This window comes from Apodemus sylvaticus, chromosome 5 (assembly GCF_947179515.1).
Source record: "Apodemus sylvaticus chromosome 5, mApoSyl1.1, whole genome shotgun sequence".
Classification (NCBI taxonomy): Eukaryota; Metazoa; Chordata; class Mammalia; order Rodentia; family Muridae; genus Apodemus; species Apodemus sylvaticus.
The window spans coordinates 15,617,763-15,688,929 of NC_067476.1; the positions used below are offsets into that span (position 1 = coordinate 15,617,763).

General features: G+C 36.9%; 1 protein-coding gene and 1 pseudogene across 1 annotated transcript; one reads left to right on the forward strand and one right to left on the reverse strand.

Annotated features, from left to right (window-relative positions):
• Positions 1-6,918: 6,918 nt before the first annotated feature.
• Positions 6,919-7,873, forward strand: LOC127684048 (olfactory receptor 50-like; annotated as a pseudogene).
• A 14,828-nt stretch (positions 7,874-22,701) lies between these two features.
• Positions 22,702-57,087, reverse strand: LOC127685301 (olfactory receptor 50-like). Its single transcript, XM_052182361.1, has 2 exons — positions 56,599-57,087; positions 22,702-23,649 (listed from the first exon to the last, which is right to left on the reverse strand). The coding sequence occupies exons 1-2, from the start codon at positions 57,085-57,087 to the stop codon at positions 22,702-22,704; spliced, it is 1,437 nt and encodes a 478-aa protein (XP_052038321.1).
• Between the last annotated feature and the right edge of the window lie 14,080 nt (positions 57,088-71,167).

A 71,167-nucleotide genomic window follows, 5' to 3' on the forward strand; every position in this document is an offset into this window, starting at 1 on the left:
AATCCAGTACAAAATGAAAAGACCAAACTTAAGGATTATAGGTATAAAAGAGAGCAAAGATTTACAACTTAAAGGACCAGTAAATATCTTCAACAAAATTAGAGAAGAAAAATTTCCTAACTTCAAGAAAGAGATGCCCATGGACATACAAGAAGCCTACAGAACTCCAAACACACTGGACCAGACCAGAAAGTCTTCCCGGCACATAGTAATCAAAACGCCAAATGCACTAAACAAAGAAAGAATATTAAAAGCTGTAAGGAAAAAAGGTCAAGTACGTTATAAAGGCAGGCCTACAGAATTACACAAGACGTCTCACCTGAGATAATGAAAGCTAGAAAATCCTGGGCAGATCTCATACAGACCTTAAGAGAATACAAATGCCAGTTCAGACTGCTATACCCAGCAAAACTCTCAATCACCATAGATGGTTTCCATGATAAAACCAAATTTGCAGAATATCTTTCTACAAATCCATCCCTACAAAGGATAATAGATGAAAACGCCAGCACACAGAGGGAAACTACATCTTAGAAAAAGCAATCTTCTTCCAACAAACCCAAAAGAAAATGATCACACAAACATAAAAATAACATCAAAAATAACAGGAAGCAACAATCACTATTCCTTAATATCTCTAACATCAATGAATTCAATTTCCCAATAAAAAGGCATAGACTAATAGAAATATATTTCATCTAAATCTTCAATTTTATCAGAAAATGTTTGTAATTCTTCTTTCAATTATATTAGTGCTGTTTTTATGTCTACCATTTTAACTATTGTTTTCCATGATAATCTTCAATTTTAACACATTTTTCTATTTATTTCTTCAATTTTATCAGAAATATTTTCCATGCAAATCTTCAATTTTATCAGAAAATGTTTATAATTCCTCTTTCAATTAATTTAGTACTGTTTTTATGTCTACTATTTTATCTGTATTGTTTTCCATGATAATCTTCAATTTTAACATGGCTTTCTATATATTTCTTCAATTTTATAGAAATATTTTCCATGTAAATCTTCAATTTTATCAGAAAACATCTACTTTTGATAAAGAATATTTTTAGGACTGCCATTTTATTTATATAATTTTTCCATGAAATAGTCAACTTTTCTTTCCTTTTATTATATATATATATATATTCATACATATATGTATATGTATGTATATATAGTTGAATATAATCTTCATTATATCTCAAATGGTAAAACCTTTTCTGGTTTCTCCCCTCCCCGAAAACCCCCAACCCCTCCTCCCACCCCCTGCCTCCAAATATATGCCCCTCCATCTAACCCACTACCACCATGTCCCTCGAATTCTCTTTGTTGGGGCATCTATTAAGTCTTCACCTGACCAAGGACCACTCCTCCCACTGATGCCCAACAAGGCATTCCTCTGGCACATTTTTGGCTGGAACCCTGTGTACCCCTTGGTTGATGGTTTAGTCCCTGGGAGTCCTGAGGCTTCTGGGTGGCCTGCATCGTTTTTATTTCCATGGGGTTGTAGACCCCTTCAGGTCCTTCAGACCACCCTCCAACTCCTCCATTGGGGAGCCCATGCCAAGACCAATGGTTGGCTGCTAACATTTGCCTCTGTATGTGTAAGGCTCTGACAGGGTCCCTCCAGAGACAACCAGGGAATGCTCCTTTTGGTATGCACTTCTTGTTGTCCATAATAGTGACAGGGGTTTGGTGACTATTTATAGGCTGAATCCCCATGTCAGACAGTCTCTGGGTGGCCTTTACTTCAGTCTCTGCTCTATACTTGATCACCTTCATTGCTCCTGTGAGTATTTTGTTCCCTTTCTCAGAGAAACCAAAGCACCCTCACTTCAGTCCTCCTTCTTCTTGAGCTTCCTGTGTTCTGTAAATTTTAACTTGTTTATTTTGAACATTTGGACTAACATCCACTTATTAGTGAGTGTATACCATGTGCATTCTTTTGTGATTGGGTTACCTCATTCACGATGACCCTTTCTAGTTCTATCCATTTGCCTAAGAATTTTATGAATTCATTGTTTTTAATAGCTGAATAGAACTCCATTGTGTATATAACACAGTTTCTGTATCCATTACTCTGTTGAAGGACATCTGGGTTCTTTCCAGCTTCTGGTTATTATAAATAAGGCAGCTATGAACATAGTGGAACATGTGTAGGAGCTTATTACATGTAGAAGAATCTTCTGGGTATACACCCATGAGTGGTATAGCTGGGTCCTCAGATAGTACTATGTCTAGTTTTCTGAGGAATTGCCAAACTGATTTCCAGAGTGGTTTTACCAGCTTGCAATCCCACCAACAATGGAGAAGTGTTCCTGTATCCCCACATCCTCTCTAGCATCTGCTGTCCCCTGAGTTTTTCATCTTAGCCATTCTGAGCAGGGTGAGATGAAATCTCAGTGTTGTTTTGATTTGCATTTCCCTGATAACTAAGGATGCTGAACATTTCTTTAGGTGCTTTAGAACCATTCCAGTTTCCTCAGTTGAGAATTCCCTGGTTAGCTCTGTACCCCATTTTTAGTAGGGTTATTTGACTCTCTGGAGACTAACTTCTTGAGTTCTTTGTATATACTGGGTATTAGCCCTCTATTGGGTATAGGATTGGTAAAGATCTTTTCCCATTTCGTGGGTTTATGTTTTGTCTTATTGACTGTGTCCTTTGCCTTACAGAAGCTTTCAGTTTTTTTTTCCAAAGTGTGCATGGTTTTATTTATTTATTTATTTATTTATTTATTTATTTATTTATTTATTTTAAGTTTTTATTTATTCGATATAGTCTTTATTTACATTTCAAATGATTTCCCCTTTTCTGGCTCCCCACTTCCTAAAAGTCCCATAAGCCCTCTTCCCTCCCCCTGTTCCTCCATCTGCCCCTTCTCACTTCCCTGTTCTGTTATTGCCCTATACTGCTGCACTGAGTCTCCTTCATTCTTCTTGGACATCATTTAATATGTGGATTATGTCTTGGGTATTCAAAGTTTCTAGGCTAATATCCACTTATCAGTGAGTGCATACCATGATTGATCTTTTGGGACTGGGTTATCTCACTTAGTATGATGCTCTCCAGCTCCATCCATTTGTCTAAGAATTTCATGAATTCATTGTTTCTAATAGGTGATTAGTTCTCCATTGGGTAAATATACCACATTTTTTTTGTATCCATTCCTCTGTTGAGGGACATCTGGGTCCTTTCCAGCTTCTGGCTACTACAAATAGGGCTGCTATGAACATAGTGGAGCATGTGTCCTTATTGCATGCCAGGGAATCCTCTGGGTATATGCCCAGGAGTGGTATAGCAGGGTCCTTTGGAAATGTCATGCCCAGATTTCTGAGGAACCGCCAGACTGATTTCCAAAGTGGTTGCACCATCTTGCAATCTTACCAGAAGTGGAGGAGTGTTCCTCTTTCTCCACATCCTCGCCAACACCTGCTGTCTCCTGATTGTTTTTACCTTAGCCATTCTGATTGGTGTGAGGTGAAATCTCGGGGTTGTTTTGATTTGCATTTCCCTAATGATTAATGATGTTGAACATTTTTTAAGGTGTGAGGTCCCATTTGTCAATTCTTTTTCTTAGAGCATAAGCCATTGGTGTTCTATTCATGAACTTTCCCCCTGTGCCCATGTGTTCAAGATTCATCCCCACTTTCTCCTCTATAAGCTTCAGTGTGTCTGATTTTATGTGTAGTTCCTTGATCCACTTCAACATGAGCTTTGTACAAGGAAATAACGATGGTCAATTAGCATTTTTCTACATGATGACCTCCAGTTGATCCAGCACCGTTTCTTAAAAATGTTTTTCCCCCACTGGATGTTTTTAGCTCCTTTGTAAATTATCAAGTAACCGTATGTGTGTTGGTTCTTTTCTGGGTCTTCAATTTTATTTCATTCATCTTCCTGCCTGTCTCCATACCAATAGCAAACAGTTTTTTTCACTATAGTTCTGTAGTAGAGTTTGAGGTCAGAGATGGTGATTTCCCCAGGAGATTTTTTTGTTGTAGAGAATAGTTTTTACTATCCTGGCTTTTTTGTTATTCCAGATGAATTTGAGAATTGCTCTTTCTATATAAATGAAGAATTGATTTGGAATTTTGATGGGGATTGCATTGAATCTGTAGATTGCTTTTGGCAAGATGGTCATTTACCATATTATTCCTGCCAATCCATGAGTATGGGAGATTTTTCCATCTTCTGAGATCTTTTCTTTCTTTAGAGGCTTGAAGTTCACGCTATACAGATCTGTCATTGGCTTTGTTAGAGTCATACCAAGGTATGAAATATTATTTGGCACTATTGTGAAGGGTGTCATTTCCCTAATTTCTTTCTCAGCTTGTTTATTCTTTGAGTAGTAGAGGAAGGCCACTGATTTGTTTGAGTTAGTTTTATATCCAGCCACTTTGCTGAAGTTGTTTTTCAGGTTTAGGAGTCCTCTGGTGAAAGTTTTGGGGTTGCTTAAGTATATGATCGTATCATCTGCAAATAGTGATATTTTGACTTCTTCCCTTCCAATGTGTATACATTTGACCTCCTTTTGTTGCCTGATTGCTTTGGCTAGGACTTCAAGTGCTATACTGAATAGGTAAATTGGGAGAGAGTAGGCAGTCTTGTCTGATCCCTGATTTTAGTGGGATTCCTTCAAGCTTCTGTCCATTTAATTTGATGTTGGCTACTGGTTTGCAATATATTGCTTTCACTATGTTTAGTTATGGGCCTTGGATTCCCAATCTCTCCAAGACTTTTAGCATGAAGAGATGCTAGATTTTGTCAAAAGGCTTTTCAGCATCTAATGAAATGACCATGTGTTTTTTTTTTCCTTGAGTTTGTTTATGTAGTGGACTATATTGATGGATTTCTCTATATTGAACCATCTCTGCATCCCTGGGATGAAGCCTACCTCAATGTGGCAAATTATAGTTTTGATGCATTCTTGGATTTGGTTGGCCAGAATTTTGTTGAGTAATTTTGCATCGATTTTCATGATGGAGATTGGTCTGAAGTTCTCCTTCCTTGTTTGGTCTTTGTGTGGTTTAGATATAAGCATTATTGTGGCTTCACAGAATGAGTTGGGTAGTGTTTCCCGAGTTTCTATTTTGTGCAATCGTTTGAAGAGTATCAGCATTAGCTCTTCTTTGAAGATCTGATAGAATTTCCTGCTAAGCCCATCTGGTCCTGGGCTCTTTTTTGATGGGAGACTATTAACGTCTACTTCGAAATAGTCATTCTTAATGTGTTTTTCTATATATTTTTTCAATTTTATCAGAGATACTTTCCATGTAAATCTTCAGTTTTATCAGAAAATGTTTATAATTCCACTTTTAATTAACTTAGAAATGTTTTTAGGCCTACTATTTTATCTGTATAATTGTCCATGATAATCTTCAATTTTAACATGTTATTCTATATTTTCTACAATTTTACCAGAAATATTTTCCACGTGAATTTTCAATTCTATCATAAATTGTTTCTCCTTCCCTTTTCAATTAATTTAGCAACATTTTTATATCTACCATTTTACTCTTTAATTTTCCATGAAAATTGTCAATTTTAACATGCTTTTCTATATATTTCTTCAATTTTGTCAGAAATAATTTCCATGTCAATCTTAGATTTTATAATATGATATTTTTACTTCCTTTAAGAGAAAAAAACTATCTACCCATGGACAGAAAGATAATTAAAATTTTCATGGTGATAAAGTAATTATTATTGACACAAAAATGAATAAGAAATGGATTATAATTAGTTTCAAGAATAGCATATTAACCGATTTTTCTACAGAGTGTGACTGATGATACATAGTCATTTTAAAAATGTTATTGACCAAGTTGGAAGACATCATAGATTAACTGTAGTTAAGGCTTTGAGAGGGTGAAGAGGCAAATGGTGATTATTGCCAATCACAAAGACAAACTGGCCACTAACGAGTTTTAAAATAGGATATAACCACAGAGCTCTCTCAGCAGCTATGATATCTGCTTTAATTTTATCATGTTCCTTTTCCTATTGTTTAGTAATTGCTCATTTGTGTAGGGAATTATTACAGAAAAGAGAGCGAATGTTAGGTTACCAAAAGAGAAAAGATGTAAGAAATCATGCAAAAATAGTCTGACTTAAAAACCCAAGTGAAAAATAAAACTGGTAAAATTTTCTTTTGCTAGGAAAACCCAAGGAATAGTCTTGTCAGATCTAAGTTGTGGCAGGAAAGTCAAGTATTTACAGGTGTTTTGTATACTTGAATGCAATGTTTAGGTTTGTGCTGAGGATGTTAACATGGAATCAGTGTCATGTGATGCAGCCAAGGAAGAGAGAAACTGTTACTACATGTAGAACCCATAGTTACTTTACATGTTGTTATTGGTACAGCATCGTAATATTGGCACAGACTTATGCCCTTAAGGCTTTGACTATCTGCACATGCTACTTTTACTAATTTCCCTCAGATCCTAACATTTTACTGATCCAAAGAAGCTCTTTGGGTTGCAATACTTGGATTTAATTTGTAGAAAGCCTTAGGCAAGTGCATTCAATAAAGGTTAAACAGATTAAAATCATGTTTAATTCTAGATTTCCTGTTAACAATCTACATGCTAATTCCTTAATTTAAAATTGTCTTGGTGAAATCCGGGTACCCTGATATGGAAATGGGTCTGATTTGCTAATTGTTCTGAATTTTCTTGTTTTCCCCTCAAAGACATTTAGTTATTTTCAAGGTTGGCAGATTGTATGCCTTTTTTGAAAATATCACTAGTTTATTACTATGACAAAACTCTTCCTATTTAGATTAAAACACCCAAACTAATTTTATTTTCAGTACTAGTGATTCCTAAACTGTTTCCACAGTTTATTGGTCAAAATCACTTCTTTTTCTTCCCAATTTCTTATTTCACTCACGGCAGAAGACTAAGAGCTTGAGGATGGATGAGAGCACTGTGTCTGAGTTCATCTTCCTGGGGCTCCCCATTTGAGCAGAGGACCAAGGCATGTACTGTGCCCTCTTCCTGTCCATATACCTGACAACTGTGCTGGTGTACCTGCTCATCATCCTGCTCATAAGAATGGACTCAAACCTCCATACCCTATGTACTTCTTCCTCAGTCACTTGGTCTTCACAGACATCTCTTTCTTATCAGTCACAACTCCAAAGATGCTTGTAAATATGCTGACACACAGTCATTCCATAACATCTACCAGGTACATTTTATAGGTGTATGTTTTCACAGTTTTTGGAAGCATTGATAGCTTTGCAATTACCTCCATGGCATATGATAGGTATATGACCATCTGCCATCCTCTACACTATATCACCATCATGGACCAGAACCTCTGTGTCCTTCTAGTAGTTGTGTCCTGGGCCTTATCCTCTGCAAATTCCTCTGTGCACACCCTTCTCTTGGCTCGCCTATCTCACTTTAGAAACAATACCATTCCCCACTATTTCTGTGACTTCTCTACTTTGATGAAGCTATTCAGCTCAGACACTACCATCAATGAACTGGTCATTCTTGTTTTAGATGGTATGGTCATTAGCGTGCCATTCATATACATTCTGGTCTCTTATGGCCACACTAGAGTCACCATTCTGAAATCTCCTCCATGAAGAGAATCTGCCAAGCCACACATGTGTATCTCACATCTGTGTGGTTTCCTTTACTATGGAGCCATCATTGAACTATATTTTGTCCCCTCATCTTCAACATTAATGACAATAATGCCATCGTGGCTATGCTGTACCCTGTAGCCACACCCATGCCGAATCCCTTTATTTATAGTCTGAGGAAATGGGATATGAAACGAGCACTGAGAAATATCCTCAGGAGAACTAAATCATGCATCTTCTCTTCCCATTTGCTGCCTAGGACTTCTCTTTGATTGGCACATATAATATCTTCTTTCAGAATGTCCATCTTTTATTTTATTCCGATACTTTATTCTGATATTTTACTCTGAACATGCATATTATATCTTGAGTGTTACACTTACCTCTTTTCTTGATCTTGATAATATTGGGAAAGGGGTTTCCAACACATACACATATAAATCCTTTCTGTGTTTCCCTTTGCACATATCTTTCCCAAAAATTTTTAAATTTCAACATAATAGTCTTCTTTTTCATTTGGATAGCATATAATTTGTGGAGAAAAACCTTTTTCTCCTATCTCATGAAAAACTCTTTAGATAAGATTATTTTCATTTTTATTTTTTTCCACAGGCAATGTTTCTTTATGTAGATCTAGATGTTTTGAATTTGGAATATAGATAAGGTTTCCTTGATCCAGTAGAGATCAGCTCACGTCTGCCTCCTGAATGCTGGGATTATTGGCATGAACCACTATGCACAGCTTGATCTTATTTTTTGTATTTAATTCAGCAATATTTTAAATTTTCAGTAGATAGTAAGCTTAAATAAATACTATATCTCAGATATACCACCAATGAACTGGTTATGTTTACTGCAAGGTGGGGTTCATTAGCCTCTCATTCATATATTTAGGCTTCTTATGTACACATTGTAGTCACCATCCTGAGACCTCCAGTCATGCATGGAGTTTTCCAGCCTCTTGTTCATAATACACTTTTCATTTTTATTGACACATGAAGATACACCTAAGAGATGTTTAGATACATATATGTGTTGTGTAATGTATGTTGTAAAATGAATGGGACTGTCTCCTAAATTTTTGTCATATTTTGTAGTATAAGAACTCAGAGTTAGTTCCTATACTACTTTTGTATATTGCATTCCATCATCACCCCTTATCCCTCCACTATGAAGTCAATATTAAAGTTCCCTCGTTTGCTCAAATTTCATATGCACTACCAGCTTTTCCTTTTTCCTACATAGTTTGTTCATTGTTTTGAATTTGTTCCTCATTGTTCTTTTTTTGCAATATATTCTTAGATTAATATTAACTATGCAGTTACCTTGTTTTTTTTCTGAAACTCAGTGGTCCATTGATATCAGCTGGACAAGATGGACACAGGTTCTAGGTGGTGAAAAGGGCTTTGGAAACATCTTTGTTTAAGAAGATGAAGTTTATGTAAAGTATAAAAGTAGGAAGAAATATTTTAGAATTGTCTTTCATGTGGTGTTATATTTATGTGGCATCAGTCTATTCTTTATAGTGGTTGGGTGCCCAAGTGTATGGGCTAGTAGAAATAATGGAAAAACAATATTTGTATGAAAACCTGAAAAAGTTATACTAGAAAATTTAACCCAACTACACTGTGTTCTAAAATGAAATGGACTCCAATTTTAATTTCATAAATACATTGCCCTCTATTTCCATCTGAAATGCTGACCTCCAAGACAAACATATTTAGTGTCAATAATGTTAGCCAATTACTCTGATAGATATTTTTATATCTAGCCAACATCAAACTAAATGGGGAGAAAGCTGAAGCAATCCCACTAAAATCAGGGACTAGACAAGGCTGCTCTCCATATCTTTTCAATATAGTTCTTGAAGACCTAGCTAGAGCAATTAGACAACATAAGGAGGTCAAAGGGATGCAAATTGGAAAGCAAGAAGTCAAACTAACACTATTTGCAGATCATATGATAGTATACTTAAGTGACCCAAAAAACTCTACCAATCTACAGATTCAATACAATCCCCATCAAAATCCCAACTCAGGTCTTCATAGAGTTAGAAAGAGTAATTCTCAAATTCATCTGGAATAACAAAAAACCCAGGATAGCTACAACTATTCTCAACAGTAAAAGAACTTCTGGGGGAATCAGTATCCCAGACCTCAAACATTACTACAGAGCAATAGTGATAAAAAGTGCATGGTATTGGTACAATGACAGGCAAGTGGATTGATGGAATAGGACCCATAAATGAACACACCCACTTATGGTCACTTGATCTTCAACAAAGGAGCTGAAAACATCTAACTTCTTGAGTTCTTTGTATATATTGGATATTAGCCCTCTATCGGATATAGGGTTGATGAAGATCTTTTCCCAATTTGTTGGTTGCCATTTTGTCCTTTTGACATGGTCCTTTGCCTTACAGAAACTTTATAATTTTATGAGGTCCCATTTGTCAATTCTTGATCTTAGAGCATAAGCTATTGGTGTTCTGTTCACGAACTTTCCCCCGTGCCCATGTCCTCAAGGGTTTTCCCCAGTTTCTTTTCTATTAGTTTCAGTGTGTCTGGTTTTATGTGGATGTCCCTTGATCCACTTGGAGGTGAGCTTAGTACAAGGAGATAAGGGTGGATCAATTCACATTCTTCTGCAGGCTGACCTCCAGTTGAACCAGCACCATTTGTTGAAAAGGCTATCTTTTTTACACTGGAAGGTTTTAGCTTTTTTGTGGAAGATCAAATGACCATAGATGTGTGGGTTCGCTTCTGGGTCTTCAATTCTATTCCATTGATCTACCCACCTGTAACTGTACTAATACCATACAGTTTTAAACACTATTGCTCTGTAGTACTGCTTGAAGTCCGGGATGCTGCCCCCCCCCCTCCCCCCCCCCCCCCCCCCCCCCCCCGGCTCCAGAAGTTCTTTTACTGTTGAGAATAGTTTTAGCTCTCCTGGGTTTTTTGTTATTCCAGATGAATTTGAGAATTGCTCTTTCTAACTCTATGAAGAACTGAGTTGGGATTTTGATGGGGGTTGAATTGAATCTATTTATTGCGTTTGGCAAGATGGCCATTTTTACTATATTAATCCTGCCAACCCATGATGCATGGAAGATTTTTCCATTTTCTGAGGTTTTCTTTGATGTCCTTCCTTCAGAGACTTGAAGTTCTTGTCTTACAGATCTTTCGCTTACTTGGTTAAATTAGCACCTAGATACTTTATATTGTTTGTGGCTATTGTAAATGGTGTCCTTTCCCTAATTTCTTTCTCAGCGTGCTTATCCTTTGTGTATAGGAAGGCTACTGATTTGCTTGAGTTGATTTTATAACCAGCCACTTTGCTCAACTTGTTTATCAGTTGGAGTTCTCTGGTGGAGTTTTTTGCCTCACTTATGTATACTATCATATCATCTGCAAATAGTGATAGTTTGACTTTTTCCTTTTCAATTTGTATCCCTTTGACGTCTTGATGTTGTCTAGTTGCTCTAGCTAGAACTTCAAGTACTATATTTAAAAGATATGAAGAAAGGGGGCAGTCGTGTCTAGTCCCTGATTTTTTGTGGGATTGCTTCAAGTTTCTCTCCATATTTAATGTTGGTACCAGTTTGCTGTATATTGCTTTTACTGTTTAGATATAGGCCTTGAATTCCTGTTCTTTCCAAGACTTTTAGTATGAAAGAATGCTGAATTTTTTCAAATGCTTTTTCAGCATCTAATGAAATGACCACGTGTTTTTTTCTTTGAGTTTGCTTATGTAGTGTATAGCATTGATGGATTTCCGTGTATTGAACCTTCCCTGCATCCCTTCGATGAAGCCTACTTGATCATGATGGATTATCATTTTGATGTGTTCTTGGATTCGGTGGGCAAAAATTTTATTGAGTATTTTTCGCATCGATATTCATAAGGGAAATTGTTCTGAAGTTCTCTTTTTTGTTGCATCTTTGTGTGCTTTTGGTATAAGCATAATTGTGGCTTCCTAGAAAGAGTTGGGTAGTGTTCCTTCTGTTTCTATTTTGTGGAATAGTTTGAATAGTATTGGTGTTAAATCTTTGAAGGTATGATAGAATTCTGCACTAAAACCATCTGTTCCTGTGCTTTTTTTCATTGGAAGACTTTCAATGCCTACTTCTATTTCTTTAGGGGTTATAGGACTGTTAAATGATCTGTTTGATCCTCATTTAATTTTGGTATTTGGTATCTTGTCTAGGAAATTGTTCATTCCTCCAGATTTTCCAGTTGTGTTGAGTATAGGCTTTTGTAGTAAGGTCTGCTGATTTTTTGAATTTCCTCCCTTTTCATTTTTAATTTTGTTAATTTGGATACTGTCTCTGTGCTCTTTGGTTAGTCTGCTTAAGGGTTTATCTATCTTGTTGATTTTTTTCAAAGAACCAGCTCCTAGTTTTGTTGATTCTTTGTATGGTTTTCTTTGTTTCTACTTGATTGAGTTCAGCGCTGAGTTTGATGATTTCCTGTCTTCTTCTCCTCCTGGGTGAATTAGCTTCTTTTTGTTCCAGGGATTTCAGTTGTTCCCTTAATCTGCTAGTGTATGCTGTCTCCAGCTTCTTTTTGGAGGCACTCAGGGAGATGAGTTTTCCTGTTAGCACTGCTTTTATCGTGTTCCATCGATTTGAGTATGTTGTGCTTTCATTTTCGTTAAATTCTAAAAATTCTTTGATTTCTTTCTTTATTTCTTCCTTGACCAAGTTATCATTGAGTAGAGTGTTGTTCAGCTTCCACCTGAATGTGGGCTTTCTGTTGTTTTTGTTGCTATTGATCACCACTTTTACTCCATAGTGTTCTGATAGGAGGTATGGGATTATTTTGATCTTCTTATATTTGTTGAGGTCTGTCTTGTGACCAATCATATGATCAATTTTGGAGAAGGTACCATGAGGTGCTGAGGAAAAGTTACATTCTTTTGCTTTACGGTGGCATGTTCTACATATATCTGTTAAATCCAAATGGTCCAAAGCTTCAATTAGTTTCACTGTGTCCCTGTTTAGTTTCTGTTTTTCTGATTGGTCCATTGAGGAGAATGGGGTGTTGAAGTCACCCACAATTATTGTGTTAGGTGCAATGTGTGCTTTGAGCTTTAGTAAAGTTTGTTTTATGAATGAGGATGCTCTTGCATTTGTAGCATAGATGTTCAGAATTGAGAGTTCTTCTTGGTGGATTTTTCCTTTGACCAGCAAGATGTGTCTTTCTGTGTCTCATTTGATGTCTTTAGGTTGAAAGTCAATTTTATCTGATATTAGAATGGCTACTCCATCTTGTTTTCTGAGACCATTTGCTTGTAAAATTGTCTTCCAGGCTTTTGCTCTAAGGTAGTGTTTATCTTTTACACTGAGGTGTGTTTCCTGTATGCAGCAAAATGTAGGGTCCTATTTACATATCCAGTCTGTTAGTCTATGTCTTTTTATTGGGGAATTGAGTCCATTGATGTTAAGAGATATTAAGGAATAGTGATTTTTGCTTCCTGTCATTTTTTATGTTAATTTTATATTTGAGTTGTTATCGTCTTTTGGGTTTGATGAAGGTAGTTTATTATCTTGCTTTTTCCAGGGTATAGTTTCCCTCCTTGTATTGGGGTTTGCCCCCTGTGATCCTGGTAGGGCTGGGTTTGTGGAAAGATATTGGGTAAATTTGGTTTTGTCGTGGAATATTTGGTTTTTCCATCTATAGTAATTGAGGGTTTTGCTCAGTATAGTAGTCTTGGCTGGCATTTGTATTCTCTTAGAGTCTGAATGAGATCTGTCCAGAGTCTTCTAGCTTTCATGGTCTCTGGTGAGAAGTCTGGTGTAATTCTGATAGGTCTTTCTTTATATGTTACTTGGCCTTTTTCTCTTACTGCCATTAATATTCTTTCTTTGTTTAGTACATTTGGGGTTATTATTATTATTATTATTATTATTATGTGATTGGATGTATTTCTGCTCTGGTCCAGTCTGTTTGGAGTTCTGTAGGATTCTTATATATTCATGGACATCTCTCTCTTTAGGTTAGAGAAGTTTTCTTTCATAATTTTGTTGAAGATATTTGCTGGCCCTTTCAGTTGTACATCTTCACTCTCATCTAGACCTATAATCCTTAGGTTTGGTCTTGTCGTTGTGTCCTGGATTTCCTGGATGATTTGGGTTACAAGGTTTTTGCATTTTGCATTTTCTTTCACTGTTGAGTCCATGGTGTCTATGGTATCTTCAGCATCTGAGATTCTTTCTTCCAATTGATGCATTGTATTCTGTTGTTGATATTTGCATCTATGGCCTCTGATTTTTTCCCAAGGTTTTCTATCTCCAAAGTTGTCTCCCTTTGAGATTTCTTAGTTATTTCTACTTCTGTTTTTAGATCCAGGATGGTTTTGCTCAGTTCCTTTCTTGCTTGTTTGTGGTTTCCTGTAATTCTTTAAGAGATTTTTGTGTTTTCTCTTTCATGATTTCTGCCTTTGACTCAATTTCTCCTTTATTTTTTAAAGTGACTTTTGCATTTCCTCCTTTTTAGCTTCTATCTTTTGACCCATATTCTCCTGAATTTCTTTAAATAATTTTTGTGTTTTCCTTGTAAGGGCTTCTAACTTTTGATTCATTTTGTCCTGAATTTCTTTAAGAGATTTATTTATGTCCTTCTTGTGTTCCTCTAACAGCATCAAGACCAGTGATTTTAAATCCAAATCTTGTTTTTCTGATGTGTTGGGGTATCCAGGACTTGCTGTTATTGGGAAAGTAGGTTCAGATTCTGCCCCATTGCCTTGATTTCTTTTAGTAATGTTCCTACATTTGCCTTTTGCCATCTGGTTCTCACTGGTGTTAGTTGGTCTAGTTGGTCTTGTCACTGGCTGGTGCTTCAACCTTCTGTGAGTCTGTAAGGCTATATCTGCACCACTGGATGACTGGGTTTCCCCTGGCACAGATTGCTGATGTGCTGCCCCACTCTTGTGTGCCATTGGAGTCCTTCTGTGTCTTGCCCCAAGCAATATTATACTCAGGTTGTCTCAGTGAACCTGATGCTGCCCGTCTGCTCCCTCAGGGAGCAAAGATGGCGGCAGGGAGTCAGGCTACTGATGTTATTGAGTTAATTTTATATCCAGCCTCTTTGCTGAAGTTATTTAGGAGTTCTTTGGTGGAAGTCTTGGGGTCATTTGATTATACTATCATATCATCTGCAAATAGTGACATTTTTACTTCTTCCTTTCCAATTTGTATACTTTGACCTCCTTCCGTTGCCTGATTGCTCTGGCTAGGACTTAAAGTACTATATTCAATAGAGAGGGAGAAAGTGGACAGCCTTGTCTGGTTCCCAATTTTAGTGAGATTGCTTCAAGTTTCTCTCCGTTTAATGTGATGCTGGCTACCAGTTTGCAGTATATTGCTTTCACTAACTTTAGGTATGGGCCTTGGATTCCCAATCTCTCCAAGACTTTTATCATGAAGGGATGCTGGATTTTGTCAAATCGAATTAAAGAATCTAATTAAATGGCCATGTAGTTCTTTTCCTTTAGTTTGTTAGTGTAGTGTTTTGCATTGATGGATTTCTGTATATTGAACCATCTCTGCATCCCTGGGATGAAGCCTACCTGTTCGTGGTGAATTATCGTTTTGATGCACTCTTGGATTCGGTTGGCCAGGATTTTGTTGAGTATTTTTGCATCGATGTTCATCAGGAAGATTGGTATGAAGTTCTCCTTCCTTGTTTGGTCTTTGTGTGGTTTAGGTATAAGCATTATTTTGGCTTCATAGAATGAGTTGGGTAGTGTTCCTTGAATTTCTATTTTATGGAAGAGTCTGAAGAGTATTGGTATTAACTCTTCTTTGAAGATCTGATAAAATTCCCTGGTAAACCTAACTGGTCTAGGCTTTTTATTTTATTTTTTTATTTGATGAGACACTATTAATTACTGCTTCTATTTCTTCAGGGCTTATGGGACTATTTAGATGGTTTATCTGATCCTGTTTTAATGTTGGCACCTGGTATGTATCTAGAATGTTGTCCATTTCATCCAGATTCTCAAATTTTGTTGATTATAAATTCTTGAAGTAGGATCTGATGATTTTTTGAATTTCCACAATTTCTGTTGTTATGTCTCCCTTTTCATTTATGATTTTATTAATTTGGATACTTTCTCTGTGCCCTCTGGTTAGTCTGGCTAAGGGGTTATGTATCTTGCTGATTTTTTAAAGAACCAGCTCCTTGTTTTGTTGATTCTTTATATAGTTCTTTTTGTTTCTGTTTGGTTGGTTTTGGCCCTGAGCTTTATTATTTCCTGCTGTCTACTCCTCTTGGGTGTATTTGCTTCTTTTTGTTCTACAGCTTTCAAGTGCTCTGTCAAACTGTTAGTGTAATCTCTCTCCATTTTATTTTTGGAGGCACTCAGAGCTATGTGTTTTCCTCTTAGCACTGATTTCATTGTGTCTCATAAATTTTGGTATAATGTGTCTTTATTTTCATTAAATTCTAAAAAGTCTGTAATTTCTTTCTTTATTTCTTCCTTGACAAATCTATTGTTGAGAAGAGCATTGTTCAAAGTTCATGCATATGTGTGTTTTCCATAGTTTTTGTTTGAGCTTAAGAAACTGGGGAGGACCCTTGAGGACATCGGTACAGGGAGAAAGTTTCTGAACAGAACACCAATAGCGTATGCTCTAAGAGCAGGAATTGACAAATGGCACCTCATAAAATTACAAAGTTTCTGTAAGGCAAAGGACACCATCAAGAGGACAAATCAGCAACCAACAAATTGGGAAAAGATATTCACCAATCCTACATCAGATAGAGGGCTAATATCCAATATATATAAAGAACTCAAGAAGTTAGACTCCAGAAAACCAAACAACCCTATTAAAAAATGGGATACAGAGTTAAACAAAGAATTCTCACCTGAAGAACTTCGGATGGCGGAGAAGCATCTTACAAAATGCTCAACTTCATTAGTCATTAGGGAAATGCAAATCAAAACAACCCTAAGATTTCATCTTACACCAGTCAGAATGGCTAAGATTAAAAATTCAGGAGACAGCAGGTGTTGGAGAGGGTGTGGAGAAAGAGGAACACTCCTCCACTGCTGGTGGGGTTGCAAATTGGTACAACCACTCTGGAAAGCAGTCTGGCGGTTCCTCCGAAAACTGGGCACCTCACTTCCAGAAGATCCTGCTATACCACTCCTGGGCATATACCCAGAAGACTCCCCACCATGTAATAAGGATACATGTTCTACTATGTTCATAGCAGCCCTATTTATAATTGCCAGATGCTGGAAAGAACCCAGGTATCCCTCAACAGAAGAGTGGATGCAAAAAATGTGGTATATCTACACAATGGAGTACTATTCAGCCATTAGAAACAATGAATTCATGAAATTCTTAGGCAAATGGATGGAGCTAGAGAATATCATACTAAGTGAGGTAACCCAGATTCAAAAGGTGAATCATGGTATGCACTCACTAATAAGTGGATATTAACCTAGAAAACTGGAATACCCAAAACATAATCCACACATCAAATGAGGTACAAGAAGAAAGGAGGAGTGGCCCCTGGTTCTGGAAAGACTCAGTGAAACAGTATTCAGCAAAACCAGAACGGGGAAGTGGGAAGGGGTGGGTGGGAGGACAGGGGAAGAGAAGGGGGCTTACGGGACTTTCGGGGAGTGGGGGGTCTAGAAAAGGGAAATCATTTGAAATGTAAATAAATTATATCAAATAAAAAATAATAAAATAAAATAAAATAAAATAAAATAAACCTTTTACCTAAAAAAAAAAAAAAAAAAGACCTGCCTTAGCAGTGGTGATCTGATAAGGTTCATGGAATAATTTCAATATTTCTATTCTCTGCTGAGGCCCATTATGTGGCCAATTTCATGGTCAATTTTGGAGAAGGTACCATGAGGTGCTGAGAAGAAGGTATATTCTTTTGCTTTCAGGTGGAATGTTCTATAAATATCTGTTAATCCATTTGGTCCATAACTTCAGTAGTTTCAGTGGATCTCTGTTTAGTTTCTGATTCCATGATTTATCCACTGTTGAGAGTGGGGTGTTGAAGGCTTCCACTATTATTGTGTGTGGTGCAATATTTGCTTTGAGCTTTATTAAAGTATCTTTTATGAATGTGAGTGCCATTGCATTCAGAGCATAGATTTTCAGAATTGAGAGTTTATCTTGGTAGACTTCTTTTTACCAGTGTTCCTACTTATATTTTTGTCAACTTTTGGCTGAAAGTCAATTTTATCTGATATAAGAATTGTCACTCCATTTTGTTTCTTGGGACCATTTGCTTGGAAAATTGTTTTCCAACTTTTGACTCTGAAATAGTGACTCTCTTTGTCACTGAGGTGGGTTTCTTGTATGTAGCAAAATGTTGGGTTCTGTTTACCTATTCAGTCTGTTAGTCTGTGTCTTTTTATAGTGAAATTGAGACCATTGATTTTAAGAGATATTAAGGAAACTTGATTGTTTCTAACTGTTATCTTCTTAGTTAAAGGTGAAATTCTGTGTAGCTATCTTCTATTGGGTTTGTTGAAAGATTACCTTTTTGCTTTTTCTAGGGTGTGGATTCCCACCTTGTGTTGGTATTTTCCACCCATTATTCTTTGTATAGCTAGATTTCTGGAAAGATATTGTGTAAATTTGCTTTTGTCATGGAATGTCTTGTTTTCTCCATCTATGGTAATTGAAAATTTTGCTGGGTATAATAGTCTGGGCTGACATTTATGTTCTCTTATGGTCTGTAGGACATCTGCCCAGGATCTTCTGGCTTTGTGATCTCTGGTGATAAGTCCAGTTTAATTCTGATAGATCTGCCTTTATATGTTTCTTGGCCTTTCCCCCTTACTTCTTTTAACATTCTTTCTTTGTTTAGTGCATTTGGTGTTTTGATTATTATGTGACAGGAGGAATTTCTGCTCTGGTCCAGTCTATTCTGAGTTCTGTAAGATTCTTGTATGGTCATAGGCATCTCTTTCTTTAGGTTAGGGAAGTTTTCTTCTATAATTTTGTTGAAGATATTTACTGGGCCTTTAAGATATAAATCCTCGCTCTCTTCTATACCTATAATCCTTACGTTGGTCTTCTCACTGTGTCCTGGATTTCCTGGATGTTTTTGGGTTACAAGCTTTTTGCATTTTGCATTTTATTTGACTGTTGAGTCAATGCTTTCTATGGAATCTTCATCATCCATTATTCTTTCTTCTATCTCTTGAATTCTGTTGTTGATGCTTGCATCTATGACTCCTGAGTTCTTTCCAAGGTTTTCTATCTCCAGAGACATCTCACTTTGTGATTTCTTTATTGTTTCTACTTCCATTTTTAGATCTTGGATAGTTTTGTTCAGTTCCGTCACTTGTTTGTTTGTTTTTTGCTGAAATTCTTTAAGGCATTTTTGTATTTCCTCTTAAGGACTTCTACCTGTTGACCCATGTTCCCATATGTTTCTTTAAGGGATTTTGTGATTCCTATTTAAGGACTTCTGCATGTTGACTCATGTTCTCCCAGTATTTCCTATGGAATTTTTGTGTTGCCTCTTTAAGGGGTTCTACCTGTAGACCCATGTTCTCCCATATTTCTTTAAGGAAATTTTGTGTTTCCTCTTCAAGTGCTTGCACTGGTTGGCTCATGTTCTCCTGTATTTCTTTAATGGAGTTATTTATGTCCTTCTTGAAGTCCTCTACCAGCATCATGAGATGTGATTTTAAATCTAGCTCTTGCTTTTGTGGTCTTTGTTTTGTAGATGTTGTGTTTCTGCTATTATATGGCAAGAGCATTTACTTTTCTAGTCCAGTTGAATTCATGTTCTGCACTTTTCTTGTATGTTTATAGGAATGTCTTTTTTTTTTTCATTGAGAATGTTTTCTTCTATGGATTTGTTGACAATATATTCTGGACCTTGTAGCTTGGACTCTTCACCTTCTTCTATTCCTATTATTCTTAGATTAGGTATATTCTTAGATTAGGATAATCCCAGTTTTCTAGATGATTTTTGCTATGAATTGTTTAAATTACACATTTTCTTTGACTGATGTATCGGTTTCTTCTATTGTATCTTTTACACCTTAGATTTTTCTCTTTCATTTTGTGTATTGTGTTGGTGATGCTTGCACTTCTTGTTCCTGTTCAATTCCCTGTTTTCTATCTCCAGGATTCTATGAGAATTCTTTATTGTTTTCTTTATTGCTTATATATCAATTTTTAGGTCTTGAGCAGTTTTATTTATTTCCTTCACCAGTTTAATATGCTTTCCTATATAGTTTAAGGGATTCAATTATTTCCTCTTAGAGCCATCTACCTGGTTGATTGTATTTTACTTTATTTCTTTAATGGATTTATTAATTTTCTCTTTAGAGACATGTATCATTTTAGAAGACTGGAATTAATACTTAGTCTTGTGCTTTGGTTGTATTAGAAAATATAAGACTTACAGTAGTACAGTTTCTGTGCTCTGAGGTTGACATATTGACCTGGATTTTGTTGATTGTGTTAACTGAAGGATGGCTTTGTTCCCTGGATGTTCCTGTTATATAACAGGTACTGAGAGCAGGGTTCATATCTATGGTTCTGGTGTGGCAGTCTGATGTGTAGCCTTGGGCAGGATGTTTCTGATTCTGCATGTTTTTCTTGTTCAGGGGCTGTAGGTCTGATTATGCGGGACAGAGAGGTGGAAGGAGAATGGAGTTCTACCTGGGCTAGGTGGCTGCTCAGGGAAGCTTATTTTCTTAGTCACTTTTCTATTTCTATGATAGAAACATCATGACTAAAGCAACTTACAGAAGAAAGATTTTATTTGGGGTTTAGAGTTTAGGCATTAAATTCCATGATCATTATGGTGTGCATCAGATAGGCAGGAAGACAGGATATCTGGAGCATCTGAGAGAGTATATACCTAGCTTATATACCTGGCTCACAAGGAAGAGAAAAAGATATCAATACTGGGAATCATGTGGAGTTTTGAAATCTAAAAACACAACCCTAGTACAGATCTCCTTCGATAAGGCATACAGCTAATCCTTTCTAAACAAGTCCACCAACTAGGGACCATGGATTCAAATATATGAAACTATAAGAACCATATCATTCAAACCACCTCCATATTGAATGGAAAGATAAGGTTGTTCTTACCTTGCAAAATTGTACAAAAATATAGAGAGTATATTTTCAATGAAAATGGTACACAAAAAAGGAAAATGTAAGAAAAATAAAAATAGACATTTTTCATACAAAATAAAACAAGACTCTTGACAAGTTTAATTTGAGTAATCTTTGCAGGAAAATATTGAATCTATGCAGTAATATTTTCCATGGAAAATATTAAAAATATTCAAGAAACTGGTTAGCTTCAAAGGTAATATAATACAACTGAGGAGAGACCAAAGGAGCATTAAAAACAATGCCAGTTTTCTACTGTCCAAATCTAGAAATTAATGTGTATTTTGTTGAATGTTGTTATTAAAATGTTAGAGGTATATAAATGCAAGCACATGGATGTACAATAGACAACAGATATCTACATTTTGTGTAGTTTACATTACTTCCGTGTTTGGGTATTATTTCTAAAGTGTGTAATAACTAAATAAAACATCCAGTAACTGTATGAAACATTACTTGTTTTAAAAATAACAATTAGCACAATTTTAGCACACTTGTATTCATGCACATACTGACAGTAGCTTAAGTTTCACTAAGTGCTAATCATATAGCATGTAACTAGCCATTCAACTCTCCTGTGCTGCCAGAAATATTTGTTGAATTGTCACTTACTAGCAACCAAATTGTGTCCCTCTGTTTGGGTAGAAGATGATTCTCAGGGACCAAAGCAACATGCCTTCATGGAATATGGCATTTTTGTAGTTAAACAAGGAGATTTCTTTCTTATTTTCATAATAAAATATATTTTGATTAAACTGCTCTTTAGACCTGGTTGAACTCAATTGAAGATTATCAGACTTTCTGATATCTACCTAGACATCCTTTACCACTGACTCAGAAAATCAGAGCCTCCTTCTTTGCATACAAAAATTGCACAAAACCCCAATACCCCCTGGAGACTAATGTCAAAGTCTTGACACTAAGTGTGATGTCTCAATTCACCCTTCTTTTCCAGGACCTTTATGCTCCATGTGGGATTTGTCCTTATACTTGTTTTTATCTTTTCCAGAGAGCAGTTCCATTTTAGTTAGTGAACAAGGCCAAGCACTTTGCAAAAAAACACAATGTGTTGAATATCTGGTTACCACTACATTAATACAAATAAAAATTGAGAAAAATTGATAAGATTACAAATAAAAACAGAAAGAAAGATGGGCATAAGTTAGTCACTGGGTACAAAATTATGGTTAGGTAGAAAAGTGTTTAAAATATTTCACTGTGTAGTGATTATAAATACTATATATTACCCCAAAGATTAGAGTAAAAAATTTCATACTAAGTCATGATAAATATTTGAGAAAATTATTATACTTTCTTTGATTTGGATATTATGTTGTATCTATATTCATATAAACAACACATCTTATGCCATAAATATTTTTTAATTTTGAGTGTTAACTAAATAACTAAAATATAAATGTAAGATATAGAAAGTATGGTTCAGTAAATAAAAGCACTCACTGTTCATCCAGGAAAACAAGGTTTGATTCTCAGTACACCTATGGTAGCTTACAGATATCTGTAAGCCTTGATTCAGGGTATCAGACACCAGCTTCTCTTCTTTGCTGGCGCATACATGTGGGCAAAATAACTACACATGAAAAATAGAAACAAATGTCCATTGAGTTACTGTCAAGTAATCAGAGTACATTTATTTGATGTATTAAGATAAATGTCTTTTATTTGATATCTGGCAACACAAAAAATTAAAAATGGTATTGTAAATCTAAGAGAAGAAATATTTTTTCATCTTCAGAGAGGAAAAAAGATCTTTGGTACAAAAACTACAAACTTCCTAAAAGGATATTTGTAGGAAATCCTCCCAAGATGCTGAAGCAAGTGAGTTAACGGAGTTCAAAGCTGTGCAAGGATAACTGGGTGAAGGGAAGAGAGCCAAATAAAATTCCCTGACAGAACAAAAGATGAATAGAGAAGAGGTGAAGTATGTAGAGATAATAAAAGAGAATATCATGCCCATCACTGTGAACACAGTCTTCTGCTGAGAATATTTTTCAGTGCTCTTATCATTTCCTGATTCCTCAGACTATAAATAAAGGGATTCAGCATGGGTATGACCACAGTGTACATCACAGCTACAATTGCATCTTGGTCATTAGTGTTATTAGATGAGGGAACAAAATATAGTCCAATGATGGCACCATAGTACAAAGAAACCACACAGAGATGAGAGCCACATGTGGACAAGGCTTTGCAGATTCCCTTGATAGAGGGAATTTTCATAATGGTGACCCCTATGCAGCCATAAGAGACCAGAATGCATATGAACGGTAAGGTAATGACCACAGTACCTAAAGGAAGTATGACCATCTTATTAATGGTGATGTCTGAGCTAGACAGCTTCAGCAAGGCAGAGAGGTCACAGAAATAGTGGGGGATGGTATTGTTTCTGAAGTGAGATAGGCGAGCCAAGAGAAGGGTGTGCACAAGGGAATTGGCAGTAGATAAGGCCCAGGACACAACTAATAGAAGAACACAGAGGGTCTGACTCATGATGCTGGTATAGTGCAGAGGGTGGCAGATGGCCACATACCTGTCATAGGCCATGGAGGTCAGAAGAAAGCTGTCAAGATCACCAAAAAATATGTAAAAATATACCTGGGAAACGCAGCCAGAATATGAGATGGACTGACTGTGTGTCAGCATATTTATGAGCATCTTTGGAGCTGTAACTGATGAGAAAGAGATGTCTGTGAAGGCCAAGTGACTGAGGAAGAAGTACATGGGGGTGTGGAGGTGAGAGTCCAGCCTGATGAGCAGGATGATGAGCAGGTTCCCCAGCACAGTTGTCAGGTACATGGCCAGGAACAGGGCAGAGTACAGGCCTCGATACTCTGCTCGAATGGGGAGCCCCAGGAGGATGAACTCAGACACAGTGCTCTCATTATCCTTCTCCATTCTCTTCATCTTCTGTTGTGAGTAAAGGGAAAAATGGGAAAGAAAGGAAAATAATTTTGACTATCACACTTTGGGAACATTTTTTGAATTACCAGTATTGAAAATAACATTAGTTTGTATATTTTAATATGCATATGAAGATTTTTTTCTCACAGTAATGATCTAGTGATGGTTTAGAAATAGACATAAATTGCCATCCTTAAAAACAACTGAATATCTTCTAGAGAGAAGCTATGAATTTCAGAACAATTATCAAATACAACCCAGTTCCTGATCAAGGTGTCTGGATTTCACCAACACAATTTTAGATTAAGGAATTATTGTGTAAATTGGTATCAGCAAATAGGAAAATCAATTGGGATTTCAATGATCATCACTTTTAACCTTTCTGAAATGCACTTCCAAAAGAATATCTTTCCACAAATTGAATCCAGATAATGTAACCATAGGATCTTCCTTGTATTTGTGAAATATTGGAATCTGGGGACTTAGTAGAAACAAGATGATAATAGCATTAACCTTATGAATTTGATCCAACAATATAACTTATTAATATCAGTTTGCAAGCAGCCATGAGTTCTTCCTGTAATAACAGTTTTTAGTCAATGAGTTCACTCTTCTATCACTTCTTCCTAGGCTGAATAATATGACCTTAATTTCATGTTAACATTGTCAGCTCTAACCTAAGCATTTCATTGAAGTACAAAGAACATATGGACATACGTGACTTTCCTGGCACTTCTTGTACTAGCCAAGACAATTCTTTGTGGTTTTCTAGCAAAAGCAAATGTCACCTGTTTCATTTATTTTTGTCCTGGGTTTTAAGCCAAAGATGCTTACTTTTTATTCCTTTCCATACATGTATTCTTTGTTTCTAAACTGGGATTCTCTCTTTTTTTTTTCCTGTAATCATTCCCTATGCAAGTGGATAATCACTAAACAATAGGAAAAGGAACATTACAAAGTTATAGTTGATATCCTATCTGCTGAGAGAGCTCTGTGGTTATATTCTCTGGAGATACTTGTATAATGGCCAATTTTTCTCTGATTGCCAGCAATACCATTTTTCCCTCTTCACCTTTCCAAGTTTATCTACGAATCCACCAAATTTGGTCAATACATCTTTAAAATGCCTATATATCATCAGTTTCACTCTCATAAAATCACTTAATTTGATATTGTCTGAAATTAATTATAATTTGTTTCTCACTAATTTCAGGATTAATAATAAATACTTCATCACAATGAAAATTTTAATTACCTGTCCACATGGTGATGGTTTCTAATAGTTTGCTATTTTGAGAAACATGTCAATAAGAAATATTATTCTTATATTATTTTATATAGTATATGTAATGTGTTCAAAAATGAGTTTAGAGAAAAAGGTATCCATTGTTCTGAAAACCAATCAAGTCAGAAGGGGTAAGGTGATGAAATAGCTGATATGTGTTCTAAGAAGAGTCTTTAATAAAAGAACCTATATAGGAAGATTGTAAAAATATATCTCTTCGCAAGTGTTTGGAAGAACAGATCTAGGTGCTTTGATAAATAAGAAAAAACCCAAGGTAATTGACAATCATAGAAATGTAAATTTTGGAGAACATAATGTCTAATTTGCTGTGTAGTAAAAGATTCCATCTGTTCAAGAGCAATAACATGCAAGAAAAATAAAGTATCAGAAAATAGGAAATGGCTTCCTGGATGCCAGGTAGGAAGTAGATTGGATAAGCTAATGATACTAGTTGGCACATGAAAATCAGGGGCTATTATGGAAAATGCCATAAATATTTGGGAAGCAGTTATAAGACAGAACAGAAATTGAGTGTTGAAGTTTAAATGTGATCAAAGATGATTTTCCTGCCTTCTTTCAAAAATGGATAAGTTTGTCCTTGGCAGGGCAGATAGGTCCAGAGTCTGCTAGGCTTTGTGGGGGAGCACCTTCTTAGAGGCAAAAGGAGGGGGAAGGGGCCTAGGGTTCATGGAGGAGATGGAAGAGTAACCCAGAAGGTGGACAACTTTTGAAATGCAAATAAATAAAATAATCAAAACCTAACAAAACAGGCAAAGAAATGAAAAACAAATTAAATTGATAAATTTAAGAAACCTATTCTATTGGGAGTTTTTTCTTATGGATGTAATGCCCTTTTATCTCAAAACTTGAGCAAGTTCTCAATGCAAACACAATTATTCTGTAGAAAACTGTGTTTGAAGGTATTATCCTTAGAATTTGAAATGCATGCTGAGCACTGATACAGACATTGAGAAACTCAGAGTTAGACACAAACAGAGAAAAACAGAGACATGGAAATAGACAGAGAGACATAGATAGACTCAAATATACCCAGTAATAATGATGTATATACATTCTATGCCTGATCTGACAGGCAAACCGATATGATGAACATAGATACCTTTAGCTAAGAAGTATGGGAAAATTCTTCTATATCTCTCTAGAAGAAACACAACATTGGGAAAGAACTCAATTATCTGAAGCAGTCACACACCCACTGCAACAATCAGAAGAGTAATCAGTTCAAAGTCAGACAAGACAGATATATGAACATGTACATTGTCCATGTCTCCTGGGAAGTCCATTTGAACTCTAATTTTGATGTAGAAAACCTAGGGCACAATCCCTGTCCCCAGATCCAAATTAGAGGCACAGAAGATGAAATTGTTATGTTGTCATTGACTCCCTTAGGGAAAGAACTATTTTGAAGCAAGCATGGAAGTCCCTTCACCCTTGAGAAACAATGGTAGCAAGTAGAACAAGATTCCCCATCATTTTTCCTGTTTTTTTTTTATTCGATATATTTTTTATTTACATTTCATTTTTCCTGTTTTAAACAGTATGAGAAAACATGAAAGAATTTTTATTTTTATGGATTATTTTCTAGCTCTGAATACCAAAATCTATTGTAGCCCTAACAAGTATAGTCCTATTTGAAAATGATGCTTATAATAAAGTAATGAATATTAATGGAAATGTTTAAGATAGGTCCCTAATCTAATGAGATGAGTATTCTCTTAAAATACATACCAGAATGCTTTTCCCATCCCCCAGATTGAAGCCATAGCAAGAAGGCAGTCTGTCGTCAGTAAGATCCTGACAGGATTGCATAATCAGAAAGCAACAAATAAATACATTTTTCAACCATTTGAATTAGAAATCCTAGCTTCCAGAACTATGGGTAAATGTATTCCCATTAAAACAATTTATGCAAAATTATTATGACAGTGAATGAATATTAAGCAATGTAAATGTATATTTATATATAAAAATTATGGGCAGTGATTTTGTGCTCTACTGGATTCACAGACTAGAAGAAGCCCAGATAGGCTTCCTGCCCTACAAACTTCTCTCTTATTGTCTCAGTGCCTCCCCATCCCTAGTTCCTTGATGTGATGAATTGAATATGCTTGGCCCATAGAGAGTGGCGCTGTTAGGAGGTTTGGTCTGGTTGGAGGAAGAGTGTATCACTCTAGGGGTGAGTTTTGAAGCTCTGTCCAGAGCAGAGCAGTCAGTTTTTTCCTGACTGCAGACAGATCAAGATGCAGAACTCTTAACTCTTCCTGTACCATGCCTACCTGGAAGCCCCTGTCCATGCTCCTGTCTTGATTTTAATGGACTGTGCCTCTGAACCTGTAAGCCAGCCCCTATAAAATTTTGTTGCCTTGGTTATAGTATCTCTTTTCAACAATGGAAACCCTTGCCAAAATCCTTGCTCTCCTACTGGCTACTCCCCAGCACTCAACATGGGAATAGACTTCTGCCTGAAGTGAGTTGGCCTAATGTTGCTTTTATTCTAATGCTAAATTGGGGTCCTAACACTGGTACACCAGAGAGGAGAGAGTACACATGCACATAAGAAACTGAGTGACCCTGCCTATAGTTAATTGTGATTGGTAAATAAAGGTGGCAACAGCCAATAACTGGGCAGAAGAACTGTACATGGGCTTGAGGTTTTAAGGGTTTCAAAAGAGAGGACCATGAGGACAGAAGGAGCACTGCACTGGAACGAAAAAGAATGTATAAGAGTGGAGAAGGAGAGCTGCTATTGGATAGCTGAGCCATAAAAATGTGGCCATATGGGCTGACCAATTGAAATTAAGAATATCCCAGATCAAACACAGAAATTAGTAAGTAGTATATTGGATTTATCAACAGGGAAATAGATTCTATCAGCACAGAGGGCAGGAAGAAGCCCAGCAATTGTGCTGCTTAATATTTAAAAATAAAAGAGCTGTGTGTTTCATCCAAGAACATAAATGGTTTAATGGAGCAAAGAGGCCCCAGGAAGTAAATTTTTGTATTTACTACTACAACCTGCTCTACTAGAAAGAGGACAGACTAAGAGAAGTCCAGGTAGACTGCCTGACTGCTAGGCACTGCACACCCTATATCCAGTTGCTTGCTCTTCTAGTTGCTATACTTCAGACCCCAGCTGGATGGAGACTCCCTGCTATACTAGAGACTATCCTGGGCTGAGGTTCCCACCTCTATTAGAGGATTTGCAGATTTAGAGAAATACAGGAAGGCTAACTGTCTACTAAACACCCCTACTACTTATATTAGTGTCCCTCAACCATAACATCCTCCTAGTTGTTATGTTCCAGCCACCAACTGGGTCTAAGACTATATATACTCTACCAGAGACCAAACTTGCTGGTCAAACTCCTCCACTCCATCACTATGTTGGCATCCCCCAACAGTATCACTATACCTGTGCCTTCCTAGTTGTCTTTTCCCATCATACAACTGGGATGGAATCTCCCTGCTCTCCAAAAGCCCACACAGACTCAGAGAATCCCAGGACAGTAGAAGACCAGAGAGGAAACAAAACTGAGGTACAAAACACCTAAACAAAAAAGCCAAACTCACAAATAAGAATCTACATCTTTAATTACCTAAACTGAGATATCCAGAGACCAGTGTAAGAACCCAAGAAACCCTCTATGTGTACTCTTTGTTTGGTAGTTTAATCCCTGGGAGTTCTCGGGGTACTGGTTGGTTCATATTGTTTTTCCTCCTATGGGGCTGCAAACTCCTTCGGTTCCTTTAGTCATTTCTCTAGCTTCTCCATTGGGGATCCTGTTCTCAGTCCATTCTTTGGCTGTGAGTATTGACTTCTGTATTTGCCAGGCACTGGAAGAGCCTCTCAGGAAACAGTTATATCAGGCTCATATCAGTAAACATGTGTTGGCATCCTATTGTGGATGTCTATTGTGTGTCTGGGTTTAGTAACTGTATATGGGATGGATGCCCAGGTGGGTCAGTCTCTGGATGATCTTTCCTTCAGTTTCTGCTCCACACTTTGTCCTTGTGTATCCTCCCATGGATATTTTGTTCACCCTTCTAAGAAGAACTGAATTTTTGCACTTTGGGCTTTCTTCTTCTTGAGCTTCATGTGGTCTGTGAGTTGTATCTTGGGTATTCTATGCTTCTGGGCTAATATCCACTTATCAGTGAGTACATACCATGTGTGTTCTTTTGTGATGGGGTTACCTCATTCAAGATAATATTTTCTAGTTCCATCCATCTGTCTAAGAATTTCATGAATACATTGTTTCCATAGCAGTGTAGTATTCCATGGTGTAAATGTACCATGGAATTTTCTGTATCTATTCCTCTGTTGAGTTCCTCTGTTGAGGGACTTCTGGTTTCTTTCCAGCTACATGGCTCCAGCCACATATGTAGCATAGGTTGGCCTTGTCAGACTTCAATGAGATCAGAGGCTCTTGGTCCTATAAGGGCTCAATACTCCAGCATATTAGAATGCCAGAACAGGGAAGCAGGAGTGGTTGGGTTGTTGAGCAGGGTGAGTGTGAAAGGGATAGGGGTTTTCAGAGGGGAAATGAGGAAAGGGAATATCATTTGAAATGCAGAAAAAGAAAATATCTAATAAAAAAAGAACTTAAGAAACCACAGCCAATGTATAAGGTCACCACCAGACCCTACCTATACTAGTACAAGCAAGATCAGAATATTCTGATAAAACAAAAGTACAAGGAAAAGAATCATAAAATATAGCTTAGGGATTTATGATTTAAATCCTTAAGAAGGAAATGAATAAATCCCTTAAGACATTTTAGGAACATATAAACAAACAATTGGGAGAAATGACTAAATCCCTTTTAAAAGACCAAGAAAAAAATTGTCTTCTTTCTGCTTCATCTTTTGTTCCACACTCCTAATGGCAATGCAGATATGCACTCAATACCCTATGCCACAGCTGTGCCTTTATTCTTGGAGGATGGCTGCAACATGTGACAACCACATGAGATCTACATGCCACAGTAAACTTCAAGTGAATCTCCACGGAAATCTCTAAGGTCTTAGGCACTTCCTGTACCCTCTGTTCTCCATATTGTGGTCCATATCCCTGCCTACATTTGTGGAACCTTACTCTATTCCTCCAGCCACAGATATGCTTGCATCCCTCTGCCTTTTGCCACTGGCTACAGTCAGTTCTATGGCCATCAGGGACTATCAGCTCTGCCTGCATCCCTGGGGGCCTACTGCTGCGCAAGAATGCTAGAGGTCTGGAGCCACCAGAGAATTTCTTTCTCCCTGCATCCCTGGAAGTCTGCTAACACCCAAAACAAAGAGCTCTACATGCAGTCACAGAATGCTGCTATAATTCCAGTCCCCTATCCTCCTAGTCTTCTTACCATAGCACATAATCAGACATATATTCTGTGCTACTCCGGACTCCAGGCTCTTGCAGAGATTCCCAGCTTTACTAGAGACATCAATAACTGGGAAGAAACCCAGGTAGGCTCCCTTACACCCCAATTTTCCCACTATCTCAATTTCTTCCTTATTCCCTTGTGCCTTCCTACTTGGTCTTGCTTCTGAAAGGACATAGACTCATCCTTCTATTAAAACCAGGGAGATTTGGATAAGTCCAAGTAAATTTAACAGACAAACTTCTCCACTCTGTTTATGCCTTCTGTATACCCATTTGCCCATCACTTTGAAATGACATACCCACACCCAAACTTATGAAACACAATTAAAGTATCACTAAAAGGAAAGTTGATAGAACTAAGTGCCTTCTTAATGAAATCAAAGAGGTCTCATACTAGTAACTTAACAACACACCTGAAAGATCTTGAACAAAAAGCGGCAAACACACTCAAGAGGATTACACAGCAGAAAATAGTCAAATTGAGGTCTGAAAGCAACAAAATAGCAATAAAGAGACCAATAAAAAGTATCAATTAAACAAAGTGTCTCTGATCAAAGACTCCAGAATTAATAGTAGGCAAAAGCGCATTTATTCTGCAGAAACGACCAGCATGCAGGGAACAATCATTTATACAAATGGCAACCCTGGGATGAACTTGCAGACTCCTTTGAAGTGCAGCTAAGGGAATTTTTGGGATGAGTAGGTTATTTTTAATATGCTTTGTCAGATAAGCAAATTTTACATTAGTAGATTTCTAAATGGTTGCTACATTAGTTTTGCCATTTTTTTCAGGCCTTAGAGAAATTCTAGGAGCAGTCTCAGTTTTGGAGCTATGTCTCTTAACTAGATGTCAGGGCTATGGCTGATTAATGACCCCCTGCCTATAGTTTTTATAAGAATATGCCTGTTATTTTTTGAGAAATAAAAACCTAGGCTTGGTATAAAATGGAATACATTTCAGTCAGACTTTTCATTCTCCCCATTGAGTTAGATTCCACCTCATATCTTTGGTTAGGGTTTAGGGGTTGAAATTAAGATTTTAATATCATGAGTTGGGCCATGGGCATTTGTTCCTTGACAACATTTATAAGTGTGTTCAGAATGTAGGTTCCACAAATTAGAGCAAATAACAGTAACAATAATAGTCCTGCTAATATGGAGAAGAGGATATTGAGCAATGGAGAACAATTAAAAAGAGATTTTATGCCTGCTTTTAGATTGTTGTTTCTTTTTTTCTTTATCTTATAATCTTTTTCACACCAAGGACATTAATTCTCTCATGTCCCCAGAATGGTTGGCAACAAACCATTGGCTGTATTGTTCTCCAGGGACAAGGCATAGCCTGCCCTCTTGCAAAAACAGGAGGTAAGCCTGCATTTACTTCAGAGGGCAACTTCTGCTAGAGGAGACAGGCCTCAAGGTGTGAGATAGATTTTTGTTTCTAGCACAAGTAGCATCAGGCTGACCTGAATTTTATCTTGCAGAATCAGGACTGAGGCATCAATTCCTGTTGCATCCTTAGCACCAAATCTCAATAACATTGGTGTTGATGATGCTATGGTCACTTGTTTTGTTTGGTTGGCGGAAAGCTGGGGACAGCCAAGTGTTTACCTCTTCATCTGTACAAAAGAAGATTCTGGGTACCAGTTGGATCAGTACATATATATCTGGTCCCACATGATCAAGGTCAGGTTGATGTGACATGGTTCCCACCTCTTGAACAGGGCCTGCAGGCTATGGATCTCCTTAAGTGCTGATGATTGCCTTAGGCATAAAGCTTGTTTGCATAATAATGTACATATTCTACTTCAAGTTGTTCTTCCTTTTTGTATGATTCTCCCTGCCAAGGTCAATGACACCTTGATAACCATGAAAGCCAAATTTCTGAAAGCCAAAAGGTGTCAGCAATACACAATGCTGTGATATTCATGACAGCCCTTAGGCTAGAAAAAGAACTGTGAAAACAAGAGTTTAAGAAAACATAAATCAGTGTTAAACTGTTCTTTAAAGGATTTCTCAATTACGCAAAATTTAAGGATGCAAATTGTATGAGGGGCTTCACAGACCTGAGAGAACATAGGATGCTCCCCTAATGAGCAATCCTAATAAGAAAGATACTAAGTGAGGTGGTATGATTTGGTCAATAGAGGAAAAAAGGAGAAAGGAATAGTCAAAAATCAAGACTGAGATAGAGGGTTCTACAATACTAGTGGTAAAATGGTAGTCTCCTCCAAGGAAATCATCATCAGCTAAATTTGACCCAGATATTCTATTCCTGAAAGAGGTAGCTATATACAAATTCCAAATAGAGGTTGGTAATGAACAAAAGTCTGGTATCAAAAAGAAAGATGGACTTGCTCAATCCTCTATGGCATGCCTTGAGTTGGCTGCTATTCCAGGTGGACCTACATTCTCCTGCAACCTCTCCCCCTACCTTCATCAGATCTACAAATCATGAACCATATAAATTATCTTCCTTCCTCCACCCATCTTTTCCATGTATTGATTCCTCTGGGGCAGCCCTAGCTTCCCTGAGCAGTATGCTGTCCCCAGTGGACCTGCATTCTCCTATTGTCCTCCAACCATCATCATATCTTTGGATCCTCAACCATACAGACCAGCAGATCCTGAAGAATACAGCAAAAGGATACCTAGCAGGGTCCTGCAACACCAGGACCATCAAGGTTAACCCTTTTCTCAATACCTATTATGACAGGAATATCCAGGACCAAAAGTCATCCAGTTGGTTAAAGGCCCACTAAAATACACAATCACCAAAATCCAGGGCAATATGTCACCTTCAGAAAACTGATACCCTACTATCACAATCCTTGAATATCCTAATAAAACAAAAGCACAAGAAGATGACATTAAATCCATTCTTATAAAAATTATAAAGGCACTTAAAGAGGAAACAAATTAATACCTTAAATAAACACAGCAAAGTACAATCAAACAAGTAGAGGTATTTAGAAAGGAAACAAATGAATCACTTAAAGGTACACAGGATAATACACTTAGACCAATGAAGGAAATAAATGAGACTGGTGAGGACATAAAAACATAAATGAGAACATTCAAAACTCAAGCTGAGGAAATTCTGGAGATTGAAAACCTAGGGAAGAGAACAGAAACAACAGATACAAACATCAGTAACAGAATACAGGAGATGGAAGAAAAAATCTCAAGTGTACAAGATAAAAGAAATTGATATATCAGTTAAAGAAAGTATTAAATCTAAATAATTACTGACACAAAGCATACAGGAAATCTGGAATGAAAAGACTTAACTTAAAAATACAACCACTTTGGAAATCAGTCTGGCGGTTCCCCAGAAAACTGGACATGACACTTCTGGAGGACCCTGCTATACCTCTACTGGGCATATACCCAGAGGATTCCCCGGCATGCAATAAGAACACATGCTCCACTATGTTCATAGCAGCCTTATTTATAATAGCCAGAAGCTGGAAAGAACCCAGATATCCCTCAATGGAGGAATGGATACAGAAAATGTGGTATATTTACACAATGGAATACTACTTAGCAATTAAAAACAATGAATTCATGAAATTCTTAGGCAAATTGTTGGAACTGGAAAATATCATCCTAAGTGAGGTAACCCAATCACATAAGAATACACTTGGAATGCAATCATGGCTAAGTGGATACTAATTAGTCCAGAAGCTCTGAATTCTTAAGACATAGCATATCAAATGATACCCAAGAAGAGGGAAAGAGAGGGCCCTGGTTCTGAAAGGAGTTCATCCAGCATTGTAGGGGAACACTAGGACAGGGAAATGGGAGGGGGGGTGATTGGGAAATGGGCAAGGGGGGGAGGAAGAGGGCTTATGAGACCGATGGGGAGGGGGCAACTGGGAAAGGGGAAAGCATTCAGAATGAAAACAAAGAATATAGAAAAGAAAAAAATTAAAAAAACATGACAGCAAAAAAAGAAAAAGAAAAGAAAGAAAAGAAAAGAAATAGAAGAAGGTAAAAACCAGGCAATTCGAGGCCCCCAACACATATATGGTAGGGGACTGCCTGGTGTGAGCTCAGTGGGAGAAGCTGTGCAGAATCCTTGAGAGATTTGAGGCTCCAGGGAGTCGGGAGGCCTGGTGAAGGGAGGGGGGGCGCATCCTCTCAGAGACAAGGTAGAAGTAATGGGATGTGGAATCATGGGAAGGGGCCTGCATGGGTAGGCAATGGCTGAATTGTTAATTAATTAAAAGGGCAAAGTGTTCTGATTACAAGGTCCAGAAAATATTCTTAACAAAATCACAGAAGAAAACAGTCCCAAACTAAAGGAAGAGATGCCTATAAATGTACAAGAAGCCTATACATCAGAAATTAGACTGGACCAGAAAAGAAAATCCTCCCTCCACAAAATAATCAAAGTACATTTCCTGAGTAGAAGTCAGGAAATAATCAAAATTGGCAGTAACCTTAATCAGTTAAAAACAATACAAAGAATCAACTAAACCAAAAGCTGGTTCTTTGAGAAAATCAATAAGATAGACACACTCTTAGCTAAACTTAACAAAAGACAAGAGACGATATCCAAATAAAATCAAAAAGGGAAATGGAGACATAACAATAGACAGTGAGGAAATTCAAAGAATGAATCATTGGGTATTGTTTTAAAAGTCTGAATTATAAATATTTGGAAATCTAATTGAAATGGAGAATTTTCTAAACAGAGATCACTTACCAAAGTTAAATCCAGATCTGTTAAACTATTTTAAAAGCTCTATAAAACCCTAAGGAAATGGGAGCAGTCATCAAAAGTCTCCTCACCAAAAAATGTGCAGGAGCAGATGGTTTTAGTGCGAAAGTCTACCAGACTATTAAAGTATTGCTATTTGCAGACCTCAAGATTTCTATCAAAGAACCTCTACAGCCAAAAAACACCTCCAGCAATCTGGCTGGATGCAAATTTTATTCAAGGATATCAGTAGTCCTTCTATAATGAAATGATAAATGGGCTCAGAAAGTAATTAGAGAAACAACATGTTTCACAATAGCCACGGATAATTGAAAGTATTTTGGTATAACTAACCATACAAGTGAAAGAACTATATGACAAGAATTTCAAATTGCTGAAGAAGGAAATTGAGGAAGAAATCTGAAGATGGATAGATGTTCCATGCTCATGGATCTTTAAGATAAACATAGTGAAAATGCACATCTTACCAAAAGCAATTTACAAATTCAATTCAATTCCCAATACAATTAAAATTCCAATGCAATAATTTACAGACCTTGACAGAGCAATTCCCAACTTGATAGCTAAACAATCATAAACAATATGAGAAACTTCCAGAGGTATCACCATTCCTGACCTCAAGCTGTACTACAGAGTAATAGTAACGAAAAATGCATGGTACTGCTAAAGTAACAGATTGATGAATGGAATAAAATTGAAGACCCGAAAATAAACCCACATGCATATGGACTCCTGAATTTGACTAAGAAGGCAAAAAAAAAAATGGAAAAAAGAAAGCATCTTGAACAAATGGTATTGATCTAAATTGGATTCCTGCATGTATAAAAATGGATCCATACCTATCACACTGCACTGTACCCAAGTCCAATTGAATCACAGACTTCAACTGGATACACTGAATCTGATAGAACAGAAAGTAGAGAATTACCTTGAACTCATTAGTATAAGCTAAAGGTTAAGGTTCTAAAATCAACACTTGATAAATGGAACCTCTTGAAACTGAAAAGCTACTATAAGGCAAAGGACAGTCTCAACAGGACAAAAAGGAAGCTTACAAATTTGGAAAGGATCTTCCCCAACCCTACATGCCAGAGGGCTAATATCTAAAATTCAGAAAGAACTCAAGAAGCTTGACACCCACATGCCAAATCACACAGTTGAAAAATGGGGTATAGATTTAAACAGAGAATTCTCAGCAGAGGAATATCCTATGGACTAGACACACTTGAAAAAATGTTGAAAGTCCTTAGTCCTCAGGGAAATGTAAATGAAAACAACTCTAGATTCTATTCTATCTTGCACCAGTCAGAATGTCTAAATTCAAAATCTCAAATGGTAGCACACACTGTCAATGATGTAGAGCAAGAGAAACACTCCAACATTGCTAGTTGGTTTGAACCCTTGTACAACCATTTGAGGAAATCAATTTGGTGATTTCTCAGAAAATGGAAAAGTGCTACCTCACGTCCCATATGCTTGGGGCAGGGAGTAGCACTATTGGGAAGTGTGGCCTTATTGGAATAGGTATGGTCTTGTTGGAGGAAGTGTGCCACTGTGGGGGTGAGCTTTGAGAAATTCTGCCTAGCAGACTGAGAAAGCTAGTCTTCTCTTTGATTTTGGTAGGAAATGTAGAACTCTCCCCTATTCCAGGGTCATGCCTGCCTCAATTCTGCCATGCTTTCTGCATTGATTATGGACTAAACCTATGAAACTGTACCTCAGCTCCCAAGTAAATGCTGTCTTTTAGAAGAGTTGCCTTGGTCATGGTGTCTGTAGTCGTTTGAATATGCTTGGTGTAGGGATTAGCACTATTTGTACTTGTAGCCTTATGGGAGTAAGTCTGACCTTGTGCAAGGAAGTTTGTCTCTGTGTGTATAGACTTTAATACTCTCATCCTAGATGCCTGAAAATCAGTTTTTCCCTAGAGGCCTTCAGATGAAGATGTAGAAATATCAGCACCTCCAGCCCCAAGTCTGCTTTGATGCTGCGATTGTCCCAGCAGTAAAACCCAACCTGAGACAGAAGTTGGTACCAAGAGTGTGGTATTTCTGTGTTAGGTAGGCCTAACTATGTTTTGTTTGGAAGAATCTGAATTTTTGGACTTTGCATTTGGAAAGCAATGAAATGGTTTAAGTGGGCTATACTAGTAGGAATATATAATAACTTTGTTTCAGAGGGTGATTCAAACTGTGGAAGCCTGATTCTCAGTGTTAAAGAGAAGAATTTTAATATGTGGCCAAGAGACTGTTATGTTTTGAGAAAGAATGTGGCTGCTTTTTGTCATTGTAAAAACAGCCTACTTGAATCTAAGGTAAAGACATTTATATTAATTGCATTGACAAAGATCATCTAAAAAAAAAACAGAAGAGATTATGTTCTCTGGTTTAATCTTATGAAGTGCATTTAAATGAAAAGGCACAAACTGAAGAAGAGAAATATAAAATACATGATTCAAGTAATAAAGGGTCACTAGCAAGTGAAGTGGAGTTGAATCCTCTGTTCAAAGAGATAAACAGATTAAGGGAGTGGTGACTTTGAAAGAAGAGCATCACTAGGTACTCTAGCACCCTAGCTTTAGATCTCTGGGGGTGCACCCAAGAACTGAGCACATCACATCAGAACTCTGCCTCCAGACAGTCAGTTATGAGAGACTCTCCAACATCTTTGACTTCGGGCTCCAAAGAATTCAGACAGATTGAAGTATGCAAATATAACCTGAGGCCAACATCATGGGGGGTCTAAGCCTGAAGGCAAAAGGCAAATGCAGGAATGCTACTAACAGAAATCTAGGCAATATGGCAGCATTTGAACCAAACTCTCCAACATCAGCAAGTCCTGGTTACAAAAACACACCAGAAAAACAAGATTTGGATTTAAAATCACTGTTCATGATGCTGCTAGAAGAACACAAAAAGGACATAAATGAATCTCTTAAAGAAATACAGGGGAACATGAAAAAGCTAGAAACTTGTATAATGAAAACACAACAATCACTTAAAGAAATTCAGGAGAATAAGATTCAAGAGATAGAAGCCAATAAAGAAGAAACACACACACACACACACACACACACACACACACACACACACAAACTTAAAGAAATGCAGGAGAAAGTGAGTCAAACAGCAGAAGTCATGAAAGAGGAAACACAACAATCACTTAAAGAAATTCAGGAGAATAAGGCTCAAGAGATAGAAGCCAATAAAGAAGAAACACACACACACACACACACACACACACACACAAAACTTAAAGAAATGCAGGAGAAAGTGAGTCAAACAGCAGAAGTCATGAAAGAGGAAACACAAAAATCTCTTAAAGAATTACAGGACAACACAAATAAGCAAGTGAAGGAGCTAAGCAAAACCATCCAGGATCTAAAATCAGAAGTAGAAACAACTAAGAAATCACAAAGGGAGACAACTTTGGAGATAGAAAACCTTGAGAAGAAATCAGGGGCCATAGATGCAAATATAAACAACAGAATACAAGAGATGGAAGAATCTCAGATGCTGAAGATACCATAGAAACCATTGACTCAACAAAGAAAATGCAAAATGCAAAAAGCTTGTATCCCAGAACATCCAGGAAATCCAGAACACAATGAGAAGACCAAACCTAAGGATTATAGGTATAGATGAGAGTGAAGATTTATAGTTGAAAGGGCCAGCAAATATCTTCAACAAAATTATGGAAGAAAACTTTCCCAACTTAAAGAGAGATGCCCATGAATATACAAGAAGCCTGCAGAACTCCAAACAGACTGGACCTGAGCAGAAATACCTCTCGTCACATAATAATCAAAACCCCAAATGTACTAAACAAAGAAAGAATATTAAAGGCAGCAAGAGAAAAAGGCCAAGTAACATATAAAGGAAGATCTATCAGAATCACACCAGACTTCTCACCAGAGACCATGAAAGCTAGAAGATCCTGGGGAGATCTCATGCAGACTCTAAGAGAACACAAATGTCAGCCAAGACTACTATACCTAGCAAAACTCTCAATCACAATAGATGGAGAAACCAAGATATTCCATGACAAAACCAAATTTACACAGTATCTTTCCACAAACCCAGCCCTACAAAAAATAATAAGAGGAAAACTCCAATACAAGGAGGGAAACGACACCCTGGAAAAAGCAAGATAGTTACCTTCTTTCATCAAACCCAAAAGAAGATAACCACTCAAATATAAAAATAACATTGAAAATGACAGGAAGTAATAATCACTATTCCTTAATATCTCTTAACATCAATGGACTCAACTCCCCAATAAAAAGACATAGACTAACTGACTGGATACGTAAACAGGACCCTGCATTTTGCTGCATGCAGGAAACACACCTCAATGTCAAAAACAAAATCTACCTTATAGTAAAAGGCTGGAAGACAATTTTACAAGCCAATGGTCTCAGGAAACGAGCCGGAGTAGCCATTCTAATATCAGATAAAATTTACTTTTAACCTAAAGTCATCAAAAGAGATACAGAAGGACACTTCATGCTGCTTAAAGGAAAAATCCACCAAGAAGAACTTTCAATTCTGAACATCTATGTGCCAAATGCAAGGGCACCCTCATTCGTAAAAGAAACTTTACTAAAGCTCAAAGCACACATTGTACCTAACAATAATTGTGGGTGACTTCAACACTCCACTCTCCTCAATGGACCAATCAGGAAAACAGAGACTAAACAGGGACACAATAAAACTAATTGAAGCTTTGGACCAATTGGACTTGAATGATATTTATAGAACATTTCACCCTAAAACAAAAGAATATACCTTTTTCTCAGCACCCCATGGTACCTTCTCCAAAATCAACCATATAATTGGTCACAAGACAGACCTCAACAAATATAAAAAGATCGAACTAATCCCATGCTTCCTATCAGATCACTATGGAGTAAGAGTGGTCTTCAATAGCAACAAAATCAACAGAAAGCCCACATCCACATGGAGGCTGAACAATACTCTACTCAATGACACCTTGGCCAAAGAAGAAATAAATAAAGAAATCAGAGACGTTTTAGAATTTAATGAAAATGAAGGCACAACATACCCAAATCTTTGGGACACAGTGAAAGCAGTGGTAAGAGAAAAAGTCATAGACCTGCGTGCCTCCAAAAAGCATATGGAGAGAGCATAGACTAGCAACTTAAGGACACACCTGATAGCCCTGAAACAAAAAGAAGCCAATTCCCCCAGGAGGAATAGAAGAAAGGAAATCATCAAACCCAGGGATGAAATCAGTCAAGTGGAAACAAAGAGAACCATACAAAAATCAACGAATCCAGGAGCTGGTTCTTTGAGAAAATCAACAAGATAGATAAACCCTTAGCCAGACTGACCAAAGGGCACAGAGAAAGTATCCAAATTAAGAAAATTAGAAATGAAAAGGGAGATATAACAACAGAAACTGAGGAAATTCAAAAAAATCATCAGATCCTACTACAAAAGCCTATATTCAACACAACTGGAGAATCTGGAGGAAATGGACAATTTCCTAGACAGATACCAAATACCAAAATTAAATCAGGACCAAATAGATCATCTAAACAGTCCCATAACCCCTTAAGAATTAGAAGGGGTCATATAAAGCCTTCCAACCCCCCCAAAAAAGCGAAGGACCAGATGCCTTCAGTGCAGAATTCTATCAGACCTTCAAAGAAGACCTAACACCAATACTCTTCAAACTATTCCACAAAATAGAAACAGAAGGAACACTACACAATTCCTTCTATGAATTTATAATTACGCTGATACCAAAATCACACAAAGATCCAACAAAGAAAGAGAACTTCAGACCAATTTCCCTTATGAGCACTGATGCAAACTCAATAAAATTCTTGCCAACCGAATCCAAGAACACATAAAAATGATCATCCACAATGATCAAGTAGGCTTTATTCCAGGGATGCAGGGTTGGTTCAATATAAGGAAATCCATCAATGCAATCCACTACATAAACAACCTCAAAGAAAAAAACCACATGGTCATTTCATTGGATGCTGAAAAAGCATTTGACAAAATTCAGCATCCTTTCATGCTTAAAGTCTTGGAAAGAACAGGAATTCAAGGCCCATACCTAAACATAGTAAAAGCAATATACAGCAAACCGGTAGCCAGCATCAAACTAAATGGAGAGAAACTTGAAGCAATCCCACTGAAATTAGGGACTAGACAAGGCTGCCCCCTTTCTCCTTATCTTTTCAATATTGTAGTTGAGGTACTAGCTCGGGCAATTTGACAACATAAGGAGGTCAAAGGGATACAAATTGGAAAGGAAGAAGTCAAACTTTCATTACCTCATAGAAAAAGTTTGCTTGGAAAAAATTTTCCCACTTTTTCTATGAGGTACTGCTTCTCTTTGTCAGTGAGGGGCATTTCCTGTATGCAGCAAAATGCTGGATCCTGTTTATGTATCTAGTCTGTTAGTTTATGTCTTTTTATTGGGTAATTGAGTCCATTGATATTAAGAGATAATCAGGAAAAGTGATTGCCACTTCTTGTTTCAACTTTAGGTTAAAAGTCAATTCTATTTGATAAAAAAAAAGTTATCATGAAGTAAAAATAAGAAAGGGCACTTCATATTGGTCTGAGGAAATAATCAACCAAGATGAATTCTCAATTCTGAACTTCTAGACTTCAAATGCATGGGTACCCACATTCATGAAAGAAACTTTTCTAAATTTCAAAGCACACATCACACCCCACACAATAATAGTGGAAGATTTCAACACCCCATTCTTAGCAATGGACAGATCTTGGAAACAGAAACAGAGACACAGTGAAACTAATAGAAGTTATGAAGGCAGTAATAGAGTTGGAAGACAAAAAGCTGTTGATAATCTAATAGAACATGGGATGCATGTTCTAGGTCCAACAAGAAGAAGAACTCAACAGGTTCAGCAGTTTGGCTCTGACTTTAGAGTCAAAAATAGAAGGGACTACTGGGACAATTGATGTTATTTAGCTGGAGCTAAGAAAGTGGCAGTGGTTTAGAAGAGTCCAGCATCAGCTGGGCAGTGGTGATGCATGCCTTCAATCTCAGCATTTGGGAAGCGGTTGCAGGCAGATTTCTGAGTTCAAGGCCAGTCTTGTCTATAGAGTGATTTCCAAGTTTGCCAGGGCTACACAGAGAAACTCTGTCTTGAAAAATCAAAATTAAAAAAAAAAGTTTTAAGAAGAGACCAGCATCACTGAAGTGAAATCCAGGAAGTGTTTTCCAAGAGCACAAAGGAGCTGTGTTCCAGGGATAGTCAAGGTTGTACCTCATGCTATAGAAAGACTTTGTAATATATAAAATTCACTCAGTACTGGTTTCAAAGGTATGATGGCATCATGGGGAGTAGTTGATGTTTGGCACTGTGAGATGCCAGGGAAGGCCCTGATGAAGGTGCAGCCACGGTTGCATTTGATGGTTCAGGACTAAAGTGCTCATGCAAAGATGTTGGGACTTGGCACCATGAAGATAGCCTATGACAGGCTATTGGTGAAGCCTAGTTACAGTAGAAGACCATAGTGTATTGGTGATTGCAGTACCATAGGAGGATCAACGAAGTGGAGTTTACCAGAGCCTAGAATACTACAGAGAGCAGAGCTGGCTATGTAACTCAAGCCCTTAGAAGGAGCTAAGAATATCATTTATAGATACCAGGTATAAGAACAAGAAGCTGTAACATTGATGTTGCCTTAGAGACCCCCAAAATTTTGAGATGTCAGAGCTATGAGATATCTGCAGAGAAAAGCTGCTTATAGGGAGTGAAACCATTTCAGGAGAAAGAAATTTGTTGTAGTCAACAAAGATGTAAAGCAGTTGGAAATCTGATGACTGCTTTGATATCAGTCATGGAAATGGCGGAGTTTGTAGTTTGCCCAGCTGGCTTTCTGCCTTGCTTTGAGGATTGCAGTTAAGAGATTGTATGAATCTCAGAACCGACTTTGAACACTGAACTTTTAATATTGTTGAGACTACTGTCATATGGGGTCTTTTGAAGTTTTAATAAATGTATTTCTTATTATGCTACATTTAGGTGTGGCCCCCATAGACTCATATGTTTTAAAAAGTCTATAGGGGCCAGGAAGTTTAATATAGAAAATTACTTTCAGAGCCAATGGCACACACAAAAAAATCAAAGTATAAGAAGAATAAATATAGTCATTTTTCATTAAAACAAAACAAAACAAAACAAAACACTAGACTAGGTAAATTTGAGCAATCTGCAATCCATGTAGAACTGTTACAACTCTAAGGAAAATTTTGAAAATAGTCAACACTCTGGTGAACTTCAAGAGATAATATGATACCACTGAGGAGATACCAATGGAGCATCAAAAACACTGACAGTTTTCTACCATTTAAGAGTAGAAGTTAATGAGTATTTTGTTTAATCTTATTATTAACATTTTTTAGTTATATGACATATACCTTATAGACTCATATATTTGAATATTGTTCCATAGTTGGTATAACACACATAAATGTATAATACAGCACACACATGTAACACATGTATAGAAATGCAGAACATTATTTCTAATATTCTAAATAAAATGTCCAATAACTGTATAAAATTTTCTTGTTTTAAAAATAAGTAGCAGAAATTTAACACAGTTGTGGAGATGCACACACTCACATTAGCTGAAGTTCTGCTAAATGCTTGCTGAGCATCATTTAAGTAGATATTAAAATTTCATCTGCTACTTTGTCTACATATCTGTAATACCAACAACTAATATCAATTGAATTAAATCCCTATTTGTTCACAGATAATGATTCTCATGGACCAAAGGTGAAATCACTTCAACAGATGTGACATTTTTATAGTTGAGCAAGGAGCTGCCTTTCTTCTTTTTACAATAAAATAAATTTGTATTAAACTGCTCTTTAACTTGATTGAAGACTTTTGATATTTTCTGGTGTCCATCTATCCATTCTTCATCACCCACTGAGAAAAGCAGAGTCTCCTTAGACTCTGCACATAACTACAGCTTCCCCCAGCCCCCCGAGGCTCATGTCAAACTCTCAAAACTAGGTGTGATGTTTCACTTCACTCTAACGTACAATGACATTCATGCTCCACACAGGATTTGACTTTATCTTTGTTTGTATTTTTTACAGAGTGTAAAAAAATTTTTATAGTGTATTTTTACTTTAGTTTGTGACCAGGGGTAAGCACTTATCAAAAACAAATTGGGTACTGCCAAACATACAAATTATAAAATATTTATTTACAGAACTGGATAAGATTATAGATAAAATAAGAAACAAACATGAGCATAGGTTGGTCAGTCGGTACCAAATTATGGTAAGAAAAATAAATGTTTTCATTTCTTTCACTGTGTAGTGATTATAAACACTAAATATTATTCCAAAGGCTACAATAAAGAATTTCATGCTAAGACATGGTAAATATTTGAGTAAATTAATATACTTTCTTTGATGAGGATATTATGAAAACACATCATAATCTATAAAATTCTGTCACTTTGAGTGTCAACTACAAAAGTTAAAAATATAATTGCTCTTTCTAGATCTATGAAGAATTGATATGGAATTTGGATGGGGATTGCATTGAATCTGGAGATTACTTTCAGCAAGATGGCCATTTTTTAATATATTGATCTGCCAATTCATGAACATGGGAGATCTTTCCATCTTCTGGGGTTTTCTTCCATTTCTATCTTCAGAGGCTTAAAGTTCTTGTCATATAGACCCTTCTCTTGCTTCATCAGTGTCACACCTAGGTATGAAATAGTATTTGGGACTATTGTGAAGGGTGCCATTTCCATAATTTCTTTCTCATCTTGTTTATCCTTTGAGTAGAGGAAGGCTACTTATTTGCTTGAGTTGGTTTTATATCTAGCCACTTTGCTGAAGTTGTTTATCAGCTGTAGGAGTTCTCTGGTGGAAGTCTTAGGGTCGCTTAAGTATACTGTCATAATATCTGCAAATAGTGATAGTTTGACTTCTTCCTTTCCAATTTGTATACCTTTGACCTCTATTTGCTGCCTGATTGCTCTGGCTAGGAATTCAAGTAGTATAGTGAATAGATAGGGAGAGAGTGGGTAGCCTTGTCTGGTCCCCGATTTTAGTGGGATTGCCTCAAGTTTCTCTCCATTTAGTTTGATGCTGGCTACCAGTTTGCAGTATATTGCTTTCATTATGTTTAGGTATGGGCCTTGGATTCCTGATCTCTCCAAGACTTTTATCATGAAGGGATGCTGAATTTTGTCAAAAACCTTTTCAGCATCTAATGAAATGACCATGTGGTTTTTTTTCCCTTTAGTTTGTTTATGTAATAAATTACATTGATGGAATTCCATATATTGAACCATCCCTGCATCCCTGGGGATGAACCCTACTTGATCGTGGTGAATTATAGTTCTGATGCATTTTTGGATTGGGTTGGCCAGGATTTTGTTCTGTATTTTTGCATTAATGTTCATTAGGGATATTGGTCTGAAGTTCTCCTTCCTTGTTTGGTCTTTGTTTGGTTTAGGTATAAGTGTTATTATGGCTTCACAGAACAAGTTGGGTAGTGTTCCTTGAGTTTCTATTTTGTGGAAAAGTTTGACGAGTATTGGTATTAACTCTTCTTTGAAGATCTGAAGAATTCCCTGCTAAACCCATCTGGTCCTGGTTTTTTTTTTTTTTTTTTTGAAGGGAGACTATTAATGACTGCTTCTATTTCCTCAGGGCTTATGGGACTATTTAGATGGTTTATCTGATCCTGTTTTAACATTGGCACCTGGTATATATTCATTTCATCCAGGTTATCAAACTTTCTTGAGTATAAACTCTTGTAGTAGGATCTTATGATTTTTTTGAATTTCCACAGTTTCTGTTGTTATGTCTCCCTTTTCATTTCTGATTTTATTAATTTGGATACTGTCTCCATGCCCCCTGGTTAGTCTGGTTAAGGGTTTATCTATTTTGTTGATTTTTTTTCAAAGAACCAGCTCCTTGTTTTGTTGATTATTTGTATAGTTCTTTTTGTTTCTGCTTGGTTGATTTTGGCTCTAAGTTTATTTCCTGTCATCTACTCCTCTTGTGGGCATTTGCTTTCTTTTGTTCTAGAGCCTTCAAGTGCACTGTCAAGCTGTTAGTGTAAGCTCTCTCCATTCTCTTTTTGGAGGCACACAGAGCTGAGTCTTCCTCTTAGCACTGCTTTCATTGTGTCCCATAAATTTTGGTATGATGTGTCTTCATTTTCATTGAATTCTAAAAAGTCTCTAATTTCTTTCTTTATTTCTTCCTTGCGCAAGCTATCATTGAGAAGAGCATTGTTCAAAGTTCATGTGTATGTGTGTTTTCCATTGCTTTTGTTTGAGCTTAAGACCAGCCTTAAGCCATGGTGATCTGATAAGGTACATGGAATAATTTAAATATTTCTATATCTGTTGAGGCCTGTTTTGTGACCAATTATATGGTCAGTTTTGGAGAAGGTACCATGAGGTGCTGAGAAGAAGGTGTATTCTTTTACTTCAGGGTGGAATGTTCTATAAATATGTTAGATCCAGTTGGTCCATAACTTCAGTTAGTTTCACTGTATCTCTGTTTAGTTTCTGGTTCCATGATTTGTCCATTTTTGACAGTGGAGTATTGCAGTCTCCCACTATTATTGTGTGGGGTACAATGTGTGCTTTGAGCTTTAGTAAAGTTTCTGTTATGAATTTGGGTGCCCTTGTGTTTGGAGCATAGATGTTCAGAATTGAGAGTTCATTTTGGTAGACTTTTCCTTTACCAGTGTCCCTCCTTATCTTTTTTGACCACTTTTGGTTAAAAGTTACTTTTATCCACTATAAGAATGGCAACTCCAGCTTGTTTCTTGGGACCATTTGCTTGGAAAATTGTTTTCTAACCTTTGACTCTAAAATAGTGACTCTCTTTGTTACTGGGGTGGGTTTCTTATATGCAGCAAAACATTAAGTCCCAGATACCCCAAGACTCCCAGGGACTGAACCATCAGCCAAGGGGTACACATGGTTCCAGCCAAAAATGTGGCAGAGTAATGCCTTGTTGGGTGTCAGTGGGAGGAGTGGTCTTTGGTCAGGTAAAGGCTCAATAGAGGCCCCAACACAGGGAAACAGATGGGGGTGGGTGGTGGGGAGGTGGGAGTATGTTGGGTAGAGGGACATGTTAGCCAAATAATCATCATCATTGGGACATTATTTTACTTGATTAATTATTCTATGTAGTCATATATCTGTATGCTGTATATAGTTATTTTTTAAAATAAAGTTATACAAATATTGTAAAAATAAAAAAGAAATGATGCCAGCCCCCTGAGATTGTTACCCCTTGACCCCTCCCTACACCTTTACCCTTCCCTTTAATTTGGCTTGTGTAAAAAATAAAATTTGACAGCTTGATCAGAATACTGACTTGCTGTCCATCTGTTGTGTCTCTTGTCTCTCACATTTCCCTAGGTAGTTCCAGGAACCCTGTTGACTGTCCTGCGGGTCGGGACACTTATTACATGTCAGAGAATCTTCTGGGTATAGACCCAGGTGTTGTATACCTGGGTCCTCCTGTTGTATTATGTCCAGTTTTCTGAGGAACTGCCATACTGATTTCCAGAGTGGCTTTATCAGCTTGCAATCCCATCAGCAAAGAAGGACTGTTCCTCTTTCTTTGCATCCTCTCCAGCACCTGCTATTTCCTTAGTTCTTTATCTTAGCCATTCTTACTGGTAAGAGGTGAAATCTTAATGGTAAGAGTCATTTCCATGTTGACTAAGGATGTTGATTATTTCGTTAGGTGCTTCTCAGCCATTCGATATTCCTCTGTGAAAATTCTTTGATTAGCCCTGTACCCCTTTTTAATAGGGTTATTTGGCTCTCTGGAGTCTACCTTCTTGAGTTCTTTGCATATATTGGCTATTAGCCCTCTGTCAGATGTAGGGTTCGTGAAGATCTCTTCCCAATTTGTTGATTGCCATTTTGACAACTTTGACAAAAGTTTTTGTCCTTTTGACGGTGTCCATTGCTTTACAGAAACTTTGTGATTTTATGAGGTCCCATTTGTCAATTCTTGATCTTAGAGCATCAGCTATTGCTGTTCTGTTCACTAAATTTTCCCCTGTGCCTATGTGCTCAGTGCTCTTCCCCAATTTCTTTTCTATTAGTTTCAGTGTGTCTGGTTTTATGTGGAGGTCTTTGACCCACTTGGAGTTGAGCTTAGTACAAGGTGATAAGAATGGATCGATTTGTATTCTTCTGCATGCTGACCTCCAGTTCAACCAGCACCATTTGTTGAAAAGGCTATCTTTTTTCCACTGGATGGTTGTAGCTTCTTTGTCAAAGATCCATATTTCAGGGTTGTTTTTTTAAAGGAAGTTAGCCATCAGTGGTACTCATAGTGCTTGTAAGTTTACTAGTTGGATGTATGGATGAGTAGCTGACAGAGAGCATGATGTGGTTGTCTCTGCTCTAACATACAGTAGCAAGTGTTTGGAAAGTTGAATTCGGCTTTCTCTGAACTATTTGGTTTGTGCTTGTGTGTGTGTGTGTGTGTGTGTGTGTGTGTGTGTTTGTGTATATCTTCACATGAGTTCATGTGTACATGAAAGGGAGGCATAACAATAGACACTGAAGAAATTCAAAGAATCTTTGGGCCTTCTTTGTAAAGGCTGTGCTACCAAAAAAATATAAAATCTTACTGAAATGGACAATTTTCTAAACAGAGACAAATTACCAAAGTTAAATCCATATCTGGTAAACTATTTATCACCTGTATAAAACCTTAAGGAAAGAGTAGCAGTCATCAAAAGTCTCCTAACCCCACCCCCCCCCCCCACAAAATTGCAGGGCCCTGATGGTTTTAGTGTGGAAGTCTATCAAATTATTAAAGTATCACTATTTGTAGACCTCAAGATTTCTATCGAAGAACCTCTACAGCTGATAACCTCCTTCAGAAATCTGGCTGGATACAAAATTTATTCAAGGATATCACTATCCTTTCTATAAAGACATGATAAATGGGCTCAGAAAGAAATCATAGAAACAGTACTTTTCAAACTAGTCACAAATACTATAAAATGTCTTTGTGTAATTAACCATCTAAGTGAAAGAACTATATGACAAGAACTTCGAGTTGTTGAAGAAGGAAATTGAGGAAGACATCAGAAGATGGATAGATGTTACATGCTCATGGGTCTGTATGATTCTCACATCTTACCAAAAGGAATTTACAGATTCAATTCAATTCCCATTAAAATTCTAACACAATACTTTAGAGACATTGACAAAGCAAGTCTCAACTTTATAGCTAAAGCAATCATGAACAATATTAAAAACTTCTAGAGATATCACCATTCCTGACCTCAAGCTCTACTACAGAGCAATAGTAGTGAAAACTGCATGCTAATGCTATAGTGATAGATTGATAAATGGAATCAAATTGAAGACCCCAAAATAAACCCACATACATATGGACACTTGAGTTTGACAATGAAAGCACAAGAAACATACATTGGAAAAAAGAAAGCATCTTCAACAAATGGGATTGATCTCAGTGTATACTTGCATGTATAAAAATGTAAATGGATTCATATTTATCGCTCTGCACTATACTCAAGTCCAATTGCATTACAGACATCAACCTAAAACTAGATACACTAAATCTGATAGAATTGAAAGTGGAGAATTGCCTTGAACTTACTGGTACAGGTTAACTGCTAAGGTTCTAAGATCAACACTTGATAAATGGAATCTCTTGAAACTGAATAACTACTATAAGGCAAAGGACAGTGTCAATATTACAAAAAGGCAGCTTACAAAATTGGAAAGGAACTTCACCAACGCTACATATGTCAGGGGGCTAATATCTAAAATTTATAAATAACTCAAGAAGCTTGACACCCACTGGCCAAATCACACAGTTGAAAAATGGGGTACAGAGCTAAACAGAGAATTCTCAACAGAGGAATATCCTATGGACTAGACACACTTGAAGAAATGTTGAAAGCCCTTAGTCATCAGGGAAATGCAAATGAAGACAACTCTAGATTTCATTCCATCTTGAACCAGTCAGAATCTCTAAAGTAAAAAACTCAAATGATAGCACACACTGTCAAGGATTTAGAGCAAGATGAACACTCCTAATTTGCTAGTTGGTTTACACCCTTGTACAACCATTTGGGGATATCAATTTGGTAATTTCTCAGAAAACAGAATAATGCTACCTAAAGCTCCATATATACTACTTTTGGTGATTTAAATATGCTTCAGGCAGGCAGTAGCACTGTTGGGAAGTGTGGCCTCATTGGAGTAGGTATGGTCTTGTTGGAGGAAGTGTGTCACTGTTGGGGTGAGCTTTAAGAGATTCTTTCGAGCTGCCTGAGAAAGGTAGTCTTCTGTTTGCTTTTGGCTGGAAATGTAGAATTCTTGTCTCCTTCAGGGTCATGCCTTCCTCAATACTGCCATGCTTTCTGCATTGATCATAATGGACTTGACCTATGAACCTTTCCCTCAGCCCCAATTAAATGTTGTTTTATAAGAGTTGCCTTGGTCATGGTGTCTGTGGTAGTTTGAGTATGCTTAGCCTAGGTAATGGCACTATTTGTAGGTGTAGCCTTGTTGGAGTAAGTGTGACCTTGTTTGAGGAAATGTATCACTCTGTGTATGGATTTAAGACCCTCATCCTAGCTGCCTGAAAACCAGTCTTTTCCTAGAGGCCTTTAGATGAAGATGTAGAACTATCAGTACCTCCAGCCTCAAGTTTGCTTCAGTGCTGCTATGTTTCCCACCCTGATGATATTGGACTGAAATTTTAAGCCAGCAACAATTAAATGTCGTCCTTTTCAAGAGTTCCTCAGACATGGTGTCTGTTCACAGCAGTACAACAAAAACTGAGACAAGCTGGTATCAAGAGTGGAAAATTTCTGTGATAGGCCTAACCATATTTCATTTGAAAGAATCTGACTTTTTGGATTTTGGATTTGGAAAGCAGTGCAATGGTTTAAGTGTTTTATACTAGTAGAAATATAGAATTTTTTTTCAGAGGGTGATTTGAACTGTGGAAGCCTAACTCTCAGTGTTACAGAGAAGACTTTTAATGTGGCCATGAGGTTGTTTTGATATTTTGATGAAGAATCTGGCTGCTTTTTGCCATTGTCAGAACAGTCTACTTGAGTCTAAGGTAAAGACATTTATATTAATTGCACTAACAGTCTGCTTAAAAAAAAATCCTCGAAGGGATTTTGTTCTCTGGCTTACTCATATGAAGAACATTTAAATGAAAAGGAACAAGCAGGAAAAAATATAAAATGCATCATTCATGTAATAAAGTGTCACCAGCAAGTGCAGTGGAGCTGAATCCTATGTTCAAAGAGATAAACAGATTAAGGGAGTAGTGGCTTTGGATCAAGATTCCTCCCACCTAAGTTTACATCCAAGCATGGTGGTATACATCTTTAATTTCATGAAACAGAGCCAAGTAAATCTCTGAGTTCAAGGTCAGTCTGGTATAAAGCAAGTTCCAAATACAGAAAAGCTAGGGTTCATGTATGGTGGTACATGTCTTTAATCCCAGCATTCAGAAGACAGCATTGCATAGCTCTGAGATCAAGGTTAGTCTGCAGAGCAAATTCCAGGACAGCCAAGCTTAGGCAATAACAGAATTAGAAAACAGAAAGCTGTCGATAATCTAAGAGAACAGGGAGCCCATGTTCTAGTGCCAACAAGTAGAAGAACTTGACAGGTTAGACTACTTTTCTCTGAGTTTAGAGTCAAAAATAGAAGGGACTAGTCGGACAATTGATGTTAGTTAGCTGGAGCCAAAGAATTGGCAGTGATTAAGAAGAGACCAGCATCACTTAGTTGAAATCCAGGAAGTGCTTTCTGAGAATGTAATGAATCTATGTTCTAGAGATAGTCAACATTGTACCTCATGCTACAGAAGGACTTCATAATGTATAAAAATCACCAAGCTGGTACTGGTTTTGAAGGTATGAAGGGGTCATGGAGAACCATTGATGCTTGGCACTGTGTGATGTCAGGGAGGCCGTGGTTAAGGTGCAGCCTCAGCTACAGTTGATGGCTCAGGACTTAAGTGCTCATGCAAAGATTTTGGTGCATGGTACCATAAAGAGAGCCTATGATAGGCTATTGCAGTAGAAGACCATAGTATATTGGAGATTGTAGTACCATAGGAGGATCATCAAGAACAGCTGTAGCAATGTAGTGAAGTTAACTAGAGCCTAGAGTGCTACAGAGAGCAGAGCTGGAGATGTAACTCAAGCCAGGTGGAGGAGTCCATAATATCATGTGTAGATTCCAGACATAGTTACAAGAAGCTGTAACATTGACTTTGCCTTAGAGAACCCCAAAATATTGAGATGTCAGAACTATGAGATGTTTCCTGAGGAAAGCTGCTTATAGGGAGTGAAATAATCTCAGGAGAAAGACATTTGTTGTAGTCAACAAAAATGAAAAGCAGTTAGAAATTTACAGGTTGCTTTGCCATCAGTCATGGAAATGCAGTTTGCAGTTTGCCCAGCTGGTTTTCTGCCTTGCTTTGGGGATTACAGTTAAGTGATTGTATGAATCTCAGAAGAGACTTTGAATATTGGATTTTTTTAATATGGTTGAGATTGCTGCACTATGAGGTCTTTTGAAGTTGGACTAAATGTACTTTTATTATGCTATGTTTAGTTAGATATGACTCCTATAGACTCATGTGTTTAAACAAGATTGGCTTTTACTTGCCTCCAGGTCAAGAGGAATGTATGTGTGGTAAGCTTCCAGTATCCCCTCAAGAAATGCCTTTAGTCTTCATCCTTACATTGATTAACCTTCCTACCTTATATAAATTTGTTGGCCTTTAGGCAACTTCTTGGAAACCCTCTCATTAGAGTCTGGTGGTTGACCTTTATCCTCTCCTCACCTAAAGGGCTGTTAGCATCCCAGACCTGAGAGGTCAAAGGAAGAGCTGCATCAATAATAGAATTGTTGTATTTTTGTCTTGGAGGAATGTTTGCGTATATAGAAAATTACTTTCAGGGCCAATGGCACATAAAAAAGAAAAGTGTAAGAAAAATAAATATAATCTTTTCTCTAATAAAACAAAACAAAAAACTAGACTAGGTAAGTTTAAAAAATCTACAATCCATGTAGAATTGTTACAACTCTAAAGAAAATATTGAAAATAGTGAACACACTGGTTAATTTCAAGAGATAGGATGATACCACTGAGGAGAGACCAATAGAGTATCAACAACACTGTTTTCTACTGCTAAAGTGTAAAAAGTAATGAGTATTTTGTTTAATCTTATTTTTAAAATGTTTTAGGTATATGACATATACCTTATAGGTTCATATATTTGAATATTAGTCAATAGTTGGTAGAACACATATAAATGTATAATATAGCACACTTATCTAACACATGTACAGAAATGCACAATGTTATTTCTAATGTTATAAATAAAATGTCCAATAACTGCATAAAATATTGCTTGTTTTAAAAATAATAAGTAGCAGAAATTTAACACAGTTGCAGAGATATACACACATGAGTTGAAGTTCTTCTAAATGCTATCTGAGAAGCATTTAAGTAGGAATTAAACTCTCCTCTGCTACATGTGTATAATACCATCAACTAATATCATTTGAATTAAATCCCTGTGCTTACACAGAGAATGATTCTCATGAACCAAAGATGAAATCACTTCAAGGGATGTGACATTTTTGTAGTTGAGAAAGCTGTCTTTCTTCTCTTTATAATAAAATATATTTGGATTAAACTGCTCTTCAGAACTCCTTGAACTTGATCGAAGAGTTTTATATTTCCTCTTGTCCATCTACCCATTCTTCATCACCAACTCAGAAAAGCAGAGTATTCTTAGACTGCACATAACCAAAGCTTCCCTTCCACAGAGGCTCATGTCAAAATCTCAAAACTAGGTGTGATGCTTCAGTTTACTCTAACTTACCAGGACATTCATGCTCTACACAGGGTTTATCCTTATCATTGTTTATATTTTTATAGAGTACAATGTATTTTCATTTTAGTTAGTGACAAGGTCCAAACACTTATCAAAAACAAATTAAGTACTACCACACATACAAACTATAAAAAAATTATTTACAAACATGGATAAGTTTACAGATAAAAAAGAAATGAACATGGGCATAAGTTGCTCAGTAGGTAACAAATATCTGTAAGAAAAAAAATGTTATCATAGCTTACACTGTGCAGTGATTATAAACACTTTATAGTATTACAAGGGCTAGAATAAAGTATTTCATGCTAGGATATGGTAAATATTTGAGTAAATTAATATACTTTCTTTGATGAGGTCATTATGAAAACATCATTTCATACCCAATAAAATTCTGCCATGTTTGAGTGTCAACTACAGAAGTTTAAAAATAAATATAAAGGACAGAAAAATGGCTCAGCAATTAAGAGCATTGACTTATCTCTCATGGGCCCTAGATTATATTTCCTTCATCCATATAATAGCTCACAACCATCTATAAGCCCACTCTCAGAGGATCTGACACTCTCTGACTTTTTCAGGCAATAAGCACATACAAAATACAAAGACATACATGTGGGTAATGCATCAATATACTAAACTAAATGGGTAAATGTGATTAGAGTTACTGCAAAAAATCGGATTATAGTATAAGATGAAAGATAATAATAAATCATAAAACTTTCCAGAACCAGGGGCCACTCCTCCATTCTTTTTGGACGTCATTTAATTTGTGGATTATGTCCTGGGTATTCAAAGTTTCTAGGCTAATATCCACTTATCAATGAGTGCATACCATGATTGATCTTTTGAGACTGGGTTACGTACTTAGTATGATGTTCTCCAGCTCCATCCATTTGTCTAAGAATTTCATGAATTCATTGTTTCTAATGGCTGAATAGTACTCCATTGTGTAAATATACCACATTTTTTTTGTATCCATTCCTCCATTGAAGGACACCTAGGTTCTTTCCAGCTTCTGGCTACTACAAATAGGGCTGCTATGAACATAGTGGAGCATGTGTCCTTATCGCATGCTGAAGAATCCTCTGGATATATGCCCAGTAGTGGTGTAACAGGGTCCTCAGGAAGTAACATGCCCAGTTCAAGAGTATAGAGGAATTCCAGAACAGGGAAGTGGGAAGGGGTGGATGGAAGAACAAGGGGATGGAAGAGGGCTTATGGGACTTGCAGGGAGTGGGGACCCAGAAAAGGAGAAATCATTTGAAATGTAAATAAAAAATATATCAATAAAAAATTAGTGACATTAAATTCGGTGGTCTACATAAAGATAAGCCTACATAAGCAATTTGATTTCAGTTTTATTCCCAGCACCCACATAGGGTGGCTTGAAGTCCCCTGTATAGCCCCAGCTCCTGTGGAATCTGACACCTATTACCTCAGTGTATGCCTTGATTCATATAGCCACCCACACATATACACACATGGGCATAATTTCAAATAAAAATACATTTTTAAAATAAAAAAAAGATCTGAAGTCTGCTGTACAGTAATGTAAATATCCTTAGCAGTGGAATAATGTTTATATTTGATAGTAAATTTTATAATGTGAGCTTAAAAATATATGTCAGTCTACAAGAATGGCTGAGTGGGTAAAAAAGTTTGTCACTGAACCTGATGATCCAAGTTTAACTCACATGATTCACATGGCTAAAGCACAAAATCAATTTCCACAATTTGTCCTCTGACCTCCATATAAGTGCCATGGCTTGTGCATACATGCACACACCCTATAAATACATTTAATAAAATGTTAATGAAATTATGTAAAAAAATCATAAAACTAAGAGAAAAAATAGTTCTGTCACTTTTAGAGAGCAAAAGGTAAAACTTGTATAATAAAGAAGACTTGGTAATGACAATATAAACAAGTAAAATGTTTGGAAGGGAAAGAAAAAATGAAGGAGTTTTGTAGGCACCCTTCCGAAGATGCTGAATATCAGTAAGATAAAAAACAGACATGAAAATTGTGGAAGAAGTGAGTGAATGAAAGAGAGCCCTGTAAAATTTCCCGGACAGAACAAAAGATGAATGGAGAAAGAAAAAGGAAGTACAGATGCTAACAGAGAAGATTGTGCCCATCACTACAAACAAATTCTCCTTGTCAGGATATTTCTCAGTACTCCTTTCATATCCTGATTCCTCAGACTATAAATAAAGGGATTCACCATGGGTGTGACCGCAGTGTACATCACAGACACAATGGCAGTCTTTTCTGTAGTGATATTAGATGAGGGGACACAATATAATCCAATGATAGCTCCATAGTACAAGGAAACCACACAGAGGTGAGAGCCACATGTGGAAAAGGCTTTGCAGATTCCCTTGATGGAGGGAGTTTTCAGAATGGCGACTCCAATGAGGCCATAAGAGACCACAATGCATATGAATGGCAGAGTAATGACCACATTACCTAAAACAAGGATGACCAGCTCATTGATGGTGGTGTCAGAACTGGACAACTTCAGCAAGGTAGACAGGTCACAGAAGTAGTGGGGGACAATATTGTCTCTAAAATAAGATAGACGTGCCAAGAGTAGAGTGTGAACAAGGGAATTGGCAGTAGATGAGGCCATGGATATTACTACTAGAAGAACACAGAGGTTCCCACTCATAATTTGTGAATAGTGCAGAGGGTGGCAGATGGCCACATACCTGTCATAGGCCATTGAAGTCAGAAGAAAGCTCTCGAGATCACCAAAATATGAAAAGAAATATACCTGGGTAATGCAGCCAGCATATGAGATGGACTGACTTCGTGTTAGCATATTCATGACCATTTTTGGAGCTGTGACTGAGGAGAAAGACATGTCTGTGAAGGCCAAGTGGCTGAGGAAGAAGTACATGGGGGTGTGGAGGTGAGAGTCCAGCCTGATGAGCAGGATGATGAGCAGGTTCCCCAGCACAGTTGTCAGGTACATGACCAGGATCAGGGCAGAGTACACAGCTTGGTCCTCTGCTCGAATGGGGAGCCCCAGGAGGATGAACTCAGACACTGTACTCTCATTATCTCTCCTCATGATCTTAGTCTTCTGCTGTGAGTGAACAAGAGAAATGGGAAAGAGTAGTAAATTTAATTATTGCATTGTAGAAACATTTTATAAATCATGAGTACTGAAAATAACATTAGCTCAAACCACGTAGTACAACTTATTTAACCTTAATATGGAGATATTTGTCAGAGTAATATGGTAGTAATGGTTAGCAAGGGATATAACTTGGAAAAACAGAATGTGTTTCAGAGGGAAACAATGAACCATCAGAACAATTATTCGATGAGACTCAATTATTTGATGAGACAGATCAAGATACATGGATTTTACCAAAACAATTTTAAATTAAGGAATTAGTGAATAAATTGAAACCAGTCAATTGAAAATTCAACACAATTTCAATGATTTTATGTGTTTTAAGCTTTTTCAAATGCACCTGCCCAATGGTGTCTTCCCATCTATAAAATCCAGATAGTGGAACCCATGGAAGTACATAAGTTCTGTGAGATACTAGCATATGGGGAATTACTGAATGCAGGATATGCAGTTGTTCAAAGCATTAAAAGCATGAGCCTGTGTCAATAATATAAAATACCAATCCCAACTTGTAAGGAGCTATGAGTTCTTCCCATAATACCAGCCAAAGAAATACCTTGCGAAAGAAAATGTGGTATTTTCCTCTTAACCTGGATTTTTAAGCCAAAGGCTGTTACCTATGTATTTACAGCTTTTTTCTCTGTTGCTAACCTGGCATTTATTTCTTTTTTCTTTCAATCATGCCCTGACAATGTGAGCAATGACAAAACAATAGGACATGGAACAAGATAAAATTAGAGTTGATATCCTAGCAACTGAAAGACTCTGTGGTAATATTCTATTTGAAGACTTGTTTAGTGGCCAGTTTGTCCCTGTGACTGGCAGCCATCTATCTGCTCCTTCACTCTTTCCAGGCTTAAACTAGAGTTAATGTATGAATCCCCCAATGTAAAGAAGAACATTTTAAAGTGCCTATGCTTCATCCTACTCATTCTGTAAAAAGATAATTCAGTTGACGTGACATTGCATGAAATTAATTATACTATTTTTTTTACCTATTTCTGTACTAATTACATATCTGTACATGGTTAGATTGTTACTAATATTTTGTATATTTGACCAGTATTGCAATAAGCAGAATTATTCTTAGGTAATTTTAGATACTATATATGATATATTTAAAAACAGTTTAAAGAAATAGGCATCCATAGATTTGCAAAAATGTCAAGTCACAGGAAGCCAAGGAGATGAAAAGGCTTATATATGTTCTATGATAAGACTTTAGAGGAAGAGGTTGATAAGAATATTATAAACATGGGTCTCTAGGTAAGTGTCTGGAAGTATATTCCTAGAAGCTTTGAGAAATAGGAAAATCTAAAGCAATAACCAGTCATAGAAATGTTGGAGAGAATTTGAGAAGCAGACAGATATCATGTTTATTTACTATGATAAAAAGTTTCCATCTGTTTAAGAATAGTAACACTCCCCTGCAAAAAAAAATAGGTAATGAAAAGTAGGAAATGGCATGGTGGCTGCAAGTTAGAAAGCAGAATGGAGAAGCCAAGAATATTAGCTGGAATGTGAACATCAGGAGTAATTATGGAAAAATCACAGAGATTTGGAAAGAAGTTAGAATAAAACACAATAGGAACTGGGCTTAAATTAAATGTGAGAAGAAAGGATTATTTCCCCACTTTCTTTCAAAAAGGATAAGTTTACGAAAAATACTCTATGGGCATTTTGAGTGGGTACATATTATTATTTTAAAGTTTAGGTAGATTCTCAGTGCAAGAAAAATTACTGCATAGGGAATTGTATGGTAGTTCATGTGTGATCATTGAAATGGGAAATGCATGCTGAACAGAGAGACAGAGAATAAGACAAACACAGAGAGTCACAGAGGGAGACCCAAACATATACAGTGATATAAAAGAATTTAAAATGTATACCTGTTCTGAAAAGCAAATTACACATAACTTTAGCAAAAAAAAAAAAAAAAAAAAAAAAAAAAAAAAAAAAAAAAAAAACCAGCATGGAAAAGCTTTTATATTTCTCTCTAGAAGAAACAGCTGAATCACCTGAAGCAGTCATACATCCATCACAACAAACAGAAGAGTAATAAGTTCAGAATCAGATATGATCGATATGTGAACATATACATGTTTACATATATAGGAAGTCAATGTGAACTTTAATTTTGAAAATCATGTAAAGGACCTAGGGTGCAGTCTCTGTCCCCAGATCCAAATTAGAGGCATTCAGGACAGAATTGTGTCATTGTCATTGACTCCCTTAGGGAAAGCCCTGTTACAAGCAGTCATGAGAGTCACTTTGCCCTTGAGAACTAATAGTAGCAACCATATAGATTCTTTGTCATTTTATCCTGTTTAAATCATGACCCCTGTGAGATAGTGAAGATTCCTAGCTCAAAGGACCTGAAAATATGTTCAACAAAATTACAGAAAAAAAAATTCCTAAGTTAAAGAGGTGGCCAAAAATGTAACAGAAATCTATAGAACAAGAAATAAATGAAAACAAGAAAAACAAGAAAAACCTCACATCACATAATAATGCACCAGAAGCACAGAACAAAGAAAGAATATTAAAATTATAAGAGAAAATGGCCAAGTAAGATATAAAAGCAGACCTATTACAATTACACCAGGAGGGAGAGAATCCTTGCGGCCATATTCACTGCCAGCCTGGGCAGAAGAGTTTCACTAGGTACTGTATCATCCTGAGCTTTAGACCTCTGGGGGTCCAAACCATCAGGGACCTGCCTGCACTCAGGAACTGAGCATATAGGCGGTTTATCTGCCAGACCTCAGGGCATGGGGACTGTGTCCTGCCTGGAGAATAGCAGAGGGAGAGAATCCCCGTGGCCATATTTGCTGCCTGTCAGACCAGAAGAGCATCACTAGGTACTGTATCACCCAGAGCTTTAGATCTCTGGGGGTGCAAACCACCAGGGGTCTGCCTGTGCCCAAGATCTGAGCACATAGGTGGTTTGTCTGCCAGTCCACCTGGTGTGGGACCTGTGTCCTGCCTGGAGAACAGCAGAGGAAGAGAATCCCCGCAGTCATATTCGCTGCTGGCCGGGGCAGAAGAGCTTCACTAGGTACTGTATCACCCCGAGCTTTAGATCTCTGGAGGTGCAAACCGCCAGGGGTCTGCCTGCACCCAAGAACTGAACACATAGGCGGTTCATCTGCCAGTCCACAAGGCATGGGGTCTGCATCCTGCCTGGAGAGCAGCAGAAGAAGAGAACCCAGCAGAAAAGCATCACTAGGTACTGTATCACCCCGAGCTTAAGATCTCTGGGGGTTCAAAACACCAGAGGTCTGCCTGTGCCCAGGACCTGAGTACACAGGTTGTTCATCTACCAGCTGGTAGGTCCTGGGGCCTGTATCCTGTGCGGAGAGCAGCAGAGGGAGCAACTCTCCGTGGCCATCTTCGTGGCCTGCCAGGGCAGAAAAACATCACTAGTTACTGTTATTATCCTGAGCTAAAGATCTTTGGGGGTGCAAATCTCCAGGGGTCTGCCTGTGCTCAGGACCTGAGAACATAGGCAGTTTATCTGCAAGCCGGTTGGTCATGGGGCCTGTGTTGTACGTGAGAATCAACAGAGGGAGTGACACCACACCCACACCATCTTTGCTCCATAACAGAACAATCTGAGTACACCTGGTTCACCTTGACAACCCAAGTATAACATTTCTTGAGGCAAGACTGAGCAGGGCTCCAAAGGCACAAAAGAGGAAGGCAGCATATCAGTAATTTGTGCCAGAGGAAACCCAGTTATCCAGTGTCGCGGATATATCCCTAAAGGTACACAGTAAGTTGAAGCACCAGCCAGTGACAATAAGACCATCTAACACCAGTGAGAACTAGATGGCTAAAGGCAAGCATAGGAACGTTACGAACAGAAACAAAGGTATTATGGCAGCATCTGAACCCAATCCTCCAACAATAGCAAGGATACCCCATACACACTAGAAAAACAAGAGTTGGATTTAAAAGCACTGGTAAGGATGCTGTTAGAGGAACACATGAAGGACATAAATAAATCTCTTAAAGAAATTCAGAAGAAAAATGATCAAAAGCTAGAAGCCCTTACAAGGGAAACACAAAAAATCACTTAAAGAAATTCAGGACAATATGGGTTGGAAGTGTAGCCAATAAGGATGAAATAAAAAAAAACACTTAAAAAAATGCAGGAGAACTTTAATCAACAGGCAGAAGTAATGAAAAAGGAAACACAAAAATCTCTCAAAGAAATAGAGGAAAACACAAACAAGCAAATGATGGAACTGAGCAAAAACTTCCAGGATCTAAAAACAGAAGTAGAAACAACTAAGAAAGCACAAAGGGAGACAACTTTGGAGACAGAAAACCTTGGGAAGAAATCAGGGACCATAGTTGCAAATATCAACAACAGAATACAAGAGATAGAAGAAAGAATCTCAGATGCTGAAGATACAATAGAAACCATGGACTCAAGAGTCAAAGAAAATGCAAAATGCAAAAAGCTTGTAACCCAAAACATCCAGGAAATCCAGGACACAATGAGAAAGCCAAATCTAAGGATTATAGGCATTGATGAGAGTGAAGATTTACAACTTAAAGGGCCAGCAACTATCTTCAATAAAATTATGGAAAAAAACTTTCCTAACCTAAAGAGAGAGATGCCCATGAATATACAAGAAGCCTACAGAACTCCAAACAGACTGGATCAGAACAGAACTACCTCTTATCACATAATAATCAAAACCCCAAATGTACTAAACAAAGAGAGAATACTTAGGGCAGTAAGAGGAAAAAAGGGCAAGTAACATATAAAGGAAGACCTATCATAATTACACCAGACTTCTCACCAGAGACCATGAAAGGTAGAAGATCCTGGGCAGAGCTCATGCAGACTCTAAGAGAACACAAATGCCAGCCAAGACTTCTATATCCAGCGAAACTCTGAATTACTATAGATGGAGAAACCAAGATATTCCATGACAAAACCAAATTTACAAAGTATCTTTCCACAAACCCAGCCCTACAAAGGATAATAGGGGAAAAACACCATTACAACAAGGGAAACTATACCCTGGAAAAAGCAGGATATTAAGCTTCTTTCATCAAACCCAAAAGAAGATAACCACACAAGTATAAAATCAGCATCAAAAATGATAGGAAGCAATAACCACTACTCCTTAATATCTCTTAACATCAATGGACTCAATTCCACAATAAAAAGACAAAGACCAACAGACTGCATATATAAACAGGACCCTAGATTTTGCTGCATACAGGAAACACACCTCAGTGTCAAAGACAAAAACTACCTCAGAGTAAAAGGCTGGAAGACAATTCTACAAGCAAATGGTCTCAGGAAACAAGCTGGAGTTGCCATTCTAATATCAGATAAAATTGACTTTCAACCTAATGTCATCAAAAGAGACATGGAAAGTCACTTCTTGCTGGTAAAAAGGAAAAATCCAACAAATAGAACTTTCAATCCTGGACCACTATGCTCCAAATATAAGGGTGCCCTCATTCATAAAAAAAAAAAAAAAAAAAAAAAAAAAAAAACTTTACTAAAGCTCAAAGCACACATTGCACCTAACACAATAATTGTGGGTGACTTCAACACTCCAGTCTCATCAATGGACCGATCAGGAAAACAGAAACTAAACAGGGACACAGTGAAACTAATAGAAGCTTTGAACCAATTGGATTTAACAGATATATATGTAGAACTTTTCATCCCAAAGCAAAAGAATATACCTTCTCAGCACCTCATGGTACCTTCTCCAAAATTGATCATATAGTTGTCACAAGACAGACCTCAACAAATATAAGAAGACTGAAATAATCACATGCCTCCTATCAGATAACTATGGAGTAAAAGTGGTATTTAATAACAATAAAAACAACAGAAAGCCCACATACGAATGGAAACTGAACAATACTCTGCTCAATGATACCTTGGTCAAGGAAGAAATAAAGAAAGAAATCAATGAGTTTTTTAGAATTTAATGAAAATGAAGGCACAACATACACAAATCTATGGGACACAATGAAAGCAGTGCTAAGAGGAAAACCCATAGCTTTGAGTGCCTCCAAAAAGAAATTAGAGAGAGAATACACTTGAAGATTAATGGAACAACAGAAAGCCCTGGAACAAAAAGAAGCTAATTCACCCAGGAGGAGTAAAAGGCAGGAAATCATCAAACTCAGGGCTGAAATCAATCAAGTAGAAACCAAGAGAACCATACAAAGAATCAACAAAACCAGGAGCTGGTTCTTCAAAAAAATCAACAAGATAGATAAACCCTTAGCCAGACTAACCAAAGGGCACAGAGAAAGTATCCAAATTAACAAAATTAGAAATGAAAAGGGAGATACTACAACAGAAACTGAGGAAATTCAAAAAATCATCAGATCCTACTACAAAAGCCTGTACTCAACACACCTGGAGAATCTGGAGGAAATGAACAATTTCTTAGACATATACCAAATACCAAAATTAAACCACTATCAAATAGATCCTCTAAACAGACCCATAAACCCTAAAGAAATAGAAGGGGTCATAGATAGCCTTCTGACCAAAAAAAGCACAGGACCAGATGGTTTCAGTGCAGAATTCCATCAGACCTTCAAAGAAGACTTAACACCAATACTCTTCAAACTATTCCACCAAATAGAAACAGACAGAACACTACCCAACTCCTTCTATGAAGACACACTTATACTAATACCAAAACCACACAAAGAACCAACTAATAAAGAGAACTTCAGGCCAAATTTCCTTATGAATATCGATGCAAAAATTCTCAATAAAATTCTTGCCCACCAAATCCAAGAACACATCAAAATGATCATCCACCAGGATCAAGTAGGCTTCATCCCAGGGATGGTTCAATATAAGGAAATCCATAAATGCTATCCACTACATAAACAAACTCAAAGAAAAAAACTACATGATCATTTCATTAGATGCTGAAAAAGCATTTGACAAAATCCAGCATCTGTTCATGCTAAACGTCTTGGAAAAGACAGGAATTCAAGACCCGTATCTAAACATAGTAAAAGCAATATACAGCAAACCGGTAGCCAACATTAAACTAAATGGAGAGAAGCTTGAAGCAATCCCACTAAAATCAGGGACTAGACAAGGCTGCCCCCTCTCTCCATATCTTTTCAATATAGTTCTTGAAGTCCTAGGTAGAGCAATTAGACAACATAAGGAGGTCAAAGGGATACAAATTGGAAAGGAAGAAGTCAAACTATCACTATTCACAGATGATATGATAGTATACTTAAGTGACCCAAAAAACTCCACCAGAGAACTCCTACAGCTGATAAACAACTTAAGCACAGTGGCTGGTTATAAATCAACTCAAGCAAATCAGTATCCTTCCTATACTCAAAAGATAAACAGGCTGAGATAGAAGTTAGGGAAATGACACCCTTCACAATAGCCACAAACAATATAAAGTATCTTTGTGTGACAAAAACCAAACAAATGAAAGATTTCTTTGGCAAGAACTTCAGATCTCTGAAGAAGGAAACCAAAGAAGACCTCAGAAAATGGAAAAATCTTCCATGCTTGTGGATTGGCAGGATTAATATAGTTAAAATGGCCATCTTGCCACAAGCAATCTATAGATTCAACACTATCCCCATCAAAATCCCAACTCAGTTCTTCATAGAGTTAGAAAGAGCAATTCTAAAATTCATCTAGAATAACAAAAAACCCAGAATAGCTAAAACTATTCTCAACAGTAAAAGAACTTCTGGGGGAATCAGTATCCAATCCTCAAGCAATACTACTGAGCAATAGTGTTAAAACCTGCATGGTATTGGTACAGTGACAGGCAAGTGAACCAATGGAATAGAATTGAAGACACAGAAATGAATCCACACACCTATGGTCACTTGATCTTCGACAAAGGAGCAGAAAACATCCAGCGGGAAAAAAGATAGCTATTTCAACAAATGGTGCTGGTTCAATTGGAGATCAGCCTACAGAAGAATGCCAATTGATCCATTCTTATCTCCTTGCACTAAGATCAACTCCAAGTGGATTAAGGACATCCACATAAATCCAGACACACTGAAACTAATAGAAAAGAAACTGGGGATTACCCTTGAGGACATGGGCACAGGGGAAAAGTTCCTGAACAGAACACCAATAGCATATGCTCTAAGATCAATAATTGACAAATGGGACCTCATAAAATTACAAAGCTTCTGTAAGGCAAAGGACACCGTCAAAAGGACAAAACAGCAACCAACAAATTGGGAAAAGATCTTCACCAACCCTACATCTGACAGAGGGCTAATATCCAATATATACAAAGAACTCAAGAAGTTAGACCCTAGAGAACCAAATAACACTATTAAAAATGGGCTACAGAGCTAAACAAAGAATTTTCACATGAAGAAATTCAGATGGCTGAGAAACACCTTAAGAAATGTTCAACATCGTTAGTCATTAGGGAAATGCAAATCAAAACAATCCTTAGATTTCACCTCACACCAGTCAGAATGGCTAAGGTTAAAAACTCAGGAGACAGCAGGTGTTGGTGAGGATGCGGAGAAAAATGAACAGTCTTCTACTACTGGTGGGATTCCAAGATGCTACACCCACTCTGGAAATCAGTCTTGAGGTTCCTCAGAAAATTGGTCATGACACTTCCAGAGGAACCTTCTATACCTCTCCTGGGCATATACCCAAAGGATTCCCCGGCATGCAATAAGGACACATGCTCCACTATGTTCATAGCAGCCTTATTTATAAAAGCCATAACCTGGAAAGAACCCAGATGTCCCTCAGTGGAGGAGTGGATGCAGAATATGTCGTATATTTACACAATGGAATACTACTCAGCAATTAAAAACAATGAATTCATGAAATTCTTAGGCAAATAGTTGGAACTGAAAAATATCATTCTAAGTGAGGTAACCCATCTCAAAAGAATACACATGCAATGCACTCACTGATAAATGGATATTAATTAGTCCAGAAACTCTGAATACTCAAGACACAATTAGCATATCAAATGATTCCCAAGAAGAAGGAAGGAGAGGGCTCTGGTCCTGGAAAGGCTTGATACAGCATTGTAGGGAAGTACCAGGACAGAGAAATTGGAGGGGGTGATGGGGGAAGGTGTGGAGAGAAGAGGGCTTATGGGACATACTGGGAGGAGGGAACCAAGAAAGGCAAAGCATTTGGAATATAAACAAAGTATATAGAAAATAAAAAAAGAAAACCATAGTAGTAATTTTCATATCACAAAGAAAGAGATGGGTATAAATATCCAAAAATTGTTCTGAACAATAATTAAAACAGTAAATGTACAGAACAATGACAGAATATTAATAGCTGCAAGGGAAAAAAAAACATGTATAAAGGCAGATGTTTCAGAACTATACCCAACTCATCAAGAGAGACTCTAAATAGTAGAAATGCCAGAGTAGGTGTCTTGTAGTCTCTAAGAGACCATAGATTTCATCCCAGAATATGATAGATTGCAAAACTTTCAATCACTGTAGATGGAAGAAACAAGATATTCCATGACAAAACCCAATTAAAAATATCTTTCCATTAATCCAGCCCTACAGAGGATACTGGAAGTAAAATAACACAGTTTAACTTTAAACAAGTTAAGCTTCTTTTAACAAGAGTAAACACATACAAGAAAACACAAGAAATTAAAATTTTCACAACCACAAATCTAATAGAAGAAACATACTCAAACACCAACATCATCAATATCAACATAACAGGAATACACAATCATTGATCATTAATATCTGTCATTATCAATGGACTCAATTCCCCAATGAAACAACACAGGCTAACAGAATGGATGCATAAATAGGATCCATCAGTTTGCTGCATATAAGAAACACACCTCAGCAATAAAAATAGGTACTACTTCAGAGTACAGGGCTGGAAAAAGGATTTCACTGTCAAATAGGCCCATGAAATAAGCTGGAGCAATTAGTATCTAATAAAATATTGCCAACCAAATGTAAGCAAAAGAGAAGGGGAAGGACAGTTCAAACTCATCAAAGGAAAAATCCAAGATATTGCCTCAATTCTGAATGTCAATTCCCTACATGCAAGGGCATACACATTCATAAAAGAAACTTTACTAAAGCTTAATTCGTATATTGAAACCCACTCATTAATAGTGGAAGACTTCAATATTACACTCTCACAAATGAACATGTCATCAAAACAGAAATTTACAGTGATAAAAAAAATGTTATGAGATAAACAGACCTAACAAATATCTATAGAATATTTCATTTGAAAACACAAAAGAATACTCCCTCTTCTCAACACCATATGGGACCTTCTCAAAAACTGTCCATATACTCAGTCCCAAAGAAGCACTTGACAGACAGAGGAAGATTGATACAAATCCTTGCATCAAACACTTCCTAGAACTCAATAAAATTAAATGTGCAACATACTCAAGCTTATGTGGCACAACGAAAACATTGTTAAAAGGAAAGTTCATAGAACTATGTGCTTTCATGAAGAAATTAGACAGATGAACATCCCATGTGAAAGTTCTAGAACAAGAGGAAGCAAACACATTTAAGAGGAGTAGATAGTAGGAAATAAATAAATCTAATGAGATGATCATGTGATTTTTCTCTTTCAGTTTTTAATATGGTGAATTATGTTTATGAATTTTCATATATTGAACTATCCCTGCAGTAAGATGAAAGCTATTTTGTCATGTTTTTATGTTTTTACATTATGGTTTTTGATGTATTCTTGGATTTGGATTTTGCATATTTTATTAAGTATTTTTCATCAATGTTTATAAGAGAAATTGATCTGAATTTATTTTTCTTTGTTGAGTCTCTGTGTGGTTTAGGTATCAGGATGTTTATGGATTCATAGAATAAATGTGGCAGTGTTCTGTTTCTATTTTGTGGACTAGTGTGAGTAGTTTTGGTGTTAACCCTTCATTGCACTAAAACCATGTGGTCTTGGGATGGTTTTGGTTGGGAGAGATTTAATCATTGCTTCTATTTTCTAGGAGTTTTGTGATGGTTTATATATTTTACATAGTCCTGATTTAACTTTGGTAAGTGGTTTCTGTCTCAAAAACCATACATTTCATTTAGATTTGACAATCTTGTAGAGGTCAGGCTTTTGAAGATCAAATGATTTGATCAATTTCCTCAGTGTCTGTTGTTATGTCTCCCCTTTCATTGCTGATCTTGTTAATTTGGATACAGTCTCTCTGCATTTTAGTTAGTTTTGTTAAGAGTTTGTTATGTTTAGCCTCATTATGTTTAGCTGATGCTTTTAAAAGAATCAGCTTTGTATTTTATTGATTTCAGGTCTGTCTTTATTTCCTGCCATCTAATTCTTTCATGTGTGTTTGCTCTTTTTGTTTCAGAGCCTTCAGGTGCCCTTACATCTCTTGTGTCAGTTTTCTCCAATTTCTCATTGATGGCATTTAATGCTATGAACTTTCCTCTTCATACTGTTTTTATTATATCACATCAGTTTGGGTATGTTATACGTTTATTTTCACTGAATTCCAGAAAATCATGTATTTGATTCTTTATTTCTTTTCTTTTCTTTTTTTTTTTTTTTTTGGTGTTGTGGTCATTGGGTAGAATGGCAAACTCTGACAGCATTCTACCATTGTATTAAGAGCATTTCTGAGGCTTAATTTAAAAGTTGAGGAATTATTTCTTTGGCAGAGGAGATTTCAAGAAAGACTAAAATTGATGCTGCTATGTAGGAAGTCACAATTACTCTTATGCAGATTTACAATGAAAGAGAATGAATGGGGCAGGCAGAAGTTCAAAAGGTTCAGTTGGAAAAGGAAATGGAAATGGAAAACATTGTGTTACAGGTTGTGTTGGAAGAAATGTTGAAACTGTAAAGGGAATTATTGTTATTAATGGGAGGCCCAATTTGCACTGAAATAAAGGGAAGTGTGCCCTTGGAATAAGACCCTTCTCAGATACTCTTGCTACCTTTGAGGTAGAAGACAGAAAGTTTTTCCTGCTCAACAATTTGTAGAAACCTCCTTAAATGTGGTTTAAGGGTGGACATAATCTGTACCAAACCTGCCGAAAAATTTGGCAATGTCATCTATGTGGCAAGGATGTAGGTATGAAGGGACCATGGAACCCTTTTCTACAGTGTCATTGAGACATTGAGTCCAGACAGCAAATTACAGGCAAGTCCATGAAAAGAGGCCCCAGAAGGCTACTATGTAAAGCTGCAAAATTGAAGCCTGGGCAGTGTTGGAATCCCCAAAGTTGTTGAAAATTTTAACACCATAGGATATCTGCAAATGGTACCTGAAGTCAGGGAATATATGTCCAACAAGAGAGCTCGATGATGTAGGCAGCAAAGCTGGATGGGCAAAACCATGTAAACCCTTTGACACTTACCTAAAGCTATGGGATCTAGAGTTCTCTACTGGGTTTACATTTTGTTTCGATCTTGTATTTTCCCACCATTCCCTCATCCATCCTCTATGTAATGGTAATGTAAATTCTATGGCCTGGTATGTTTTATGTTTTTAATTTGTTTTCTGAAATTACAAGGCTATTCAAAAAAAAGAATTGCCTTGTGTTTAAGAGGTGACTTTGGGCTTTAGAACAATGTTCAGACGATTAAAGATGATAGGGGCATTTGTAAGTTGAACTAAGTGTATTTTACATTATGTAATGACCAGAATACTATTATAGAGTTCAAGAAGTGGAATGTGGTTCTTTGAATGTTGCCCTCCACATACAATAGTCTTAAGCATTTCAATACTTTGTAATAGACAAATAATTACTCATATATTCCATAAACGGGATTTCATGCATGGTGATGGAAATTCCAAAAGCCCATATCAGAGGAGCTCATTGGCCTTAAATTATGATTTATTTTTATTTTTCTAAATAGCTATGTTGTCAAATTGCTTTCTAAATATTTATATTTATGTACCTATCACAGTAGGTATAGGCTCTTAATATCTAATGAGTAAAGGTCATGTTTCTTTGCAAATGTTTCCACTAATAATTTCACCAGATAATAGTAGATGGCCTCACACCCTTGTACACATTAGTATATTGATGGGACTCTGTGATAGAGACATGTTACCTTCTTCACTAGAGGTACTGGCGATAGGTAGTGGGAGGTTGGTATGATTGGTATGTATGAAATTTTTAAACAATAAATTCAAAATATTATTTAATAAAAGAGAACATAATTAATTTTTCATTAATAAAGAATGAAATTATGTTACTTATAGGGAAAGTATAGAATTGCTGATCATTTTGTTAGATGGTGCAAACTTCTGAAAACAAGCTTCACAAATTTTCTCTCATATGGTATTTTGCAAACATGGTATGAAAGTAAAAAGAGTATATTTAAGGATGTGGTGAGCAAACAGAAGAGAGTCTAATAGAGTCAGTATCTTCATACCACATTATTTATATTATAAAGATAACTTAAAGCTCATCACATCGAGATAGGCATGATGATGGATATGTTTAATCTCAGCACTCAGGAGACAAAGGCCAGAACATCTCTATGTATTAAAGAATTGCCTAGTCTACATGAACTATATGATCCTCATGATCTCTATAAAATAAAAATTCAGCCTTGTCCTAGTAGCTGTGCTATTCACAGCTTTCCACATCTGTATCTAAGGCAAGTTTGTGAGACCTTGACTCAAAAACAAATAAACAAAAAATCTTCACTTCATATAATTACTATACAGTAATAAAAAGAGTTAAGACACTATTGACAAGGGATAAAAATAACTTTAGTACATATAGTATTGGTTTCTATTACTTAATGCTAGTGATTTTTATTTATTTATTTTATTTTTTTTCATAATTCCAGTGCACTTTTCTCCTCTCTTCAAGAAGAGGAGCAATTCCTTCTTTTGCCTACCTCAGCCCTAGGGTCTCTTCCCCCTTCCTCCTTTCCAGCATTTTTGCTTTCTTTCTTTTTTTAAATTATTTTTAATTAAATTTTTTATTCGATATATACTTTACATTTAAAATGATTTTCTCTTTCAGGATCCCC

What these genes read in the sequence shown, in the direction of transcription:
- LOC127685301 (XM_052182361.1), bottom strand. Translation starts at nt 57,087, where the DNA reads ATGAGGAGAGATAATGAGAGTACAGTGTCTGAGTTCATCCTCCTGGGG. An exon ending in TTGTTCACACTCTACTCTTG is followed by an intron (nt 23,650 to 56,598) that starts GCACGTCTATCT and finishes TCACAACAGAAG; the next exon opens with ATGAAGAGAATGGAGAAGGA.